At 45.8% G+C, this 52,817-nt stretch overlaps 12 protein-coding genes across 12 annotated transcripts; 5 read left to right on the top strand and 7 right to left on the bottom strand.

Annotated features, from left to right (window-relative positions):
* Positions 1–988: 988 nt before the first annotated feature.
* On the bottom strand, positions 989–3,088 carry F5J12DRAFT_782003 (uncharacterized protein; the record flags this gene model as incomplete). The annotated part of the gene is made up of 8 exons (XM_051742658.1): positions 989–1,116; positions 1,174–1,359; positions 1,486–1,538; positions 1,628–1,796; positions 1,846–1,855; positions 1,903–1,920; positions 1,992–2,195; positions 2,381–3,088. 8 exons carry the CDS (start codon positions 3,086–3,088, stop codon positions 989–991), a joined length of 1,476 nt encoding a protein of 491 aa, XP_051601059.1.
* An 8,505-nt stretch (positions 3,089–11,593) lies between these two features.
* Positions 11,594–12,231, top strand: F5J12DRAFT_782002 (uncharacterized protein; the record flags this gene model as incomplete). The annotated part of the gene is made up of 4 exons (XM_051742657.1): positions 11,594–11,712; positions 11,802–11,828; positions 11,877–11,889; positions 11,977–12,231. 4 exons carry the CDS (start codon positions 11,594–11,596, stop codon positions 12,229–12,231), a joined length of 414 nt encoding a protein of 137 aa, XP_051601058.1.
* Positions 12,232–16,678: 4,447 nt separating this feature from the next.
* On the bottom strand, positions 16,679–17,230 carry F5J12DRAFT_782001 (uncharacterized protein; the record flags this gene model as incomplete). Its single annotated transcript, XM_051742656.1, has 1 exon — positions 16,679–17,230. One exon carries the CDS (start codon positions 17,228–17,230, stop codon positions 16,679–16,681), a length of 552 nt encoding a protein of 183 aa, XP_051601057.1.
* Positions 17,231–18,248: 1,018 nt separating this feature from the next.
* On the bottom strand, positions 18,249–18,739 carry F5J12DRAFT_719129 (uncharacterized protein; the record flags this gene model as incomplete). The annotated part of the gene is made up of 2 exons (XM_051741151.1): positions 18,249–18,428; positions 18,485–18,739. Coding segments are annotated over 2 exons (435 nt in total), but the record flags the coding sequence as incomplete, so codon positions are not given.
* Positions 18,740–18,745: 6 nt separating this feature from the next.
* Positions 18,746–19,376, bottom strand: F5J12DRAFT_782000 (uncharacterized protein; the record flags this gene model as incomplete). The annotated part of the gene is made up of 5 exons (XM_051742655.1): positions 18,746–18,890; positions 18,936–19,013; positions 19,063–19,181; positions 19,240–19,248; positions 19,305–19,376. The coding sequence occupies 5 exons, from the start codon at positions 19,374–19,376 to the stop codon at positions 18,746–18,748; spliced, it is 423 nt and encodes a 140-aa protein (XP_051601055.1).
* An 820-nt stretch (positions 19,377–20,196) lies between these two features.
* F5J12DRAFT_781999 (uncharacterized protein) lies at positions 20,197–22,136 on the top strand (the record flags this gene model as incomplete). The annotated part of the gene is made up of 8 exons (XM_051742654.1): positions 20,197–20,216; positions 20,337–20,555; positions 20,613–20,726; positions 20,785–20,859; positions 21,315–21,463; positions 21,632–21,739; positions 21,800–22,001; positions 22,055–22,136. 8 exons carry the CDS (start codon positions 20,197–20,199, stop codon positions 22,134–22,136), a joined length of 969 nt encoding a protein of 322 aa, XP_051601054.1.
* Positions 22,137–22,301: 165 nt separating this feature from the next.
* F5J12DRAFT_781998 (uncharacterized protein) lies at positions 22,302–23,012 on the bottom strand (the record flags this gene model as incomplete). The annotated part of the gene is made up of 3 exons (XM_051742653.1): positions 22,302–22,508; positions 22,554–22,600; positions 22,679–23,012. 3 exons carry the CDS (start codon positions 23,010–23,012, stop codon positions 22,302–22,304), a joined length of 588 nt encoding a protein of 195 aa, XP_051601053.1.
* A 494-nt stretch (positions 23,013–23,506) lies between these two features.
* On the top strand, positions 23,507–25,314 carry F5J12DRAFT_781997 (uncharacterized protein; the record flags this gene model as incomplete). Its single annotated transcript, XM_051742652.1, has 6 exons — positions 23,507–23,680; positions 23,730–23,971; positions 24,008–24,086; positions 24,131–24,221; positions 24,455–24,589; positions 24,641–25,314. 6 exons carry the CDS (start codon positions 23,507–23,509, stop codon positions 25,312–25,314), a joined length of 1,395 nt encoding a protein of 464 aa, XP_051601052.1.
* A 5,750-nt stretch (positions 25,315–31,064) lies between these two features.
* F5J12DRAFT_719186 (uncharacterized protein) lies at positions 31,065–31,633 on the bottom strand (the record flags this gene model as incomplete). Its single annotated transcript, XM_051741154.1, has 3 exons — positions 31,065–31,196; positions 31,257–31,365; positions 31,392–31,633. The coding sequence occupies 3 exons, from the start codon at positions 31,631–31,633 to the stop codon at positions 31,065–31,067; spliced, it is 483 nt and encodes a 160-aa protein (XP_051601051.1).
* A 10,991-nt stretch (positions 31,634–42,624) lies between these two features.
* Positions 42,625–44,427, bottom strand: F5J12DRAFT_905039 (uncharacterized protein; the record flags this gene model as incomplete). Its single annotated transcript, XM_051748610.1, has 10 exons — positions 42,625–42,656; positions 42,698–42,878; positions 43,076–43,170; positions 43,261–43,307; positions 43,354–43,533; positions 43,607–43,820; positions 43,914–43,931; positions 43,982–44,186; positions 44,239–44,310; positions 44,374–44,427. The coding sequence occupies 10 exons, from the start codon at positions 44,425–44,427 to the stop codon at positions 42,625–42,627; spliced, it is 1,098 nt and encodes a 365-aa protein (XP_051601050.1).
* Positions 44,428–45,553: 1,126 nt separating this feature from the next.
* F5J12DRAFT_781995 (uncharacterized protein) lies at positions 45,554–47,262 on the top strand (the record flags this gene model as incomplete). Its single annotated transcript, XM_051742651.1, has 7 exons — positions 45,554–45,665; positions 45,728–45,954; positions 46,000–46,384; positions 46,521–46,612; positions 46,673–46,686; positions 46,794–47,007; positions 47,062–47,262. 7 exons carry the CDS (start codon positions 45,554–45,556, stop codon positions 47,260–47,262), a joined length of 1,245 nt encoding a protein of 414 aa, XP_051601049.1.
* A 186-nt stretch (positions 47,263–47,448) lies between these two features.
* On the top strand, positions 47,449–47,709 carry F5J12DRAFT_688904 (uncharacterized protein; the record flags this gene model as incomplete). Its single annotated transcript, XM_051740357.1, has 1 exon — positions 47,449–47,709. A coding segment is annotated over one exon (261 nt), but the record flags the coding sequence as incomplete, so codon positions are not given.
* Positions 47,710–52,817: the final 5,108 nt, after the last annotated feature.

Below are 52,817 nucleotides of genomic sequence, written 5' to 3'. Positions count from 1 at the left end.
TGTCTTGAGAAAATGTGTATATGAGCATCATAAGCAGATACATGTGCTGTAGGGAGTAGGCTAGTATTCATACAACAATGTAAGTATTTATCAAACTGCTCAACAAACTTTAGGTCACCTGTTACTGTGACAGGGAGTAAAAAGTTGCTGCTGGTCACAATCCCATGAACCTTCCTTGGGAACACTTGCATCCATGAGATGCAGCCAGAAGAAATCATCTGGTTCACTCACCTTCATCCTTCGGAACTGCTGCCATCACAGCTGAGTCCCCAGGCATACAACATAGTCATGGGCATTCTCACATGCATTTGAAGATGGTAGAGAAGGTTGCTTGACAGTGAGCCTACTGAGATCAAGCACACCAAAATTCTCAGCTGATGAATTGGGTGCACAGTTGTGGAACAAGGAAAAAACATATTTATAGTTAGGTTTTTCCATATAGGTGAGAGAATGGGTATACTTGAGGAAAGTGGAAAAAGTTGTGAGGTAGACCTTTGCAGAATCCATCAACTGAGATATGTTTTTTCAGCTTCAGTATGGTGTTGTTGGAGAGAGTAGTATTGATGCTGCTGAGCCAAGGGAGCAATCCTCACAGCAGGTAAACCAGTGTATAGGTGAGTGACTTGACACAACACAGTTAGCAGAGTTTAGATGTAGAACAAAAAGATATCCATCTAAAATTTTTGAGACAACATTTATATACAAGGAGGCATGTGATACTGAGGTATCACATGCCCATACTAAGTGGATCCTATTTTCAGGGCATAACCCCTAACACCCTCCCCTGTAGGGCTGACCCAGGCTCAGAAAGTAAAGAGAAAGGAGAAAAGAAAGAGAGAGGAGAAAAGGAAAAAGAAAGACAATTGTACAAAGGTTAGGCTTTGTGAACTAATACTTTGAGGGTTAGGCCTCAAAGTCCAAATGCAGAGAAGGGGTGTTGAACCCAATCCTTTAATTGGAGAGTTGAGTCTCCAGAGGGAACACTCCCTCACATTTGTGACCTATCCTCATCCTTGAACAGGTTGTCAGTCATTTCACCCTCCTTGGGCTCAGGGGGATTTCCCCTGACAGTAGATGCTCCCCCACAAGGACAGTGGAGAAGGTCATAGATAAACACTGCAGAGGCAAATGTGGAGATGATCTACTGATTGTCACCCTGTAAGGGTGTATGACCTGGAGGGACCTGGTTGATGGTGCAACCAATGGCTTGAGCCTGATGCTTGTACCACTCCCTCAATCTGACATTGCTTGGGGGGCAAGGTTTGGCAAGAGCCTTCCTCAGGGGCTTGATTTTTGCCATAACCTGAGGGTTATTCTCCCCTCCATTTGCAATGATGCTGTTGACATACTCTTGACCAGCTTGTTGAGCACATTGTAGTGCATTGTCAGCATCATATGCACTGACTCTGTTAGTAGCAAGATACACTGCAATCAAGGCCCTATCAGCTGAGGCAGTGAACTCACTGTCTCAGGGATGTGAAGCACCTTCAACTGGGCTGACTTCCACCCAGTTGGGAGGGACCAATATCATCCCCTTACTGTGAGTAGGCAAGCCAACTCATGCATCCAGACATTTCAAGCCCTATGGCTCTGGGAAACTGGTGCCAGGTGCTTGTAGAGGAGGAACCCTTGGATGTTGTGCAGAGATGGAGGATCAGCCTCTGCATTGGAGTCATCTGGCCTGCTCAATGTCCCCAGTACCCCTGGGAGCATGGCCATGAGTGTGGACTTGCCATCTTCACCCCAGCAAGGGTGCCTCTGTTCTTTGTTGATGAACTCCCTCCTTTTGAAGGATGCTGTAGGTATCCTCAGTAGTGCAACAAGCTACTGATGTATTAGACCAACCTGTAGGTATCTACAGGATATCAGTAAGTATAATACTGGTAGTGAAAGTGAGCTTACCCTCAGTAGTGCAACAAGCTACTGAGGGGACAGTGAATAAACTACTGTAAAATGTGCGCTCTAAGGTGGTAAGCACCCAAACATCGCACCAAAGTGAGCAGAACACAGGGGAGAATATATCTCCAACACCTCCAAGCTTTGACAGAGCTGTCGAGGGGAGGGGCATTTGATGGTAGCTCAGGGATACCCCTAGACTTCCCAGCAGAGGGCTTGGCCCCTTTTGCCTTGCAAGGAGGTTGAGTCCTCATAGAGGACTGAGTTTGGGAGCTTGGCCCAGGCCTTTGTTCAGAGACCTGTTGAGTCTCATGCAGTTGATGAGAGCAGGGGTAGGAGTTGATCCTACATCAGGCACTGGAGCCGAGCCCAAAGGAGCATCTGCTATCCACTCTTGCAGTGATGGAGTACCTCCAGAGAGGCCAGACATAGGTGGGGGTATCACCACAGTGGATGCTTGCCCCTCCTCCCCTTGGGGTCAGACTGCCTTCCCCTTTTCTTTGAGAGCCTCTCTCCTCTTGCAAGATTTCTTGGAAGACCATGCAGGGGGCTTCCATTCACTCAGTGCAAGGTTGATGACCTCATTGGACCCCAACTTGCATCTTTTCCACAAGTTGAGGTAAGTTATAAGGTCCTGCACCTTTTGGATGCAGGGAGCCTTATCTTTTGGCTCCTTTAACACTCTCATGTAGAGCTGGCAGATATCATCTGGGGTGTTGAAGAGGGCAATGGGCCCCAGGATGCCTCCTTCAAATTGGATGGCCCAGCCATATGGTCTCTTGCCCACCAGGACCAGTGGGACAATGCACAACCTGAGGTTGCACTTCACACTGTCAATCTTTTCACCCTCATAGGCATAGAGATTGTTGTTGACCCTCATGAAGAGGATTTTATTCTTACTGTCTGAGCCTTTGCCCAGACTAAGCACACAATGGGGCCATTCCATCCCATTGAACTCAGGGAACATTGTTCCCTGTGCAGGAACAGAGGGTGCACCCTCATCCAGAGTCATTTGGACATCACTAGGGATGTCTGGGAAGTTGACAGCATGGTCACTCATCATCACATCCTCTGTAGGAGGATGGTGAGGCCATCCATGCTGTGATGAGGGTTGCTCCCTTGAAACATGAGAACCAGCAGGCTTCACCTGCACCCTCCCCCCTGAAACAAATGTCACAGTGGGGAGGGCCATCTGGGATGTTGAGGGACCAGCTCCAGGCTGGTCAAGGATGCAGTGGTCAGGACCACCAAGGGACACAATTCATGCATGTTCAAAATCCTGTGCCTCCTGCTCAACCAATGTGGGAGCTGGGCATGTACAACAGAGTTTGTCAATCTTGTCTTGTAGGTGACAAATCTTGTCATCATGGTTGTTGAGGTCATTCTCAAGGTATGCAATGTGATGATGCATGTCATCATATGGAGAATGGCAGACAATGCATGCAGCTTTGTCTGCAAGGTTGAATATTGCAGGAGTGAGGCCTGCTTCAGAGAGGGCCATGCCCTGGGAGATGTGCAATGCATAAGCATTGCATGTTGTGCAACTGGAATCATGATGCTGGATAAACAGCAGTTGAAGGTGGTACACCCAGAAGGGTCCTAAAGAGTGTTTGTCACAATGATCATCATGCTCTCGAGATGAGGCATGTGACAATGTGACAGATGGGGAGCAAGCATGTTTCTGGCCACTGCTGACCATACACATGCTGCACTGAGCAGCAGGGGATAGCAAGTGAGGAGCCTTGCTATCAGGTCATGTGCCTTGATGTGCAGAGAGCTCACCATGATTGCATGTGGCTGACTCCCTGTGAGAATGGTGCAGGGAGGGCTGGGGGGAGCATGAGCTCTGGGTGCTGTTGTTGTTATCATGGGAAGACATACTTGATGGTTTGTTGTGTTGGAAGGAAGTGGTGCTACTAAGTGGTATGAGTGAGGAAGAAGCAAGAGGAAAAAAGGGAGGGCACAAGGCATAATTAAAAACTTAAGTAATTCTCAACAGAGAAAAAACATGTGAATGAGGAGTGATTGGTGGGTGGCTACATTATACTATCTACCTTTGACAGAATGCAGTGTTCAGTTATTTTTAGGCTTTTTTGATCTTTATCTTTGTTATTTTATTTTAATTTTTATTTGACTTTGTTTTTTCTCTGAGTCCATTTGGTTCTGTTAGTAGTACATGACTACTCATAGCCACTAAGTGGCTACTACATGTTCTTGCATATCCTGTGCCTTGTGAGGCAACTGGTGTACATTCCACATGCCTTGAAGTTTGAGGTACCTGTCCAGGGCCTCAAGTTTCTTGCAGTGGGATGTCAGTTCCCATGTGGAGTCTCCCAGATTCCACTTGACAAGGAACTCTACCTTGTTTTCAGACCACCAGTGGGTGAGTACCTTGTCCACTATCCATTCATTGTTGTCAGTCATACTGATGTCATAGAAGGCATGTGTGTCATGTCTTGGAAACAGTAAGTTGTCATTTGGCTCATACTTGTGCAGAAGCCCAATGTGAAATGTTGGGTGTATGTGTCTCACTCTTAGTTGCTCTGGTAGCTTGAGTGTATATGTATTGCTTGCACTATCACAGCATAGAACCTTCATTGGCCCAATGAACCTTGGTACAAGTTTACAAGCTCATCCTTTGGGCATGGTCAGGTTCTTTATGGAGAGATACACTGAGTCTCCAATTCAAAGGTGAGTTCCTTCCTTTCATTTCTTGTTGGTGTGGTCATCTGCACCACCCTACTCTCAATTATGGTGTCATGCACCATTTCTAGATTTTCTAGCACTTGTCAGACAAACACCCTTACCCCTGGGGATGATCATGTTGTCCCTTTCCGATGCATTGCATCATTACAGGCATATGTCCATAGTTTAGTTCAAATGGGGTGAACCCCATAGAGATGTTGATGCTTGAGTTTATTGCAAACTTGACCATTGGCAGCTTCGACACCCAGTCCCCCTGGTCTGGACAGACCATCGACTGTAGCATCTGTGCTACATTGCATATGGCTCATTTGGATGCACTGTCCATCTGCAGGTGAAATGCAGTTGACATTAGGAGCTTTGCCCCTAGCATTCTGTGTGTCTCATGACAGAATGTTGATGTAAATTTTGTGTCTCTGGTAGCCCATGCAAGCAGGCTACTTCTTTTATGAATATCCATGCAAGTTCCAAAGCTTGCACTGTCATCTTCACCAGTATCAGGTGTATCATGGACATCAGATGGCATAGGACTACCCACAGGTAGTCATACCCTTCACTCAGTGGGAATGGTCCCACAAAGTCCATTGTTATTGACCCCCATGGTTGTCTTGGCATGGGTAGACTGTGCAGTAAACCTGGAGGCCACTGGTTGTTGGCCTTCATTGTTTGACATATGGGGCAGGTTCTGCAGAACCTGTCCACTTCTTGACCAATTTTTGGCCACCAGTACCACCTGCAGATGTAATCTGCTGTCCTCTGGGATCCAAAATGTCCCAGCATCCTGTGCACCTGGTCTATGACCCATGCAATTATGTTGTCATTCTTGTACTTTGCGTGTGGAAGGCACAACACTGCCTCTCCACCATGATTTTTTGTGCAAAGCAGGCCATCTCTCTCCTCAAATTGAGGGTGATGTGACAGTTCTGCTAGTATCTTCACAAGCATAGGCTCATTCTTGTATCCCTTATGGATGGCATCCAGAAATTCTGGTGCATCTCTGTAGGTTACAAGGGTCTCTCACTCAAAGGTCCTATAGTTTTGTTGAGCATCACTCAGCTTTTTTGACATGAAACCTGCTGGTTGGCAGGTCTTCCATTCAGGTCCTTGCCCATACAGTACACCTACTCTGTAGAGTGATGCATTGCAGATGAGCCATATTGGTTCTTCCTTCCTTGGATCTATTGGCCACAGTACTGGGTACTTGCAAGCCAGGTCCTTCATCATCTGGAAGTATCAGTTGTAGATTTCCCTCCACAGGAATGGATGTCCATTCCTTTGTATCCCAGTTAGTGGCATCATGTATGCCAAAATATCTGGCATAAACTGTGCCAGGTATTCTATGAGACCAATGAACCATTGAACCTCATTGAGCAACTTAGGTACTCTCCAGTTCCTAATTCAAGACATCTTGTCTCTATCTGCATGCATGCTGTAAGGAATCCACATTCCTTGGACACATAAACCCCTATTGTCGACCATTCCATGACTATTGTTACATTCCTGGACCTCTTGCATCCACCATTGTTCATGCACTACCTTCCCACACCCTCGCTCCCTCTCATGCAATGCTATACATGTGGCTGCTGTGCTTCAGTCACTTCCCTTCCTTTGGACTCTTTCCTTTAACACAGTCTCTGTTCCCTTTTTGTTAGTAGTATACCCTCAGCCTCTGTTCTGGCCTGTCTTGTATGTGCATGCTGTCACACAGCCTTCCTTGTACCTTGTCTTACTTAGGTTCCAGGTTTGCCCAGACTATAAAGCCCTGTACTTAGGTACAGAATGATACCTTTTGGCACTTGGAAGGTCACTACAAGTTTCTTTTCCACTTTGTCTACACTGCCCATCTTGCATACTGCCATGCATGAACTATGCACACTGCTCACATCACCAGTACTACACTGCAGACCATGCCATGCATGCCACAAATTGCTACTGCTACAAAGTGCTGAGTCCCACCTTCTAGTCTTGACAGTCCAGAATCCCTTTGGATGAGCAATTTGTTTCCTTCATTTTATTGTTGTTTCCTAAAGCCATCTAGCTCATCTTATACAGCTACTTGGACTTTTCCTACAACTGGAGCCCACTGAGGGATTCTGCTGTTGCTTCCAGAAGGTTGCTCAGGCACACCACTGAATGCACCAAACTAGAAAATTTATGCCTTCACTTCCACAACTTGAACCTGTCAGAAGACTCTGAATTATTCTGCCCAGTTTCACCTGAAGTGCAGAATCACATGCAATTACCTGCTGACATCCTGTGGGTACTACCCATGATCACTCCTGATATTTCGGTAGATTGGATATCTGTCATGTTGGATCACCTGGATCTCACTGCCCCTGATTTTCCTGGTGGAAAGCATACTTCATTTGGTGCCATTTATATGGTCTGTCACAATTTACCCATTCACCTACACTATCAACTTGAAAATGTCTATGTCACTTGCATAATCCCTGGGCCACAAGAGCCTTCATACTACTGCTTAAACCACATACTCCAACCATTAGTCGATGACCTGATTCACTGCTGGGAACTGGGATTGTTCCTAGCACACACTGCTATTTGTGTATTCAGATGTTTGGTGCACTGTGCAGTAATATTACTTGTTTGTGACTTGTTGGTGGCATGAAAGACCACTGGATTTGCAGGGCTAGGGCATATGCAGGGAAAGTTCTGCTCATTTTGCCAGCAAAGTGGCTCAGAGTTTTCCAACACCAACATATCAACTTGGCCATGGCAGACCTGGCAGGAGCATCTTGCAATCGCAAAACTGTGGAGGGATGCACATTCAGAAGGGATTCAACAACATATATACAATACATTTGGAGTTAGATGGTTGGAACTGTTGCATCTGCCTTATTGGGATCCCACACACTTCATGGTTGTCAAGGCAATGCACAACTTCTTCCTCAGAGATCTCCAACACCACTGTCATAAAGTGTTTTGTATGAACACTGATACAAAATCCACTGGTGAAACTCATGTCCAACCCCACACTCCCAAGGAACAATGGCAAGAACTCAAGGCTGGAATTGAAGCTATCAAGAAGCACTCATTGACAGCACTAACAAAGTTGAGGAGGGGCTATATTGTTGCCCTTGCCCAAGCAAATAATGTTCTACCAGGAGTAGGCATCAGTGGTGACTCCCTGGTGAGACTGAAGAAAGAGGATCAGACATTTGGAAAGGCAATTTATGCCCATGCACATATTGACTGGATGAGCTCATTAGCCTGTCATGAAACCATTTGGTTACCCTCTTTCAAGCATATACAGCTTGGCAATCCAGAAATACACTGCCCACACATCTTTCCTCCCCCTGTAGTGGACCTATCCTCAGTATGGTCAAATCCCATGTCAACAACTATCCTTGATCATTTGGTGTTATCAGAAGTATGGAAAGACATGGCCAGAACTACCTTACCATCATGGGTTGCTTGTGCACTGTGAGTCAAAGTGTGGAAAGGTGGTGAAAACCAACCAAAACCAACACCAAAGACAAATATGAGCAAGTGGTGGTTTACCTCCATGGAACCTGGAGGGCAGAGAAACCTAAAGTGGGGGAAATTTCAATGGCAGGTGCTCCTAGCACAAGTCGATGATGAGTTATGCAGGAGAAGATGAATGAATGCTGATTGAAAAGGGGATGCTGAACAGAGTGAAGGTGTTCAGCTGAAAGTACTTGGGAGTAATGGACTTCAATAGAATATGCTCCTGGCACAAGTTGGTGATGAGTTATGCAGGAGTGGATGGATGACTAAGCAGACTTGCTGACTAAGTGTGGATGAAGCTTCAGATAATGATGGAGGTAGATAGACCTCTTTGTAGAACCTCAACTACCAATGATATGAATGAAGACAGATAGACTCTTCTGAATGAGCCTCAACTGTTGACAATGAGTTATGCTGAGCTGAGCTGAACTGACTGCTGAGTGAATGGCTTCTGGTTCACTGGGGGTGTAGCTAAGTACATGGGGGTTTATATACTGTGGGGGGGAGCACAGCTTGTGACAAACAAGGCACAAACACTTGGTAAGTAATGAGTAAGTACTGAGTAATCATGATGAGTAAGCAAGAAATGAAAAGTATGCAAGCAAAGAAGATTGGCAAGTATTGGCAATAAATGAGTCAAGGACAGTCAAAATATCACAGAATGAGTCAAATGGAGTCAGAAACTGAGTAAGCACACTGATATCACATTAGGGGGTGGTGATGCAAGTCAGATCTCAGTGGAGACATCTCTAGACCCAAAGATGGCATGACAGATGGATGGTGTTTCCAGATAGGGAAATATTAATTCCAGAATTGAAGGGCATGAGTCAGGTGTCAAAGGGGCTAGGGCATTGGGGGTCTGTGGGGCAATGGGAGCATAAGTGATTGCATCTCCCACCCTTTCATCCTCTCAGCAAAGTTAACAAAAGCTTCATGAATGGGGCTCTGACAGAGGAGGAGGAGAAGGGGGGACATCTTCTGCTGGATCTTGCAGTAAGAAGGCAAGATACATGTCATACTCATCATGAATGTGATCAGGGAGGCTGGAGAACAGTAGACTATGCTGCAGCTGTCGCAATGCAGGAAGAATGATGGATGAGATTGGAATAAAGATGGTGCATGGAGCAGGGAGGAATGATCCATATGCTTCATCAAGAGGAGAGACCAAAACAACCACATAAGACCTTTCTAACTGAGTGACAGACCTGAGGCAACCAAAGAACATCCTTCTGGAAGTCATACTGACAAGGAGAACACACTGACCAAGCTGCATGGGATGAGATGGGGCTGACAATGATGGGATGAACCAGGGGGCTTCAGGATGGAAGCTGGTTGGAATGCCTGGCAGATATACATAGCCACTGTCTCTGGAAAATGAGACAAGTGAGATGATCAACAAAGAGGCAGCCATGATTGATGGACTTAGCAAAATGAGCATCTGATGGATGGAGTGCTGTAGAAATGTGCAGGGTGTGAGGATCCTCTCCAAATTTGGAAGGCAGAACCACATGGCTGAGCACTTTAAGTGAGTGTGAGAACAGAGTTGATATCTTTGGAAATGGTGGAGATATGACAAAAACTGGAATGCCATACATGGGCACTAAAAACCTTTAATGCACACTTAACTCACTTCCTCTTTTCTCTTTAGCACTGACAACTTGTTCTTGTGTGAAGGACGACTGTTAACATCCAGCAGTCTTTCTACACATGAGGCCTTTAGTCTTCATCTGCATGGCATGGGCATTGCGTGCAACTTGTTGACAAGTTAGGCAGAGTCAGCTGTAACCATGTCCACAACACCTTTGGTGTGTGACAGTGCCCCACAACTTGGTAATCCAGGCCATGGAAAACTCAAGGCTGACCAGTGGTGCACAGCCTGTCTAGTTAATCTGGTCATCATGTTATGTAGGTTATGGGGTAGCAACAATGCAAGTGAAAGGGATTCAGCACTATTGCACAACTACCTATCACTTGTGACAGCCATCTGCTGGGCAACCACCTGCTTGACTTCTAACCAGCACACCAAATTGTCAAAAAGTATCTGGTATATTATGTACACAGCACTTTGCAGATATTTGGTCCTCAAGCACTGGTCTATAATAACCATGCGTCTCTCCACATGCCTGAATGCCTCCATGCATTTGGTCCAGCCCATGGGTGGTGGGCACTTCCCTTTGAATGATACAATGGTATTCTGCAGTGCTTCAACACAAATTCTAGGATTGGTGAGACTTTGTCATTTATGCTGGGGGGTCAGCACTCACAGCCAACAGGTGAGATGGAACTCACCTTGTTGAAGGCATTACTCAGCAAGACTGATGTGTTGGATTCCCTTAACAGTCTTCAAGAAATCTTTGCACAATTTTTTGTGCCCATGTCACCAAACTTTCAGGGTGGTATTGAAGGCTTTGACATGCATGGGAATGTCATACCAAACATTACAGAGAGCCCCAACAGTTTGCCAATGCTTTCCAATGAAACATATGAACGTCTCCTCAGCTGCCTCAATGAAGGTGTTGTCCCTGAGTGCTATGTGTCTTATCATAATGATCCCCAACCTAGTACCTGGGTTGTCCAGCCCCATGCACAGGAGCAGGACTCAGTCAAGGTTCAGGGAGTAACCTTTGCTCACTCCTCGAAGCACATCAGAAACAGTCACATCCTGTTTCACCTTGCAGGTGAATCATTCCAGTTCACAGGGGAAATTCAGCACATTTTCTTACATCAATGGCACAGACCAACACCATTGAGCAACATTGTGACTGAAATATTCTATGTTGTGCAGCAATTTCATGAACTTACTAGTGAGCAAGCTGTGCATGACCCATACTGACAATTCCTGCTCCTCTTTATGTGTCTATGTTGCAATGAGTTTGCAGGGGAAGAACAGGTCATACAGTCTCACCATATCATTGGTCATTTCATTGGCTGCCCATATGAGACCAAGGAACTACCAGGGAAACTCCTTGTGGTATTGTCATTGAGCAGGTCCATCTGTTGGTTCCAGGGTCTAGCAAGGATAAATGTTTATTTCTACTTTTCCATGCAGGACTGAGGCAATTCAGATTTACTTGACTCGTTTCAGGAATTGGCTGGCTATGCGAAAATGAGATATCATATTAAATGTCCCCTTACATAGTTTCTTTTCTGCCATCCATCTATAGATACTGTCTGTATTATATTTGTACCCAGCTGCTTTGTAGTGTCACTCAATCATTTAAGCTTCACTGTTACCTTTATTGGGCTGGCAAAGCATTCACATCTCCAATCATGATTTGTCTCAGATTGGCATGACCCTCCTTTGTGAAAATGGGTAAGGTTGTGGTGTCAACATTCAAATATTTGAGTATAATGCTTTGGTATGGTCTCGTTCCTTTCTATTCACAACTCACTGATCCAATGAAGGCACCTACACATGAGGCCTCCATCAAGTCTCATTGAGAAGATATTGCACCATATTGCCCATACAGGCAGGTAGAAACTGAGGTGCACCTTGCAACCAACCACTATGTCATACACTCATTGGTCAAGCCACTGCAGGCAGTTCCAATACATCAACAACCATTCCCATTACACTGATGTCTCCAAATCAAACCTGCTATCACTGTCAAATCATTGGATGTCAATGTAAGTAGCTGCGATCACTATCATTTCATTGGGCACAACTGACCACCCACAGACTATTCCCATCCATCAACAATGATTTCCTCTGATAGTTCAAATATCCTTGGCAGTATGGAAAGGTAAGTTCTAGTCAACATGTGAAGCAGAGTAGCATTAACCATGAACAGATATGCAACAATAGTGAGTCCTAATTGCCAGCAGCAAAAAATTCATAATCTAGAAGTCATGATGGGACAATATATAACATACCACCAACTTCCCTTGCAGCACCCCCCACCTTGTCCCTGTGTAATGCATGGAGACCTCAACATCCACCACTATGGTAATAAAAAGGTCCAGATCTGGTTGAGGGAAGGGGATCATTGGATAGCTGATGTAGTGGATGGCCATCATCACCCAATGCTGCCAGACTATCGCCTCTTCATTGCCAATGGCACAGAGCCCACCTGGGTAACAAAGAAAACAAGGTTGACCTACAAAGGGAGCTTCCACAGCCAACAGAAAGATCCTAAGGAGGACTGAGCAAGATTTTTGTCTAGACAATGTGCTACATTCACAGCATAAGTGCTTCTTTAGTAGGTCAGGTGGCAGTCTCGTTGAGGAGTGAATTCCAGATATATATATAATCTACCTATGACATGCATTTCCCTTGTACTACAGGTACACATGTGTAATATTTGTCAGTGATGAGAAAAATGATTGGTTTGTCCACTGTGACATTGGCAACTTTCCAGGCTTGCTCGTGAGCGGTCCTAGATGTTGAGCGAGTGTTGAACATTACACTATAACTGGTACTGTCAGAACAATATCCAAATTGTAACATTATTACTTGGTAAATGAGTGATTTAATAGGCCAGGCAACAGTTGAACTCTAAACCATAACTGGCTCGCAGTCAGTGGGATTTCACTCAGGCTAGCAGTGACCAGCCATGGAGTTACAGGCACTGCAGTGGAACCAGATCAGCCATCAGTGGTGTGCTGCAAAAAATGCACAAGTAAAGCATGGCAACAGCACCTATACAAAGAGAAACAGATGATGGTGTATACAAGCCTTGTAAGCATTGCTCTGGCTTCAGGTTTGCTAGGTAGCATTGGATGTAGTCCAGTAGAAAGTAGCTTGCCACCATCCAACAAAAGACAAGTGGCTCAATGCCTTGCCCTGATGTCACATATGGAATCAAGGTTTTGTGGCAAGGATCTCACTACAAACTTTGGCCAGAGTCTTTCAAAAAGGAGTCTTGTGTCATCATTTTCAGTTCAAATGCAGCATGATTAGGAGGGGGCCTGTGATATATTGGCAGATTTGAAGTACAGGGGTCATCAGAGAGGTCATCTTTTGTGATGATGATGACAAGTTGGTTGCCTGATTTGGGAACCTATGACATCAGACTGATATCTTCAACAAAGATGCTTGGTTAGAGGGCTAACTTTTGTGACTCACTCTTAAAATTCATGTATTCCATCAGAGCCTATTTACATTTGTTCATACTCATAGCAATCTTGGAAGATATTTTTGAAGGATGCTGTAGGTATCCTCAGTAGTGCAACAAGCTACTAACCAACGTGAGCAGAACACAGGGGAGAATATATCTCCAACAGATATGAAGCTAGAAAGTTACATACTATTGACAAATTCCAGGGTGCTTCGAGGCACTCATTCAGCACTCCCAAAATTTTTTGTTGGAAGTGAATTTGAAGCTCAGATTAGTGGCGAGGTTGCCATGCTTTTACCTGCGGTGTGAGTCGTGAGTGCGTGCATTGTGGCTGTGCTGCTGTGTCGTTCTCGTTTTGGTAATATGCGACTTGTGTGCACATTGTGCCTTCGAGCCTGTTCAGAAACCGGTGTACAACCCATTGCTGACACATGTGTCAGTTAACATGCCTGGGATGCTCCATGAACTACAAGGCAGAGCTTCAACCTTCCTTCCAACTATGCAATGATGATCACTCATCAATATGATGACCTCAAACCCATTATTGCTCATATTGCTTCTGCTACACTTTGCATTGTACATGTTGCTGGACTCCTTGTTCTTTTAGAATCAGATCAGGAGCCAGAAATGATGAGTAGTCACAAGTGGACTGATTCAGAGACTCACACTCTCCTTGACTACCTCATTGAACACTGGCCAGAACAAGGCGATACAGGCAACTTCAAATCCAGTGTATTTTCTAGTGCTGCTGTGGCAATCGCTCCACCTAACTCACCCCCCACAAGAACTGCTCAGCAGATTCAAAATAAATGGCAATGGGTAAGTGCATCCTCCTCACACTGATAGCCTTGACTGATATCATTATTAGTTGAAAGGGATCTATAATTCCATCAAAGGCTTCATTCAACGCTCTGGGTCTGGCTCATGGGATGAACATTTTGGTGCCAATATTGTCACACCAGCTGAAGAGAATGTATGGAATAGCTATGTTGCAACCAATGTATGTTGTCCCCTATCATCGAGTGTATCAGTTCATCTAACATGAATACATCAGAGTGGATGATGTATCCTGCCCTATAAAAATGTGGGATGGCCATTTTACACAAAGATGGCACAGATCACCCCATCAGGAGGGGCACAAGGTGCTAATACATATGCACCATTGGAGGCCCCCTCATCCAACTGGCCCCAAAATTGGCTTGAGGATGAAGATCAAGAAATGTGGCCAGGTAACTTTGACGAGCCTTCCAACAGTAACATCAGTGGCATGAACCCAGCTCCTGATCCCTCATATATCAACTTCATGGCTGAATTTCCCACATTTTTTCCCAACCCTTTGCACCCCAATCCACTGATTCCATCTGCATCGCCCAGCATCTCAGCACCCATTGTGGTCCTGACTCAGGGGGTGGGCACACCATCAGCCAGCATCCCAGCATACCCTCCCTTCCCAATAAAGGGGCTTGGCATGTCTTCAGGGAGCATCAGTAGGGCTGGTAGGGAGAGATGCACATTTTCTTCTGGGCCCTATCCAACTTCATACACTTCTACCCCACCCCCATCACATAAACCATCTCGTGGGTCTGGTCGGTCATCTGCCTGGTCCTTTGGTCCTCCTAGGAATCAACAGCCAATTCCACCCAAACTCTCAGCTGGGACTGCAGTGTTTGGTCTGACTGGTGCTGTCAACCACATGACCTATGACACAAAAATATGTTTGATAACATTGCAGGCCAATGCATGCTGCAAGTTGAACAATTCTTGCTTGTTCACAGGCCTGCAGTTTTCATCAGTAGGATGGTCAGGGGATCATAAGTGTGATTACTTACCTTACACTAGCATGGCCCCATTCAGCTAAATGGTAGCATACACCATGGTATGGAACAAGCAACATTCGGTCTGCAGGAAATCCAGCATCTGCAAGCATAAACTTTCCTTTGGGAATCCTCAAGTCATGTGTGGTCACATATTCATAGACACAGGTGTCTGCTGCACTGCCCTCCCAGCCCATAAGAGAGTATATAAACCATAAGTTGAAATCACATGCAAAGAGACAGTTTTGGGAAACATATCCCTTGTGGTTCCAGTAGTTTGAATGTATGTAGGTGGGGGGAGATGCATGGATATGGCTTCCATTGATGGTGCTGATAGCATTGCAGAAGTATGGCCAGAATTTTGGGTTGTTTTGGATCTTCAAAGGAACAGTATCACCAGCTGGAAATCGAATGTAGTCCATATAAAAAGGTTGTGTTGCAAGCATGGTGAGTATCATATGGAAATAACTGGAAACTCCATGCAGTAGTTACATCGGAGGAGTGTTAAATACATACCATGAAATCATATCATTCGATCATTGAAAGTGCTCCCCTGCATGCCTGAATGGCAGGCCAGTGACACATGTATACAGGAATATTGCAAGTTGTTCCTTGAGAGAAACCAACCTTGAATTCTTGAGTCAAAGCTGCTGCAAAGTGATGATAAGCTGCTGGAAAACCTCCATGTGCATCCCAAGTTTGCAACAAATGTGTTCTGGGTGACCTGCAAGCAGTTCCAGCATCCAGTCTTCACCAGACAGGCAGGAGGTGTGGTATGGCTGAGGTTCTCACCCAAGATCTGATTCAAGGAGATGTGTGACTGCACAGAGAACATTGCTGAGGACCAACACAATATACTTTACCAGACAATGGTGTTGTTCTAGGCTGAGAGGGTGCATGTAGGGTCACATACTGTAGTACATGCTGATTTGATTATCACTATCGGCAGCCCAGCACAGATTATGGCTCTGACTAAATTTCGGCATGTGCCATTAGACTCAAGCGAGCCAACATGAGTCAATAATGCTCAGCAATGCTCTGCACCAGTTTCCGAACTGGCTCTTTGCAACATTGCTGTGTGACTGCTGTATGGCACTGTGAGTGGCCGTCAATGGCATGTGTCAATATAGAATGCACCCCCTGCCATAGGTAGGTGCTAGCAATGTCCGGAAGGGTTCCAAAAGGTTGCGAGGGCATTTGTGAAGTGCTTTGATATGCCTCAAAGGCACTGCTGGTGGTATAGTGCATGCTTTGGCTCATGCAGGCTTTTCTGACTTTTTGCCAGTCTAATTTGATCTTCCCACATTGATGTTGAGTCCTGTAGGGTCGAGAGACTTGGGCAATAAGGCCTGGAGGTGGTTCAGGTGGCACAGGTAAGCTGTCTGGCCATTTAATCTCTCGCTTTTGAATGTTCTGACTCTGGATGTCAGCCAGCAGCTTATTCTCTGTTCCATTCGAGCAGATGGTGTGGCTGCTCGTTGTGCCATCCTTTGCACTGCTGTAGCACTTGTCATCAGCTTCCTTTGGCTGAAATTTGGCATTTGGTGAGTCACCTCATATCTCGGCTGTTCGAGTGCTGATTGCTCTTATCATCAGCTTCATCGATGCTCTCCTGCCATCTCGACTATCCTCCCAGTAGGAGGTACCCCCTCTGTGCTCGCCTAGCCCACCCATCTCGTGAATTGAGATGTTCTACACATACCAACCTTGGTAGGTCCCATGTCAAACCATCTGCATGCGATCTCGCCCAGGTGGGAGCCATGCAGCCTCTTGCCAATCCTCGAGTGGTTTCGGCTTGTCAGCAGGCACTCCCTGGTCCGAAGGGGTTGTTTGGGCTTCATGAGGATGTGGTATGGTAATTTCTCCATTAACAAATGTTTGTGCTGGTGCTAACTTGCACTCTGCATCCATGCCACTGCAGATTTGATCTGATTGTTGAACAAATGGGTTCGGCACCACAGTGTGAATGTGTGGAGGGTCAGGTACATTAGCAATGGGGTCACCGCATGTCTGAATATGCTGATTGTGTTCGACAGGCATTTGTGAAGTAGTTTTGATGACATGGGCATTGTTGAGATTGGTAGAATTGATTGCGAGATCAAAAGTCTTGCTGTCAGGTTCAAATAGATGTGGATCCCCTCTTGTTGTGTCTATGAGTTGACCATGTGTGCCTATAGCGCTGGTCTCATCTATATGGCTGTTTGACACTTCCAGGTTTGTGTCTTCAGGTTCATCCATCTGGCCACTGCCTGCTTCACATGGCACTACCTCCATCTCCAGCTCTGAAGGCCCATTTAGGGCTCATTCAACCTTTAGTGTAGGTATGTTGATGCTTGAGGCTTCAACTTGTATGTGCTGACTAGGCATGGCTGCTACAGGCTTGGACAACAGCTGTGCATTGTTGCTTTCACCATCAAGGGTGGCCAATGGGTCAAGGAGGATATTTTATGGAGTTGCACTAGTTTTGTCTAGTGTGAGTGGAGGTTCATGCAAGTTGTCACTTTGCATAGTACCTTCAACTGTCTTCTTTCAGGCCTTGGGATTGAGCCATAGTGAGACTTGAGGTAAGTGAACATTTCATGCACAGACTCTAAATGAATTATGCTGCAGAGGATTGAGTCAGGTAGTCTGCATATAATGAGATGGGAGGCAAAGCTGTTGCACTGCTGCCAGGCACTGTTGGCAGCTTGCCAGGCTGCAACCTGTTCTTGTTCCTTGTCAGTAAGTGGTGCCCATCCTTGACCATGTCCTTCCAGCTCAATTGGATCAGTAGGTCATGTTTCAGACCCATTTAGGAACCCCATCAAGCCTTCTTTGTCAACTGCCTGCAGAATACACTCCCCATAGTGGTTCCAGTTGTGGCCATTGTGTGCAAGCTTGGGTATGTCCATGATATAGATTCCAGTAGCTTTGAGAGTAGTAGAGAAGACTTGTGTAGTTGTACTTTCTTGTAGAAGACTTCAAGTCTCTATGAGTTGAGGTCTTGCCTATATGAAAATTTTCACTGTGCTAGGCAGGGCTCATAACCTGTAGAAATATCTGTGGGCTACCTCAGTAGTGAACAAACTACTGAGATATTAGATTACCTGTAGGCTACTACAGGATGTCAGTATAGTAGAATACTTGTAATATGAATGGACTTACCCTCAGTAGTGAACAAACTACTGAGGGAATACTAGTAGAAAATACTACAAGTATGTACGCTTTTTGTGCTTATGTAAGCACACTAGCATCGCACCTAAGTACCAACAAACAGTGGCACTTTATGTTCCAATAGTGTTCATGGTATCACTCACTGGGAATAATCTGTTGCATCTTCAGGAATGTTGATGCCAGGTTGGGGACATGCTGGACAGAATAACACTAATTCCCCTGGGCTGGCATCTTCTGCACTCATGTGGGATCCCTGCCATTTCAGTAGTTTCAGGAGCTGCCACATCCTAGTAACTCTCAGCAGTTCCCTGTACCTATCCTATCATCCAGCTAAGAGTTGTGTTGCAGTGATACAATTCAACAAATAGGATGCACTGGCACCAAATGAGGAAAGGCATTGGAGGTTATGCAGTGAAGTTTGCTGTAGAAATTCATCACTGAGGTACCACATTCCACATTGTCCTGAATGAAGTCATCAAGTACTTGGAAGGTAAATGCAGTCCTTGTGGCCTTTGTGGTAGCAGGAAACATCCCAGCCTGCATCAGCTGCATGTGTGAATCCTCTGCCCCAGGGCATCTACAATACTGCACATTGCAGTAGTGTATTGCATTGGTGTGCATGATAATTAGACAGCTTCAGTTCTTCAGGGCCTGCAGATTTGGTGGACACCCATCTTGATCCACATCCTCCCAATCATCTTCCTCCTCAGTTGTGATTTCATCATTTGAACAACCACTGGTGGGGCAGTGCTTCCCACCCAACATGCAGTACCAAACCAGCCTGAAGGGTAAATACAAGAACAACCCTCATGATTGAGCTGCTTACCAGCTGCAGGGATGATTCCTCAAAGAATATTCCATTCCATTGTTCCACCCTGTGGAATGGCCAGTGCTTGTGTTCTGCCTGGCAACACATGGTGCAGAAGACTGGCTGATGGGCACACTCAGCTCACTGGAAAATGCCATCCACTCCACACAGGATACAGTCCCTTGGCTCAGGTGGGGCCTCCATGTCCAACAGGATGGCTAGATAATGCCATTGGTGCAGCAACCACTGCTGCAGATAACTATTCTACAATTGTGTGAAACTGTCATTGCAGGTTTGTTGGGCAATGCAGCATTCCACACACCTGACTTTTCTGAGGTTTAGAAGGTGTTGCAGGCAATACATCATTATTGCAAGGCAGTTGCACACCTGCATCATCCAACAGGCAGTCCAGGTGATCCAGGATAACAGAGCCAGGCCACACAGGAGGCTGAGTTGCATGGCCTGGCACCTGCTTTCTGGGTACTACTTTTACCATCTTATCCCTATATCCTCAGGTGGTTTTCACTCTTTGCCAGGTCACCTGGGTCACTCTTGTAGTGGGTCCCACTGGAGCAATCTTTGACTTCCCCATGATGAATGTTGCAATGCAGAAGGGTTTTGATTGCAACAAATACATGCAGCTGACATGTGCTAGCAAGGTCTGACCATCAACTATGGTCATGCTGTCTTAGGATCTGGCACATGATTTCAGTGCTGGCACCTGCACATTGCCTAGAGATCAATCAAATCAATGAGCACTTGCAAAAAGCTTTGTCCCACATCATGCCCATGGTGCCTATACCATCCACAGCATCTCACATTGCCCAATTACCAAAGATCTTGGATCCATGAAGTCTGAGAGGCACCACCTATGCATGTGGCTCAGGGATGGAAATTTCATGATTGACTAACAACCTTAGCCATCTTGGGAAACTGTCCAATCAACTGGCATGCAAGAATGGACTAGACACTGGAATGTAACCTTCATTGACATGGGAGAATGCTGGAAAAGTCTATTCTCTTCAACAGACATCATACTAGCTGTCCCAAGAAAATTTGCACACCAGCACCTCCATCCTCAATGGCATCCAGTGACTATGAAAGTGACTCTTTCTCCAACAACACTGAACCCTCCCCCCCATAAAAGGGGACCAGTCTTCAGCCAGCTGAAATTGAGATTCTTCTTGAGGCTGAGCTAGAGTCATGGAAAAATGCTGACTGAAACAAGAGGAGCTCCATCATGTTAAGAACCTTGATGCAAATGTGACACTGAAAACACATGAATGGGTTTGGAAGAAGGTGTGCCACACCTGCCATTGATTACCTGGCATGTCCTTACCATTTCCAGGCAATTCAGACTTGGTTGTACAACCATGGCTGGAGCTGTAGTCAATGGGCTCTGATCAAATATGGTGGCAGTTGGACACTGAGGAAGGTGGTCATGCACCATCAAAAGAAATCAATCAACAAAGTGTTGGAAGAAGCCATGATCAAGCAGGGATCTGCAGAAATGATTGAGTTTTATCAGAAGGTTGTCAACACTGTCATGAAGTCCCTTACTGCTGAGGAGATTCAGGAGGCTGAGGCATTGGCCACAGAATGGAATGAGAAACAGCCACCTTGGGATGTTCAGTCAAAGTAGGTACCATTTGGCAATGCTGCCCATCACTCATGAGAAACAGAACTGCAGAGAAGAAAGGCCATAAATATGCTGAGAAATTTCGCTAAGGAAATGTGGAAGTGGAGTGGGGCCAGGGTGGTAGTGATGGTGGCATGGGAAGATGCCAATGGAGAGGTGATAGTTGGCATGTGAGGAATTTGTCCTTTGTTCAGATTCATACCACCAGATTTTGACCAACTCATCCAGACATGATTTCAATGATGAATTGGGTAATGGCAAATTATTTGAGGAGTTGGACAAGTGCTGGGGTAAATTCATAAAGTATGCATGAATGGCATTTGGGAATGGTGGCACTGATGCCAAGTCACCAGACAAAGATTCTGCTCCATGGTCAAGGCAGAGAAAGAGCAATGGGAAACCTAAAACCATCCTGCTGGTCAGCAATAATGGCACACCATACATCCCAAACATATTGGACATGCAGGCACCAAAGTTGAAGGATATCATGTGGATGTTTGTGACATTTCATTATTGTATGTATAACAATAGGAGAAATACTATTCATTGACATGCATTACAGGGAAGGCCTGCAGGAATTCACAGGTGACTTTTCCATGGAGCACAATAATGACCAACACTGCACTTTATATTGCACCACAGTTTCTGCCACCTGATGTTCCCTTCAAAGAGCCAAGCTGACTTACCCAGGACAAGTTGACAGCAATCTTGGAATGGTGGAAAGAGTGAAAAGAGCAGCATCCCAACAATATATTCAGCTTCAAGAAGTGGAGAGATGCTGGAGGGTCCCTCCAAATGCCAGTGGCAGAGACCAACAGCAGTGGAGTGAGGATGGGTGCAAAGCAGGATTTGGATGGGACCCCAGACCACTCAGCAGGTGAAAGGATGATGGATAGAATGATGCAGGGTAAGAGGAAGCAGTGATGGCAAACAGGTCTGAAGGAATGCATCTGGAACTTAAATGTCTGGCAATATTATCTAATGGGTGACAAAGTTGTAGGGTCTGATTCCAATGATGAATCCAATCTCCATCAATTACCACCAACATTGCTGCCAAACAGAAATGATGATACAGGAACAAGCATGGTGGATGAAGATGCCACAGAGGCAGTATTACTGCCAGATTCCCAGCAGCAGATTGCCAGATGCCAAGTGGCTGATGGTAACACCTGCCAGCCAATTGGTAAGCCAGCAGGATCACAACAGCTGAATGTTGTTAACATTAATGGCTGACATGTTTCAGCCATTGGCAAGGAACCACCAAATGCCTGGCAGCAGGTTGTGGGTGGCAACACAAGCCCTGTGCAACCTATGCCAGAAGGCCACCACACTGATTTGCCTGATTCTCTCCAGCTGGCAGATCCTTCAGCAGTGCCAATGACTATCAAGAGAGCCCATAAACAGGAAAATTCAAAGCACAAGTTGCCCATTCCATCAATGAGTCAGTACTTGTGCCACAGTTGCTGAATTGTTGATTCAATTCATCTCTCAATTCTAGTACCCATGCACCAGACCAGCATAGACAATGTGAGGGCTATGTGGCAATCAAAATGGGTGTGGAAGACACCAAAGTGGCCTGATGATGATGTTCCTACTCCTAGTCCCTCTAAGAAATGTAGGCAATGTTAACATTTGTATTTTACATGGCCATGGAATGTGATACTACTTTTTGACAACCAATAGCTACAATTACAATAAATCCTCATCCAGTTCCAATTCATCCTTGCCATCCCAATCACTGGTCATCAAATCTTGTATGTATTGCTGGGTCCTTGCCAGCTGTGCTCTCCTTGCAAGCAACAGGTGAAACTGGATGCTTGATTCCACCAATATATTGCTGTAGTGGTTGTAGGCCACAACAATTGGCCCATTTGTGGTGGTGTTAAGATGGGGCAGGTGCTCATCAGCTGGTCCTGAGAGAAGAACTGCAAGCCACTATGCTTTTTCCACTGCTGGATGATTGATATATATGTGAGGGATATCATAAAACAACTTACATGTTGTAATTGGCCCTTCATCATGAATTCCTTGTATACCCAAGTCACTGGCAAAATGTTGCAGTGCCAAAAAGCAAACAAATACACTTACTACTGGCAGCAACAAGAGATGACATGGCACTCACCAGCAGCAGCATTGGTGGCCATAGGCCATGGAGATGGTTGCTGTGATGTAGCCAGGATGGGCTGTGGCTCAGAGGCTGCTGCATCATCTGACTGCTCATCCATCCATCCATGCTCTGGGGGAGATGGCACAGTTGGTGGAATTTGTGTGGATGCTGGCAATGATCTAGGTGGCAGTGAGACTGCCAGGGAAGATGTTGGTGAATCCCAGCTGGGGGCAATGGTGGCCAAGGATGGCATGGAATGACTTGCTTGTTGTGCCTCCCATTGTTGATCAGCAGCAGATGGCTGGACCTCTGGTGAAAGTGGTGGGGAGTCCCAAGATGGTGCAAGCATGCTGAGCAATGGCTAGGAAGGGCCAGCATTTGGTGGCATGGAGGACAATGGCAATCCTAGCTGATGGCCCCAAGCTGTGGCATTTGTGGCCACTCTGAACAGTAGAAATGCTGGTTCATCTACAGCCATGTCTGTATCCTTGCAGCCTGGTAATACCCACAGTTTCTTGCATGGAGAGATGACTGGCAAAGATTAGCAACAGTTGTATGTTATAATGACTACTTACATTGAGTGTCTGGACTGCCTGGCCTCCACCTTACTGACTTTTGCTCCATGACACTCAGTGATCTGTACAATGTTGATAAGTTGATTGAAATATTGTTCAATTGTGTCACAATGTTGGATTTGGCTATTTGGGCTTGTTTGTATACTGGCCAGTGTTGATGCTGGAACAATGGTTCATGAAAATATAAAATACAGCTGTGCTTGCTGACACAATTGTCAACTATCACTTGACTGCACCCCTCTTGCACAAGTACCCCACTTCCACAAAAATGTTCCAACATGCTGAAACATCCCAAACTGCCACTGCTGCTCCCTCTGTCACTCTCCCACATGAAATAGTCACTAATGCTGCTGACATAGTCATGGCAGAGCTTTTGATGCTCCATGACCACAGGAACAAGCAATACTGGAAAAAAGCTATGCATGTCATTTGGGAACAGTTGGTTCATGGCATGCCAATCTATTTATCCTCTGATATTTACAACATTCCAGACCCATGTGCACCCTTTGGTTGAGGAACTGCCCTCAAAATTCACCATCCCCACCCACATCATTGCTGCTGAAATGATTATGAGAGATCTGGTGGTGCTTACAGCATTGAAAGAGTGGCCAAAATTTGACAGGATCAGAGACACAATGGATGCCAATGTTGCAGACCATCTGTGGTACCAGATTGGAAGGCCTGTCAATAAGGGTAAAGGGCACACAGTTCCATTTAGAAGCACTTCAGATAAGTGACACCACTGCTGCCACTGCTGACACTTTGGAAGAACCCTGCAGCTGATCAACCAGTCATGCTGCTCCTACTGGCACTTGTCCCAGAAGTCAGAGGCCACAGAAGCATACAAGGTCAGTGGCAGAAAGTGATGCCAACATTTCAATGGTGAATGCAGGAGCATCCACCAGTTGTGGCCACTCAATTGCAGCTCTTGCAACCCCTGCTGCCAGCTATATGCCTGTTGCTGAAGAAGACTGATGCAATAGGTGCATGGAGAAAAATCTGCCATGTGCAGTCAAGCCAGGTTCTGCATGTTGGCAGTGTAGCTGCCAGAAGTATAGGTGCAGTATCTTCACCAGAGTGAAGGCCATGCAGTCACAGTCAAGGTGGCCCCACAGTCACACTGTGACTGAGGTGCCTGATGGAGCAGTGGACCATCCCCAAACTGTTGCAGCCACCAATCCCCCCAGCTGACACTGTCCTCAAAGCCCTTCACCAGGGCCATCAGCCACAATATCCTTGGAACCCACCACTCCTGTGCAGCAGTCCTGGAAGCAGCAGGCAGCCACTAGAAGTATGACACCCACTGCTGGCAAGACAACCACCTTGACTGCTCCAAGCTCCTGCAGGCAAAGTAAGTCCTCCATTTCTTTCATCCAGCTATTCTTATTCAAGCCTAACATAGTTTTCAATGGAGTGGTCATTGTCACTCCATCCTGGTGGCAGTCAGGTTGGCAGACATCAAGCCCAGCATCCCAGAGGGCAGCAACATCCCAAAGCCATCTCACTACCCCATCCCACCCTGTGACCCCCAATGCCATCCCCATGGAGTGTATGGAAGAGGAGATTGTGGCATTGTGGCAGCAGCATATGGAGACAGTACAAGATCTCCTGGATACCTGCCACAAGCTTGCTGATACCCAGCAGGCCCTTGCAGATACCCAGACCAAGTTGCAGATGCTTTGTGATCTTGTTGAGGCCTTATGCCAGCACCTGTCCCCATTGTCACACTCCTCACCCAATGCACCTGGGCCCTCCTGCCCCTCCCCCATCAGCTTTGCAATTATGAGTCATCAAGCAGTCCTTCCCACTGATGGTGCAAGGATACTTGACCTTGCACCCACTACGATGGTCCAGGAGGTTCCAATTGATACCAGCATCCTCCAGAACCTCCCAGATGATATGCTTTTAGTCCCTTCTACTTTCCTGCCACCCACCCACCATTTTGCATACTCATCCACCCCTGGAATTGGAGAAGCCCAGGCCCCTATCTATGTCTCTTTGGGGGCAGCTGCCAACCATGCCAGTGGGGATGATGCCAATGATGAGGATGCCACTAATTGGATGGATGTAGATTAACATGTCCATAAAATGTACTATTACTGTTTCATTGTGACTATTGCTGAGAATGATCATCCCTGCCCACTTTTGCTTTACATGGTGCAATATGGTCTCTCTGGTGTGTGCCATCCCATTTGAGTCTGGCCAGGCAACTGGCCTTGCGATTTATAAATCCACTGGTACAGCTAAGCTAGTGCACACTGGCAGCACCCTCAAATCATGCATGGTACTTGCCACATATGTCCTGCACAATTGCAAGGGTTTAACCCTCTGACCCAGGTTGAGGCCATGCAATTGTGGCCTATGCTACTTAATGCTGATGTTGCCAGTGAATAGAGCTTGACATTGCCCATTCCCATCTATGCCACTTGATGCTGGCAACACCTGGCCCCTGCTGCTACCTCATATCCATGCTGCCACACCATTCCTGTGTATGCCACTGCTCATTCCCCTCTATGCCACCCGATGCCATCAACACCCACCCCCTGCTGGTACCTCACATCCATGCTGCCACCCCATCCCTGTCTATGCTGCTGCTCATTTCTGTCTATGCCACTCGATGCTGTCAACTCCTGCCCCTTGCCAGTACCTCATATCCATGCTGCTACCCCATTCCCACATATGCTGCCACTCATTCCCATCTATGCTGCTTGATGCTGTCAACACCCAGCCCCTGCCACTACCTCATATCCATGCTGCCACACCATTCCAATGTATGCTGCCTGATGCCATTGACACCCAGCCCCTGCTACTACCTCATATCCATGCTGCCACACCATTCCCATGTATGCTGCTGCTCATTCCCCTCTATGCTGCCTGATGCCATTGACACCCACCCCCTGCCAGTACCTCATATCCATGCTGCCACCCCTTTCCCATCTGTGCCACACAATCCCACCACGTGCTGGCCACTCAATGCCACTGGCTTCTGCTCCACACTAGTGATTACTGCTCCCTGCCTGCTACTGTTGTGTCATGCTGGTGAGTTCTGCTGGCAATGCATGTTGCACTCTCTTCACTACCCCACCCTATCTTTATATGCAAAACTATGCCAATGCATACTAGTGTATGTAGCCATATGCTTTTGCATCTTTCACTGGCTTACCACTTACCACACTGTCAGATGCAAGAAAATGCCACTTTTGCCTCAGTCATGCTCAGATGGTCCTTGCCACTGGTACTTGCCACTCCAGTAATCCACCCAGCATTTGCTGCAATGGCATATCATGTTTCCACCATGTGCTGGGAGTTGCTGCTGTGTGCCACTGTATGCCCTTGACATACTGTGTTGTCATGTTGGGCTGCCCTATGTACACAATGCAGATCTAGTCTGGGCTATGCTATATATGTCCCTATGACAGTGTCATGCATGACAATACAATTGCAGCTGATCCTGAATGACACATGACAACATAATCACAGCTGATCCCTATGTTATGGTGACAACTCATAGGTTGGCTTGACCTCCACTGGCCCATGTCACAACCAATTGTCAACCTCTGCTGGCTGTGTCACATGGCCTAACTAGGTACATGGGCTTGGCAATCTCATTTATAATGATTGCCCTGGCAATCAAAGCACTTGATGTGGGAGGGGACAGGGCAAGGAGGGAACTGGGCAGCACCTATTTCCATTGGTGTGCCATGACAAGGTTGAGTTCCAGTTGGAGTAAAATGGGGGAAGGAGGAGGGACAGTTATAGGAGGAGGAATGGGGGGTGGGTTGATTGGGGTAATGGCCATACAACAGTTCAAAATGATCTTGGGCTAGGGCTGCTTCTCAGAAAGCAACAGTCATCTGCAAATAATTGCCCTGGGTATATCCCCTCCTTAGGGCCTCCCTGATGATAGCTGGATGGACCACATTTTCCAGCAGGAAGCTGGCCATTTCATCAGTGACCTGTCCCTGCACCTTTAGGGACTCAAACTTGGCATAAAACTCTTCATAGTGAGAGTTACCCTGGCGCATGGTGCGCATTTGTGCTTTAGCCCACTCAATGTCAGTTTGAGGAGCAAAGAACCAATCTATATCCTCAATCATCTCAGCCATGTCTGGCCATACTCTGGTGACAATAGTGAGGGAAAACTTAGCCTGGGAAAACCTTCCAGCCACAGGTCCTGTCATGTGGGACCATACCACAGTACACTTGTCTTGGGCAGTTGGGAGTGCAGTCCTATTCTGTGCCACCCATACCTTCACCTTCACCCACCACTCTGAGAACTTGGTGCAATCACCAGAATACTGACCTGGGTCAGCCATCACTTCTATCTGCCTCTGGATGACATTGGCAGGGAGAGTGTTCCACTGACTATGTTGTCCTTCAATGTTTGCAATGGTTTCCTGAGTGCCTCTCAGGTCATTGTTTGGCCAGTAGTTTTTGTCTCTTAACATGTCAAGTGCCTGCTGCAACTTGGTGATCTGATCCTGTATTCCATCCATAGTGTTCTGGGCATTTCAACATTTGACAGGGTCAGAGGTTGTAACAGGGTTGCTGTGGTTCAGCAGGGAGCAAGCAAAGGAAGATGTTGGAGGGAAAAGGTGGAGGCAGGGGTAAGGGGTAGAGGGAGTGGTCAAAGAGCAGGGTGAACAAACCGCACTCAGGAATAAATGGAACAAAGAGATTGGGATCTGGTTGAGAGGCTGGGGGACTTGGCAAGTACACCCATGAGCCTTCACAGAGGAAACAGGGAATGGTGACAGAGAGTGGTGTAAGGGTACAATGAAAAGAAGCTAGTTCCCTCTGGTGGGAGATGGACTTTCCCCTCACTAGACCTTGACGAGGTCCAGAGGCTTGGTGTGGTGGCTGCCCTACTGCCTAAGAAGTGAGTTATATGGGTGAAATCCCCATCAGGTGTTCAAAGTGAAACTAGTCCACCCCCTCCATCTGAAAGGATGGGTGTCAAGCCTCCCTGAGCCGATGCTAAAAACAATCAGTGAGCCTTTAGAGGTATGTACAGCCAGGGGTACAACCCCAGGGCACTGGAGGGAGCTGTTTGGTCTAGGCCCTTCTGCAGGAGGTTTCTGTTGGCACAGATATTCAGCCAGCCACCTCGCTTAATCCTGACACCTTCGTATACAAATCAGAGGTAATCCCCCAAAGAGGGTGGCAAAGGCACACCAGGAAGCATGGTGTATGGCTGTTTTGACCCCTCTGGATTGGCTCCCTGTGTGGTCAGCAGTCCCGTTGTCAGGGTCTGTGTTATTGACTGGGAGGTTTTTAGTTAGTCAGGCCCCTTCAACACCTTGAGTGCAATGCTGTTTTCCTAGCATGGGTAGCCCAACCTAACATCACTGGGGTTGACAACCAGTACTCAATTATGAGTTTTCCTCCTACCTAAACAAAAAAAAAAAAAAGAAGCTAGTTCAAGTGTGACAAGACCTAACAACAAGGTCTGTTGTAGGCTCACACCAAGAACCAAGAAAGAGGAAAAGAGGAGCAAGGAGGAGATGAGCTTAGAAGCAGGTGGACTTACATAGGACTTGTAGACCCAAATGAACTAGCTTAGGGCTAGTTGGGCAATTGAGCAACAGTACTTATAGTAAGGTAAATGTGGCAGTGGTGAGGCATACATGAGGTCCATGACATCATAGTGATGTCATGATGATATCATGGTGGAGTGGAATGTGCTAGAAGATGAACACATGGCAGCAGTGAGGTGAGGTCTAGACCAGAGTCCAGACTGAGTCCAAGAAGAGAAGATAAGAGGAAAGATTAGGTAAGATAGAAAAGAAAGAGAGAAAAAGGAAAAGTGTATGTATCATAACACCATGTGTACTGGCTAATCTATTTAGGTGGGCCTGTCTTGGGGTCTATATAAGTGCTGGTGTTTTGGCACACAGGCTGCCCATGTGTTGTGACTAAGTGTGACTACACTATGTGGAATATAACTATTTACCAGAGTGAGGCAACTTGCCCCCACTACCAGTACAGATGGAATACAGGTCTCAAACCAGACATTTGAAAATAGTGGTAAAGATGTATGTATGTAACAAAGTCATTCACCAGAGTGGGGTGACTTGCCCTTGCTGCTGGTACTGCTAATGTCTTGTGAGTGGGCAATGAATGGAGGGTCATTGCACAATGATTGTGCTGTGATCACACTATGAATATAAAATTTGCACAGTATTTGAAATTCATCTTTACATGTGAGCCACTGTTGAAACTTCGAATTTTGCAGGATATCTTGTTGTCTGTTCATACTTGAAGCACATGCCAAAATTTTAGTGCTATTTGAACTTAAAGTTGTGCTGGTATTTGTATGTGAGAGCAAAACTTGAAATTGTGCCCAATATTTGTACTGGAACTGAGGTCAAAGTTGGAACCAACATTCTGACTGGGACAGAATGCATGCGAAAATTTGTAGACTCAAACATTTCATGGTGCATTTATGCTTGAAATATGGTCATTCATCAAATGATAAACTACATTTCAAGTACAGCATTCACATTCCATTCATCATTAAAAGTGGCCCAAAATCTCAGAAAATCTGTGGTGACTGGCCATGTCACACAGCCTAACTAGGTACATACATGGGCTCCTCTGTTAAGTCTCAGTCTTCACTGGTCCAAGGCTGGTCCAGAGTCTGGTCAGGGGTCAGAGGATAATATGAGATGCTAAGGGGTTTGGACTGTTGGACTTAGCAACTGATGGTGCAGCACTATTCCCTTGTGTGGGCTGTAGTCTGGTTGAGAGGCAGATCAGAAAGACTGGGTTAGATGAGACTAGATTGACTTCAGACTGAGGGTAAAACAGATTATCCTATGGCTTAAATACTAGAGGTAGCCTAAGTGTAATGTAGCACTGGAGATCAGTCTGCACTGGTACAATGATGATTGGTAAACTGATTGGTAAGTAATGTTACAAAGAATATTATCAAGCAAAACTATGAACAAAGGATTTACCAGGAACTGGGGCAGGAGTTGTGGCTGGGCTGGGTGTTACACTGGCCTGGTACTAACTGAGCAGACAACTTGATTGGACACTGCCTTGCAGTGTCTCACAAGCTAACATGTTTCTGGGTCTAAGGGTAAAGGCTGGGACTGGGGAAAGGGTTGGGTGAGACTGGTTGAGACCAGGGTAGAGCTGGTCTAGAGTGGTCTGGACACAGTCATGACAGTATCCCCCTCTTGGAGCCAAGCCCATGAGGCTCCAATGAGGACAATGCTGAGAATGAAATTTTGGTGTCTGACCTTGAAAACCAGTGGACTTAAGACCAGTCCACTTCAGGTTTAGTTCTTCACTTTGACATGTTTATCTGCCAGTCCCAAACACCATACAACCAAGACCTCTTGCCTGACCTGACCCAGGTGACAAGCATTGAGCTGCAGGTAGGCAGTGACAATGACAAACAAGTGGTCCAGGGCAAGCTGGCTGAGTGCAAGAGGTGCAAAGCAAAGGTGCAGGAGGAGGCCTGGCTCACTGAAGAAGCCCAGTTGGAGGTGGAGAGACAAGAGCAGGCCTGGCTTGAAGAAGAGAAGGCACATGCAGAGGCTGAGGTGCAGAGGGTAGAGGCTGCATGCAAAGCTGACAAGGCCAGAAGGGCAGAGGTGGTGGTCAGGGTTAATCTCCAAATTTATGGAGCTCAGTGACGAGGGAGGGAGGGGGGGTTCCATAGAAATGTCACATCAAGGGCCTTCATCCTCTCCAGCAGTGATGGCAGTAGAGGCAGAATTGGTGGCAGCAGACATGGAAGGTGCATTGAATTCACCAGTGGTCAAGGTAGTAGACATGGTGGGGGTGGCAGATGTGGGAGAGGTGGCAGATGGAGCTCAGGTAGACATACTGGGAGCACTGGCATCAAATGCATGGTGACTGCTTGCAACACCACTTGGCATGATCTCAGATATCATATCAAACAGCAACCATCCCCAATTCCTGTATGGATGAAGAGATTTGTGTGTCTAAATTCATGGCTGTCAGTCAGTATCTATAGATACAATGTAACCAAAGAAATATTTGACCTTTGTATATTCATCCCAGACCTGCCCTGCATCAGTACCAACAATCACAGCACTGTTGTCATTGTCCCAGTGTTTTCCAGATGTACAATACCTTTGAAAATATTGGGCACTGATCAGCATGATGAAATAGATAACAAAAAAGTGTGACCTACCGCCCTCCACTTGTTCTTGCATTGCAATGGTGTCTTCACAGGAGTCCCAGGCATTCGATAGGCTGCATTAGCAGCAGGAAGGTGGTTGTACGTTTGTGGCTTGAAATTCCCTGTTCCATCTGTTGCCTCTGCACAATGGGAGTGGAGAAACTTGACAAGTTTCTCTTCTTCTACTGGCATCCACTGTGCCACTACCTTGCATTCACTGTTGCTTTTGGGAGGCATCAGGAAGTAATGCACATCAATCTCCTGAGCTAGGTGGCAAAACTCATGCAGGGTTCTTGGTTTGCCAACCCAGCAGACCTCATCTTTGATGCAGTCAGGAAGACTGGTGTAGAAGAAGTGGTGCAGGGCACCATCACTGTATCCCCAGACCTGGGAAGCCAAACAGTTGAACTCAACCATGTACTTGTTGACCTGGTGATTGTCTTTCATCTGAAGGTGGTCTAGCTGGCTTTCAGCACCAGCCACCAGGTCATGAGGTCCAAAGGTAGTTTGAAGTTCTATGATGAACTCTTTCCAACAGTCCATCCAATAAGGCTGCTCCTCCAGGTCTTCAGTCCCAAGTAGGTCTGCTTTGAACCACTCAAGAGCCATCCCTTTCAGGAATGACTGTGTGAAGGTGACCTTGGCTTGGTCACTTCAAAAAGCCCAGGGCCAGTCCTGGAAGTTGAGTTCACACTGCATAAGAAAAGTGCACAGCTTCTTTGGGTCTGTCCCATTAAAGGTGTCTGGTTCATGCAACTTGGTTCTAGAAGAGGATTTGGAGCCAGTGCAAGCATTGCATGCAAGAAGCTCAATGGCTTTGGAAAGATTGTCAAGCATGGTTACACCAGGCTCAACATCATCTTCTGGGATGGGTTCTTCATCATCATTATCTGGGTCATCTCCCAGCCCATCATTGCCAGGACCATTATCACCAGGGTCATCACCACTGGGGTTGAAGTCATCTGGTTCATCCAGGTCCAGTTCATCATCTGGATCATTAGTGGGTGCAGGAGGTTGATTAGGAGTGGGAGTGGTAGACTTGTTGGCTGAGAAGCCCCTGAAGTTGTTGACTTCACTGGGCAACCTTCTGGCTGTCCCTAAGGACACCAGGGCAGCAGTGTGGTGCAAGTTGACTGCTGAGGTGGAATCTGCATTGGTGGTAGCATGTGCCTGTGCTGCTTGAGTTCTGGTTTGGGTAGGCATGCCAAGAAAGTATTGTTGAGACTTGGATGGAAGGGTAGTGACCCACACAAGTGTGAGTCTGAAATACTGTTAAGTCCAGGTCTTCACTGGTCCAAGGCTGGTCTGGAGTCCAGTTGGGGGTCAGAGGATAATACAAGATGCTAAGGGGTTTGGACTGTTGGACTTAGCAACTGATGGTGCAGTGCTATTCCCTTGTGTGGGCCATAGTCCAGTTGAGAGGCAGAAGACAGAGATCAGAAAGACCAGGTTAGACAAGACTAGATTGATTTCAGACTGAGGGTAAAACAGATTATCCTATGGCTTAAATACTAGAGGTAACCTAAGTGTAACATAGCACCAGAGACTGGTCTGCACTGACTGGTACAATGATGATCAGTAAACTGATTGGTAAGTAATGTAACAAAGAATATTATCAAGCAAAACTATGAACAAAGGATTTACCAGGAACTGGGGCAGGACTTGTGGCTGGGCTGGGTGTTACACCAGCCCAGTACTAACTGGGTGGACAACTTGATTGGACACTGCCTTGCAGTGCCTCACAAGCTAATGTTTCTGGGTCTAAGGGTAAAGGCCAGGACTGGGGAAAGGGTTGGGTGAGACCAGTTGAGACTGGGGTAGAGCTGGTCTAGAGTGGTCTGGACATGGTCATGACATCCTCACATGTATCATACAGCTACCAGTATCACACCTTTCCCCCTCCAAGCTTGTACAGCTATGATATGCAAAGCCACCTGTTAAATCTGAATGTGCATGGATTCATTATCTCCACCATCATCATATCAACCATTGTCCTGTTGGCATGCATCTGTACTTGTAGGTTTGTTTGCTTTGCTTTGCACCTCAGTCATTATGTCTACAACACTGAGGTGAGTATGATAGCCCCTGAGGACCCATCAACATACTCATTCTCATAGCATGTCTGATCAGGTAGAGTTAATCCTAGTTGTTATGTCTACAATGCTGAGCATGTCCAATCAGTCTTTCTACAGGTTATGAGCCCTCTTCAAACCAACTGAGAATGACATGATTGTACATTCCACATACACAGTGCATATACTGCATATACCTGCCTTTACTGCATATTTGTGATATCCCCAGTGCTCATTATGGGCAAACTCAATCATATGCCTGAGCTCACTGATGCCTCAACTTTCTTTGCCTGGAAAACTCAGATACTCCTGGCTTTAGATTGTGAGGGCGCATATAGCCATGTCAGCGATGGCATGGACCCTTTGGACCCTATTGAGTGCACTTCTGAGCAACCACAGTCTGCAAACCCAACCAAAATCACTGATGCTGAGAAAAAGGCCATTCTCAGGTGGTCCAAAGATGATGCTGTAGCTAAGGACATTCTGTGCCATTGTTTATCACCAGCTGTCCAATGTTTCATCCCCCAAGAGTGATCTACTACTGCTCATGACATCTGGAAGGCTCTTCATGACAATTTTGACCACATTGATGTTGGCTCCCATCATCTTGTTTGTGCAAAGATTCTGCACCTGTGAATGAAGGATGCTGGTGATGCAGCCCATTACCTGTCAGAACATTCAGCTGCCCAGCAGGACCTCATTCACATGGGGGCATCCTACTCTGATGAGGAGGCCATTTTTCACCTTATAGAAGGTCTCCCAGACACCAGCACCTGGCCATCTCTTCACCTCTTCCTATGGACCTCTTGCTTGACTACAACCCCCACTCCTGCAGCATCCATAACTTCTGCTTCCCAAGCAGGTTCTTCTGTCTCTGCTGTGCTGTCCACAGGCTCAACTACATTTGAGAGTGTGTCTGTCAAGATTGCAGCAGAAGCACACTGTCTTGTCCAGCAACTCTCCTTATCATCAGTTGGGTCCAAGTATGTCAATGCAGCAATGGCCTCACCTTCAGTTGGTCCACCCAATGTAAACCCAGCCACAGGTCTTCGCAAGATGTGCAATAATCCTTCTGGCACTTACTGTGACACACCTCTTGGAGACAGTCTCATGTGTGGGGCCAGCAATCATGATTGGGCACATTGTTTCAAGCCTGGAGGTGGAATGGCTGGTCAGTGACCTGCATGGCAAAAAGTTAAAGGCAACAGTAAGGACTCTACCAAACCTGCCACAGTGGCAGCAGCAGTTTCTACACCCTCACCCACTACTCAGCCAACTGTTCAACCTGCTCAGACCACTCCCATAGCTGCTGCTGCAGTCAGCCTCTCTTCCCTCTGGGATGCTCACCCTGGAGACATCACCTGTGTGGTTATCACTGAACTCATTGACAGTGATGACATGGCATACCCCTCTCCTGCCCTACAGGCATGCCTTGGCATGTTATCTGCTTCTAGCCTCCTCAACTCAGGCACCTCCCACACCCTTGTCCATGACTGCACCTTCTTCCACACCTATGTTGCAGATTCTACTGTGACTGTCCAAACTGCAAATCTTGGATGCCTACCTACTGCTGGATATGGCAAGTGTCTTGCATTTCTGAGCATTGGGAACAACAGGTATTGAGTACATCTTGTTTCTGTGGGGTGGATGCTTTGTCAGGGATGGGGCTGCAACTTTCAGGGTGATCCTGCTTGTTGCAAGCTGTCCCATTGTGGGCATCCCTTGTGCAGTGTGCCCCTGCAGTTGAACAACCTCTGCTTCCTAGACCTTCAGTTTGTCCACTTTGATGTGCCATTGCCACTCACCATGACTCCCATCCTCAGTGCCTTTGCTTGGGTACCAGTAACCTTTAACCTGTGGCATGCATGGATAGGTCATGTTGGAGGGAGGGCCACAAAACAGCTCTCCTCTATAGCTGAGGGCATCAGCGTAGACTTCCCTGGTCCAGAGTCAGTTTGTGAGTCTTGTATCATTGGGAAGCATGCTTGCTCACCATTTAAACCCTCAACCAAATGCATTTAGTGAGATGATTAGCAAGGTAAGGATAGCCACAGTGGCTGTGCTGAGACTTATAGCCAAAGTCCAGGTGACCAGCATGACTGGAGTCAGACACAGGATTTGTACAGTAAGCAGAGTCAGACAAAAGGACCAGACCAAATATAGTGCAAATAAAGGAAAACAGACTGGAGTTATGTCTGGGTGACCTGGACATGGACCTGGGAGGACTGGGGTGGAGCAGCACAGGGCTGGGAGGCTGGAATGGACCGGAGATAGGGGTAAAATACCAGGCTTGAGTTATTTAGGCTGGAGTTGGGTTATCTAGGACTGGAGTTGTGTTTTCTAGGCCAGAGTTAGGTTCTCTAGGCTGGACTAGGACCAGACTTGACTGGAGTTAGGGGCTAGGGGTCTGGACTGGACTGGGATTGAGTCTGAGAGTCATGGATATGACAGGGAGAGGCAACACAAAGCCAGGGTCAAGGCACTACAGTCTGATAATGGAGGGGAGTTCCTTAGCAGTGCCTTCATACAGTCCCTAGACTTGCAGGGGATCACTCACTGTCTTTCCACTCCATATATGCACCAGCAAAACAGTGTTGCTGAATGGGTCATCAGTACACTGGAGGGACATGTCCTGGCCATGCTTACTGCTTCCTATCTGCATAATCACACAGGGTCACACCCTATGAAATGTTACATGGCATGCATCCATATCTTGGCCATCTGAGGATTTGGGGCTGCCGAGCCTTCACTCATGTCCCTCTGGAGCTTCAATGGAAACTAGGACCCAAGTCCAGATTGGTGATGTTCATGGGCTATCCACCCAGTGTTAAGGCATACAGGGTATGCAATGAGACCACCAAACAGTTTTTAACGCCAGGGACATCATCTTTTGTGAAAATGTTGCTATGTTGCCTACCATGACTGGGTCAACTGATCTACCATTACCTATGACTACCAACAGTTCAGATTCAGACAGTGATTCATGATCCCTGAGTCCCTCACCATCATCCTCCATCCCCACCTTGACATCTCTTCCATGACCTCAACTGGTGGCACATTGGTCTGCTAGGGTCAGGGTACAAACAGAGGCAGGAAGAGCATTCACAGAGCCCCTTCAGGATGCACGAGAGTGTCTGGCTGTATGGTGAGCTCAACCTGTTTCTCCCATTGCTATCACTACTCCATCCACTCTTGACCCATGTTTAGATGGCCTGCTATCCCCTCTCACAGAACTGTCAGACTCTGACTCACCTCCTGATGCCTCAGTTGGTCCACTCTATTCTGCCATCATTGACTTGGTTGTCTCAGAGCATGCTCACCTTGCAATATGGAGCAGTACACATCATGATCCAGCTGACCCTTCCTATGATCTCTCGATTCCCCCCACCACCTATGATCAGGTGGCACATGGCTATGGATAAAGAGATAGCACATCTGAAGACAATGAATGTCTATAGTCTCATTCCTCTCCCTCCAGGATCTCATGCCATGGGAAGCCATTTGGTTCTGGAATATAAAGAAGGCAACAGCAAGGGTGGCCCAGTCGAGAAGGTGCATTTCATGGCAAAAGGGTTCATTCAGGTCCCTGGTAGGGACTTTGGACAAATGTTTGCACCTGTTGTGAGGCAAAGCTCCATCTGGCTCATAGCAGCTGTTGCAGCCAGAGAGGACTGGGCACTGCATTCATTAGACATCAGTGGGCATTCCTCCATGGAAAGGTTAAGGAAAATGTGTACATCAAACAGCCACCTGGATATGAAGAGTATGGGCAGAACAGTGAGGAGTTGGTTGGACTTCTGCACTCAGCCCTCTATGGATCAAGCAGGCTGCCTATTACTTCTACAAGACAGTCCATGCCAAGCTTGAAAGCCAGGGGTTCTGTCACAGTGAGGTAGACCATGCAGTGTTTGTTTTCTGCCAGTCTGAGATCCTGTGCATGGTGGCTTGGCACATAGATGACAGCCTAGGGGGTAGCAACAATGAGCACTTCCTTGCTGAGGTCAAGCACTGCCTGCATCTCCAGTTTGGTATTTCAGACATGGGGCTGTCACCAAGTGCCTCATGCAATCATCATACCTGGGAGCTCTGGCTTCACCAAGGAGAGTATATCACTCATCTCCTGCAGGAGTATGACCTCATGGACTGCCATCCAGTGCATCTCCCAATGGACCCCACTCATCCATTTCTCACTGATGCAGATGGTGATAACCCAGTGATCTATTCCTCTACCTGAAGCTCATAGGCGAGCTGTTGTACCTTTCCATCTGCACCTGACCCAATATCTCCCTAATGTCTTTCACAGTATCTGTCCTGTCTGAGTACCCATCTGCTTGCTGCCACAAGGTGTGTCCTTTGCTACCTTGCAGGAATACTCAACTATCACCTCCACTATGGGGAATGCACCTGTAGTCCCCTTCTGCACAGCTTCAGTGATGCTGACTGGGCAATGAACCCTGAAGATTGCATCTCAGTCACCAGTTATTGCTAGTTCTACTACATCAGGAAATTAACCAAATACTATCTGTGCTTTTTATGGAATTATTTGTCTATTTCAACTATTATGGCTATTTCTGGTCACACTCAATACAGACAAAGTTTAGATTAGTCAAAATAGTTAAAATAGTCAACATAGTATTTCTCAAAAGTTCAAAAGTCAAGCTAGTAAAGAAAGTATTATTCTGCACCATACACCATACAGTATATACAGGGGTCTCTGTTCATTTGGTACTCAAGTTATATATACTACCTAATGCCTAACTGCTTCTCAAGTTTGTGTCCCAGATGGTTGGCCACACAGTCATTCTAACACTTTTTGAGTACTGTTGGCAAGCACTCACTCACTGAGTCTTTACCTGCACCCACCACAGTCAAAATACATGCATCCATCAAAAGAGAACCCTTGTCTTGGAAGTCTTTGAGGGGCTCTTGTTATGTGGATGAGAATCAGGTGAGTGTGACATGGGTGGCATGCAGAAGGAGCAAGATGAGCAAGATGGAACAGGGGTGTGTTGTCCAGAAGATGAACTGCTACCTTGCTTCACACTCTTGACTTGAGTGTGCTTACTGTCTGTTTCCTCCATTGTGGGACTGACACTCTGGATGAAGCAGGTGAAGGACTGTTGGAGGATGATGTAGATCAATGATGGGGGCAGCATAGGGTGGAAAATTGACAGTGTGGTGGCTTGCATTAGACAGTGTCAGTGAGTGCATCATTGCATTGTAGTTGTCATGCACAGAAGCCAACTGCTCAGCAGGATGGGTTTGGGACAGGTTAACCAACACATCAGCAATGCCAGAAGGGGTAAAACAAAAAACATTACTGCAGAGTGGAAAGCCCAAATTTTTCGTGCTCAACCTGAGCACTGAGGAATTTCGCTACACTGCAGCTCATTGGTGGACTATCCAAGCCTTATAAACAGCCCAATGACTTTAGGGCAGGCTCATCGCTTATCCATGATTGTGTCATAGATGATGTCACCACTCTATAGGTTTAGACTGTCACACATGAGAAGGCAGTTGGTTATCATCCAATAGGATTAAAGGTGCATACATAGCCTATGATACTGTCCCTGTGACTCCCATGGGTTGTCAAAAATAGGGTTTGATTTTGAAATGGTTGGTGAAACTGGATCATTCCCTCAGGGTTCTGCTGTGGTTATCCAGGAATATCTCCATTCCTGCAGGACATCACATGTTTCCTGATCGGCGACTATGAACCCTAGATCTATTATTGGGCCATCAAAGGCCAACATAGATTTCAAGCCATGTTCCTCCAGGATCAGCTCCACCTCACACATAGCACATGTATGATTTTCAATTTGAAGGAGACGAACCCTATCATGTTCTTCTAGCATATCCTGTGCTGACAGCATAGGATTATAAATTCTAGAGATAAGGTTTAATCATTCCTTGTTCTGGACCATGGCAAGATCGCCTAGATTGTGTGTTTGCTTTCCAGAGATGACCCACTTGGCTTCATCAAATAATGATAATGCTGTGCCTAGATCAAACAACCAGGCATCTCTTTCCTCGAGGCCATCTGCATCTAGAAAGAAGGCACATCAGTAGATCAGGACCTGATCAGGGGTCTTAAAAAGGAGATCTGCCAATGGAGGCCATTCAAACAGAATAGGTAGGTGAGTCAGGAGTTGCAGTGGTGTGTCACATGATGCCAAGTCACCACTTACCCAAAAATCACGTATGTTTTGTATTGGGAACATTATTCAACCTTTAAGGTCATGTATATTGAACTCATCCCACATTGGGTTAAACTCAGTTTTCAGAGCGATCACTGGTTTGGGATCTCCCTTTATAGCAAAGCACTTATTCCAGCATTCAGTACAGTTTTTCTTTACCCAAGTTTTTACCACCCTCGCTGGGTACACTCTACTAATGTATAGGTTGGTCAGGAAGGTGACCACATCCAAGTAGTACTCTATGTTACTGGACAACATGGCAAGGCAGGACAATTCCCTGATGAAAGTGCCTCGTTTAACATCAAGGGGGTGGCTGGAGTCCCAGGGGATTCATTCAAGGTGGTTATTAGGCTTGCAGTATGGTTTCCATTGGATCTGGTTTTTGTCATTCAACCAGACTTGCATATCAAGGAAAATGCAATGCCAAGCAGCCAGGGCCCAGTCTACTTCACAACCTCTAAGGTACCATGTATGGGTATCTAAGTATAGTGCATCTTCTGTGGAGTCAGCATGGATGATCATAAAGATGTCATCTATGAATCTTCTAAGAAACAAGACATCCCAGTTACATCCACAGATAAAATCAGAGTTTGCCACATATAGGTTAGCTACGTCAGGGGATGTGGCAACACCCATAGCTATTCCAGCTACCTGTAAATATCTACAGTTGTGGAATTTGACTTGGAGGCCAGTGGTACCGAATCACAGGATATCCTCCCACAGTTTGGTTCCCAACTTAGGGACAAGCAAGTCATCTGGGTAAGGGAGGGGCCAGGCCTCAGAGGTTGGGTTAGTCAGTGATGAAATTCCTTCTACTGCCCTACCCAGATCAATGTTCGGGTAGTAAGCAACTATATCACCAGTGATGATCCACAGGGTTTCATTTCTTGGTAGAGTAGTCATACTAAATTCCTGGGCCAACTGTTTAGTTCCCAGGCAAATGTATGGTGATGCCTCTACGAAGGGCTTTAGGATTTTTGAGACTAATTTCGACATCAGGTTTCTTAGGTCTGAATGGCATGGTGCAATAGGGCGCATTTTAACTGGATTCTTATGGACTTTGGGAATTCCATAGAATTGTGGCAGTTTTACCATTCTCAACCAAATGTTACGAGGGATAAACTTGTTGCCTCTTTTACAAGGTGGTATGTGTTGGGTGAGAAACTTTCCGAGTTGTCTGTACTTGGGAAATCACTTTGTGATTTTGTCTCTCAATCAATAAAGTGTTTTGATATTGCGTTCTATCATTCCAAGGGATGTGTCGATATCAAGCTCAACATAACCCGAGTTTTCCTTCTCAAGTAAGTCCAGTGTCTGTCTTTCGAACCATTTTACTGAGACTACAGAACACCCTAGATTCTTGTCCATAGGGAGGACCATTAATTCATGGCATAAAAGCCATTGCTTGATGTTTTCGATAGATATTGGAAGCTTGGCAGGCAACTGAGTCTTAGGGGTTATGACATGGCACTGATGTGCAACAAAACTGTCTCCCTCCCTTAGACACCATTCAAGCATAGGGTTTTTGTTATCCTCAATGTTAAAGGGTGCAGCCTGCATCCTTAAATCGTAGTCTGGTTCATAGACATCTCTTACAGGGTTGGGGTCACTCATTGAATTTTCTAAGTCATAGAATTGCCATCACAGGCATTCTTTCAAATTCATCCAAGCATTGTATAATAAACTGGTGTTTGGGAAAGTGGGAAGGAGGAACTTCCACCCAAAAGATAATGTATATAAGACCAGCAGATCTGCCAGGTCTGTCAGAACATCCAGTCCAATATGTACATGATGGAGAAGTAGACTACTTTCTAATAAGTCTACAGGAAATAGTGTTCATACAATGATTGTGACAGCTACAAACAGCAGTATGTCTACCAGCCAGTCAGGATAAGTGCTTGGATTCTCAAAACGAATAGCACCAGTACTTACATGTTCCAGGTAGTCAAAGGTGTTGTCTACAAAGATTTCTCTTTGCCTTTGCCCTTGGAGTGCTTGGCATTCTTGGACTTCTTTGACTTCGCCTTTTTGGAGTCTGAGGCTTTCAACTGCTTGTTGGAATCTTTCTTTGAAGATTTCTTCTTCTTGGCTTTGGACTCGCCAGAAGCACCTTTCTTCTTCTTGCCTCCCTTGGCGCCCTTGCCAGGTTTGGGACCCTAATCAGTGTGAGTTTCTTGTCTGAGTGTAACTCAATGCTCTCACCTTCGCATTCAACTGCCTTTTCACCTGAGTGGTGACCATCTTGGCAATGCTTGATTTATCAGGGACAAATTCCCCAGCAGTTGTGGTGGCCATGTCCTTCAACTCCTTTTTCTTTTCACATTTAATTTCCTCAGTGACGATGTGAGCATGGGCGAGTACTATAATGTGGGCTACGAGATTAGGAATCTCATGGATGAGGGAGTTGTAGATAGCTTGAATATGGGGGGCAGGGATGAGGTCCTCATCTTCGTCCATAGCCTCTGGATTCTCATTTAACATCTTCTTTGGGTCTTTGGGACTTCATTCCTCCACATGGGGCAGGAATGAATGTACTCATAGTGCATGCCATAGAGGCCACATAGATCACTTGGTGCAAAAAAAGTGGAACACACAGAGTTGTAGGCATGCATGCTACCATCATAGGGTGGGCACTCATTGAGGGGGATGTCATCCAGATCATCAGTGGGAAACAGTGGCAAGTAGAGGAAGCAGTGCAGAATGTTGGGAAGCTGTGGCAGGCAGAGCTCAGCTGCTAGGGCACCTATGGTCCTTGTGCACTTATGTTCTAAGATATTTAAACCAGTTAGCATCCAAGTATGTACAGAGTAGAAGGTTGAGACATATGATGAGTATGAGCCAATGATACATGGGCCTCAACTGACCTGGGAGCATCAATGGCATTGCCCAGTTCCTCCTCATAACTCCCTGTTTTTTCTTCAATTTCATCAGCCATGTCACAGCTTTCCCCAACTTGGTTTCACAGATCATCAGCATCATTGGAATGTTGACCTGAATTGCTGTCAGACAGGAGAAAATCATAGGATCAATACTTGTACCAAGAGCCCTGAGTGCATGTGATAGCAACAGTTCATTTAACATACCATGTTCTTTAAAGTTGGCATGCATGGCAATGAGCTTTTCAAGCCTCTGGTTGATCAAAAGCATCTGTCCAAGAGCTTGAAAGTGGTTAGTGTGCCAATAAGGCTGTTTGATGGCCTTAATATGTTTGGACTCTGTAATTGAAGAGCAGAGGCCATTAGGTGTGCCAAACTGACAGATAAGGTGGTAGTAATGCTTCATAGTGTGTTGCCAGGGCAGTGAGAAGGTATCAACTACCCCAGCATTCCAGAAGACTTCACAATAAAGGTGGAAGCACCTGAGTGCATCATCAATTTCAACAAGCATCTGTTGAGTGGTAATGTTCTGACAAATGAGGTAACAAAATTCCAGGAAGGCTCAAAAAGTGAAGATGACATATTGTGGAACATAACCTTCAATTGCTGCGATGTAAACCTGTGAAGGACTGGTCAATAATCACACAAAGGAAATACAGATGAGCACACCTTCATAACGCCCTTGGAATTGTCATTAGTCCACTGTTTGAAGTGTCAACCTTGAGGGAAACACCACAGCTCAGTATATGGGGCAACAGCTGCAATCCTGAAACACCATGAAGTGGATACAAATATTAATTGAGGTCATGTACCACCAGTCAATCTTGTCCAAGACTTTTTCTGCCTGTGTCTTTCCATGAATGTGGATTAGGTAGCACTTGACCCAATCCACCAGGTGGTCCTTGAACACACCTTTGATAAGCTGGTGGAGGATATCTGGTGAAAGCATGCTGCAGATGTCTGCACATGGAAAATCATTTGTAAACAACTGTCTTTGATTAGAAAACACAAGAAAACATGGGGTTACACTTACCACTATGTCGCCAACAATCCCATGTGTCCCACAGTTTACAAAAGTCAAATTCTTCAATCACAGCATTTGCATGCTCATGACAATGACAGAGTCCATCATCATCCAGATTCTCCTGGTGTGTGAGGCACTTCAGGCACCAATTCCATATGATACAAGACAACAGAACTTGTTCCTTGTAGTCAGCTATATAAGCCACTAGTGCATATATGATGCACTGATAGTATTTGTCACCACATAATATTATATCTGGGACACTCATGGCAGGTTGAAGTGAACAAAGAATGCATGTTAGCAAGGAGTGGAAAAGCTGCCTTTTGAAATTTCAGAAAGCAGAGGAACCAGCATGTTCTCTAGTGGCTAAATGGTATGTTAGCAGTGATATGAACTCATAGAACATGGGATCTTACTCTTTGGCATTGCCAGGAACCCAATGAGGACTACCACACTGCAGTGAGCATGATGAACAGTGTTGCAAACATTTCCAATGGAGAGATACAAGGGGTAATAGTCAGTCTGGCCAGTTGCTACTGATACTGTTGTCTTGTCACTACTGAGAATGATGGGAATTAGTGTTTCCCCAGCCATCATTGGATCCTCACTAATGATTCTGTCCTAGGAGTGTGAAGTTAGCATCAAGTTTCAAGCTGCAGTGGGCATGACTTACTGCCTTGTTCCACACCCAGGCTCCTGACATGAAATCCTCCCAGTGCCTTTGATTGTTTGTAGAATCATACTCCTGGTATGGTATGTAGTTGATTCAACCTATTAAGTCAGCATGAGCAAGGATATTGTGGATGACTTTACATGGATCTCGATACCATACATCATAACTGTTGAGCATCCAAGGAGCCATATTGCTGTCTTGTCCATCTCATCCATTGTCAGCATACTCCACCACAAAACTCTCCCACTTGACCTTGCCAATGGATGTGCTGTCAATGATGTGATAAAGGTCTTTCTGGTTAGCAAATAACAGTTTCCCATGTAAGGCAAGTATTGATGCAGCCCAGATATGTTGATTTTTTGGTGGGCATTTTGGCCTGCCTAAAGAGAAAATCTGTGAGCTTGAATTCCAGCCAGTTTCAGAAAGGGGACCAGTCATCAGAAGACCTCTCCACAGACAGTGGTGGTGGTGCATCATCCCACAGATATTGACCACTGGCATCACATCTTCATGCTATGGATGAGGTATTAGTTGAAGTAGTTATTGTAGCATATATGCAAATTGCAGTTTAGACCTGGATGAAAATTGCAATAAGTCCTACCTGCAGGACCAATGAACTCCAGCCCTAGACTCTCACATCCCCAGCCCAATCAGTCAGAGTCATCACCATCACCATTGACATCACCAAGTTCTTGATGGCTGGGAGTTGGAATGTCATACTTGGTTGCTGGAGGAAACATGTCTGTGTCATGGTCCATTCCATCATAGTCTTGTCCCAAATGGTCAGGCAACCCTGTGCTGACAGAAAAACTTGGGGCCTAAACTAGGATGATGCATGCACATGTGTTGAGTAAGACCTGAGAGATTTCTAAACCAATGGTTGCACCCCAGTTTGGCACAAGGGTGTTGTAGCACATTAAACATCAGTAGTTCAGGCATTTTCAATGTAAGGAAACACACTGGGACAGCATGGGTGAATTAGCTTGAGGTAAGTGGGACTTTGTACAGAAAACTAGGTACATTGTTTGTGAGATCTTTTTTGCATAAAGAAGCGAAGTTTAAACTCACCTTGCTCTGTCTCTGTCTCCCTCCTTGCATCACAGGTACTATGTCAGCTGACAATTCTTCTAGAAGTCATTGTCCATGAAGAGAAAAGGCTAATCTACACCCAGGACAAATAGTTCTTGACATGCAGGTTAAATGACACACTTCAAGCCAGAAGAAAGCCAACAACTTGTGTGCAAAGGTCTTGAGTGATGCCTGTGCCACTGCAGTTCAACAGCACTGCACCCAGATCTCAGAGATAGAGGTGACCATGGAGGTAGAGCAGGCGATGCAAGACACTGTCAAAGCAAAGCCTGTGAAGCCAAAACCAAAACTGAAGGGCAGGCAAGGCAGACCTACAAATATATCTGACTTGCCTTGTGGTGAGGGTGCTGTTGCAAATTTCATAATTCATTGGTTCTGGATGCTGATAATCATTCAACAGTTGCAAATATAGAAGTAGAAGCTCACCATGTGACTGCCAATGATTTTTTGGGCTCAAGCAATAAGCTGCCAAGACAACACAATACAACTGAGCTGCTGGGTGATGATGTGGCAACTTCAGCACATGTGCCCAACCCAGGAAAGTCCTGGTACATTGTGCTCTTCCCTTGCACAATGCTCCTTCTGCTCACTGAATCAACTGTATTTTGGCTGAACCTTACCTGGAATGTTAGTGCCCTGAATGATATGACTCTTTTGGCTGGTTGCATCAAGAGCTGGGCCAGTGGCAGTGCACCTGTTGGAAATGGTACCCCCCACAATTCTGTAACATTGGGCTCCCAAGTTCAAACCAATGGGATTCCTAACCTGCCCCCTTCCACTGTCCCATCCTTAACAACTAAAGCCACCAGTGTCAGCTCAGAAATTTCCATCACAGAGGATGATCAGGAGTGCACTATGCCACAGGAAAGCACCAAACACCATATGATCAGCAACAACATTCCTGCAGTGGCCCATGATGAGGATGAACATTACTTCAGGGACCCCCTTACTGTCTCCACCAAGTTTACATGGTACCAGAAGCCTGTTGAGGTATTTTTCTTTGGATCACAAAAGCCCATGAGTCTCTCACACACACTGGTACTATTTCTAGGCTATGGTGTGTGCTACTAACACAAGCACTGATGTCAAGAGCAATCTCAAGGTCAAAAATCTTATTTCCCATGCAGTGCAGGCCAGCTTGAACCACAGGCATGCTGATTGTGACAATGTTGAATATGTCTCCTTGTCTAAAGTTGAGAATGTGGATGATGGGGGTTCTTTCTGTGACCTCCATGATGTAAATTTTTGCATGAAGGTTGTAAAGGAGCCACATGTTACTACAATGGTATGTCCTCTGGTTCACTTAAAGTCAAGTCACAGACTAATATCAAAATTGACAAGCCAGCAAAGAAAGCGAAGGTTAGTAACATTAGCCAGCATGGAACTAAAGCTATGACTCAGGAATCGAGGGAGTTGGCCTTAGCAAGTTCCACATCAGACTAGCCACTTTCAATGGGGACCAACAGCATGACTTGTGGGCACATACATTTTTTCAATGCAAACTTGCCTGAAGAGCTGCAAGAGGATAGAAGATGGTCGAACCAAATGCTTCCCACTCTCCTCATGTGGGCTGGGCCCTTCCCTGATCCATGGGCAATCCCAGATCTGGAGCTCATGACCTCCCTTGTCTCAGATTTTGATTCTCATGCAGTATGCCCAGGGACACTGACTTTCATGCTGGTAAGATTATTCTGTTTACACTTAAACTAGATGCTTGACTCATTTTTTGGGCAGGCAACTTGGCAACTTGGTCTGTGGTGCAGCAACTTCAGCTCTACCACCATTGCACTCATTGCTCATTTTCTTGCATCAGATCCAGATGATGATGCATGGTCTGCTGCCACTGTCAGGCAAACTTGCAATGAACTCATAGATGGACCACTTTCCTTCCTATATCAAGACCTCAACATGACAAACCCAGCACACACTTATTGATCACACTTCATTCTGCAACTCTTTGTGCATGCACATCTTCAGCCTTGTATTGGATGCCCTGACATTCCAGGGCTGAGCACCAATGCAATGAAGAAACATGCTGTCAGAGGGGCACTTTCCCTTTGAACTGCTGCAGTATGTAACTCTTCATTGGTCATTGATCTGTAGTTTTAACTGTTACTTTAGCTTGAGCATGCCATTCAGCTATTCCAAAGGGGGGAGGTGCAAGTTGACAATCAAATGAGTACCCATGGTATGAGGGCAACAGAAAAAACTCCACTCAAGCTCAACAAAGTGTCCAGGAAGGAGTCATCAAGTGTGCTGGCATTCTCTGAGCAGAATTGGGGCACCAGCACTTGTGACTATCATGCATCCATTTCTAAACACAATAACACTGGGATGAGTGAGATCATTGCTATGGCTCACACCCTTGTTATCCCCTCCAGGGAGACATTGGACAATGGCAGTTCTCCAGGTGACCTGATGGATAAGCTTTATTTTGCTGTTAATACTGATTTATGTCAAAGCATCTGTAAGATTTTGTGTATGCTATGAGTATCTTGCTGATGAGTTGACAGGATGGACTTGGCTGGATGTCCCCTCATCACAATCCCCTGCATCATGTGGCACAGAAATATTTCATACATATATCACATACTCTCCCACCCCTCCCCCAATCACTCAGATGCCCATTAGCATAAAGGTTTAATCATTCTTTCCACCACTTCAAGTCTGATCCCCACTTGTGCTTGAATCAAGACACAAGTGCTTACTATGATCATTTCATTTTTTTTTCCTACTATGCTTTGTGGTAAATGAATGAGATCTTGTGATGCATTATTTGTGAACTACATGAGCCTGTTATCAAGATTGTCAAAAAAGTTGCCCTCATGAACAGTCTGGAAAGTCACAAATAGTCAAAAAAAAAATAGTTTGGATAGTCAACAAATAGTCAAAAATAGACTGGATAGTCAGACAGAAATGGTATGAATAGTCAGAAAAATAGACAGATTGTCAGACAAATAGTATGGATAGTCAGAAAAATAGTATGGATAGTCAAAATAGAAATAGAATCTACTAGAAATAGCCCTGGCAACTATCTGGACTTTTTTGACTATCCATGCATGTGAAAGGCACAATAGACATTGATTAATTTCCTGATGCTATGGGGGTGTCATCACTCATACTTCTAAGAAGCAGACCACACAAGCATTGTCCTCTACTGAGGCTGAGTATATGGCAGTCACTGTGGCCATCCAGGAGGGTTTGTGGATCCAGTCTTTCTCTTGTCTGTCAGCTTCCCTGTCCCAACACCAGTCTGCCTCTATGCTGACAATGTGGGGGTGATTGCTCTCTCACAGGAGGCTGCTAACAACCATCACATGAAACATATTGATGTATGCTATCATTTTTGCCACACTCACATTGAGGCCAGAACTTTCCTCCTTGAGTGGCTTGCATCCTCCTGCAACACTGCCAATGTCCTCACCAAGGCTTTACCATGTCCTTCTTTCTCTTGCCACACCACCAGTCTCTCACTTGTGTCCTGTTGAGGGGGCATTGCATCAGGTTTTTCAATGGTCACTCTTCTTCTTTTTCTTTTCTTTTGTTCTTCTTCATTTTTGGAACTCATACACATAGGTCTCAGAGGTCATACACATGTTTTCTCCTCTTCATCTGCACATGTCCCACTGAGGGGGCATGTTGGCATCAATGGTCATGTGGCCACATGCATCTGTACTTGTAGGTTTGTTTGCTTTGCTTTGCTTTGCACCTCAGTCATTGTGTCTACAATGCTGAGGTGAGTATGATAGCCCCTGAGGACCCATCTACATACTCATTCCCATAGCATGTCCAATCAGGTAGAGTTAATCCCTAGTCATTGTGTCTACAATGCTGAGTGTGTCTGATCAGTCTTTCTACATGCATTTGGTCCACAACTCTTCGAGACCACACATAATCTTTTAGTAGACATCATGCCAATGCTACAATGCACCTGGCCTGGCAGGTACCATCAGTGTCCTCCCATCCTCATGCGCTTAATCAACCATCATGCACTCAGTTTGAACTCCTTCACCATACACCTATACTCTCAAAGATGACTTGTCTCCAGATATTGATTGTGAATTCCTGTGCTTCCTCTTCCAAGACCTGCACTGAAATGGTGAGATGAACCAATGAATTTGAGTGTAGATGCATACAGGTTCAAGACCCTTGATGAGCTTCTGAGGACCCTTGTGATCCTTGAGATGTTCGAACCACAAACATGATGAGGTCATCATCTTCGAGTTCACCTAAATGCTCAACCATTTGGTGTTTGATGATTGGCTCAAACTTCCTGTCAATATCATCTGAACAAAAGTAATGTAAGCATTGTAAAAAAAGTGATATGACATGAGACATGTACATCTGACTTTGGCCTTGAACAAAACTCATTATCATGTGGAATGGACTGCTTAATCGTCTCCAAGCATTCCTTGGCCTTTTCACCTTCTGCGACACTTAAGTCAAGCCCAGTGAAAACTCAACATGTCCAGGCATAGCCAGAAATGCTGTGTTATGAATTTCCTATTTAGGACTATTACCCATTCTTAGTTTGTTACTCAATCTGATAATGCAACTTTATTGTGATGCAAAGTCTGCATTGATGTGATAGTTGATAGCAAAAATGCAAAGCAACACTTTACTAGCTTTACTTCGCATGCATGTGAAGCTTTTCTTTGCCTTGTGCTCTGCAACTTTCCACCAACTGTCATACTCTCTATGGACCAATACAATTGCATCTGCACAAAATATGGCTTTTGGCACTTGCACAAGGTGTCCACCCATACTATGTGGCTACAACATCTCAATGAAGCACCAACAAATGAAGAAAGGCAACATATACATTTGGCAAGACTCTTGGGAGAGCACGTTTCCAATATACCAGCTGCCCCAGGTGCACCAGACTCACCACAGGCTTTTGATGATTCTGTGTCCCCCAGTGTTCATAGGGCTGAGGCATGCCATGGACTAGCCAAATGAACCAAGGAAAACAAGGACCCTAACCATTTCATAGGATGGTGCAAGCATGCCAAAAACACCCAAGTGCATCCAGAAAACAATACAGAACTCAAGGTATGTTTTATCATCAACTTACTGATTGTACAATGTAACTTCTACCATTTCAGAATCTCCACCTGCCTGATGGCAATAGACCTGCTTCACCTTCTCATTTTCCTGATGAAAATATGCCCAATTCACCTCCTCGTTTTCCCAACAAAAATATGTACAATTTGCCTCTTCATTTTCCCAACAAAAATTTGCCTGACTCACCTCTGCATCCCATGCAGGTTGAAATCCACTATGAATGTCACCCATGTCCCACAATCAACCTTTCAGAATTGCAGGAGAAAGCAGTTCTTCAGGTACTAAAGGATACACTTCATTTTATCACAGCTCTTTCCCAAGCAACTTTAGAAGATCCTATTGCGAAGCTGAGTACAGAGTCGTTGATATGCCTTTGTAATCCACCCCACCTTCCCATGTCAATTGATAATCCTGGCCACCAGCACAGCATATCCATATATCTTGCTATGGAGCATTTGTTGCAGGGGACATACAAAAAAGTTTGCTGGTTGACAATTCAAAACTTTCCTACTGCAAATGGTATTGATGACATACTATCATTCTACAAGGTTGAAACTCTCATAGCACATCTTACAGGTGTTGAGCATGTCCAGCATGACATGTGCCCTGACAGCTGTGTTGCATTCATGGGGCCCTATGTTAACCTCGATGAATGTCCCATCTGTGGTCTTCTCACTGGAATCAACAGTGCTTGCAGGGCACCGGTGGGCATAACAAGATCCCTGCCAAGACATTCACTACTATTCCTTTAGGACCACAGCTACAGGTGCTCTATCACAATCCTGCACAGGCTTGTGACATGCACTATCTGTATGAGCACACTCAGCAGGTTCTAGCAGAACTCTGAGTGACTGGATCGATATCAATAATCAATGACATTGTTGCAGGTGAGTTCCAAGAATTTACATCCACATCATTAACTGATGATTTCACTGCAGGGTGGGACTATCTCAGCATCATTCTGGATGGTGAAATCCAGGACAATGACATCATTCTCTCAGTGTTGCTTGATGGCACTCAGTTAGTATGAGAGCAAACAGTCTGACTGTTGGCTCTATATCTGGATCATCCTCAATCTATCTCCTGACAAGTGATACAAGAAGATGCACATTCTTCCTGGTGGGTTTATACCCAGACCAAACAAACCCAAGAATCTCGATTCTTTTCTCTTCATCAGCATGCATAATCTCTCTGCACTTCAATCTGAGGGCCTTTGCATATGGGACTCATCATGCAATACTGAGTTTCAGGCACATTTATATCTCCTGTTCACAATGGTGGATGGGCCAGGGCTCATTTATTGGGATGGAATGGTTGGTCATAGTGGCAAAAATGGATGCTGCATGTACTGCCCAACACCAGGCCAATGAAAGACTCACAGAACACACTATTATCCTGCACTTCTGCAACCACATGACAATTGCCCTTCCAGAAGTAACCACCCTGACATCAATGTCTTTCACCTTCCTCTTGGTGGCTCTGGTGATTACACAGAGAACCTGCACCTTATTGTCAGTTCTCCTAGCTAATGACAGTGGGATAAGCATAAGACTGAGACCAGGATTACCAAGCCACCTCTCATCTTAGGCTTGAAGCCAACATGATCACTCAGAGTGTCACTGTGTATGACAATGGACCTTATGCATCTTGCTGGTAATCTGTCAGACCTCTTTTTATCCCTGTGGCAAGGTACAATCAAATGTGCTCCTACTGACACCAAGGAGTCTTGGGATTGGGCTATCTTTTGTGATGAGGACATGTGGTCTGCACATGGACTGGTGGTTGAATGGGCTGGCTCCTACATCCAAGGCTCTTTTGATTGCAAGCTGCAGAACATCAAGAGAAACTCAACACTGACTACAAGACCTGGGAATTCCACTTGTATATATTTTGTCTCACACCTGCACTTCTTTACCAAATACTTCCTGAGCACTATTGGACCAACTTCTGCAAGCTCATTCGCAGCATTCAAATCATGTCCCAGCACCATATCAAGAAGGAGGATCTTGAGCATGCTTATGTGCTCTTATGCTGCTGGGAGTGCGACTTCAAACTTCTGTACTATAAACTACAGGAGAACTGTCTGCATTTTGTACACCCATTGTTCATCAAGTCTTCCACCTCATGACAGAGACAATGTACAAGGGACCCCCAATAACATATGCACAGTGGACAATGGAGTGAACAATTGGTGATCTGGGCCAAGAAATCTGCCAATGTTCACAACCATATGCAAACCTTGCACAAGAAGGTGTATGGAAAAGCAGGGTATTTATTTCCTTGTTTTTCAGAGTATTGAATGAAACTGACAATGAACCAAGGTAAATGCATTACTTGTGAGCATGCCAGAGCTTGATAACAGTGGCACAAGAGGTCCTCCCCACCTCTCTGTACAGCTAGGCAGAGGATATGTGCTACTCTTCAAA

The sequence above is a fragment of the Pisolithus orientalis genome, assembly GCF_024613125.1.
Source record: "Pisolithus orientalis strain OTSU chromosome Unknown F5J12scaffold_10, whole genome shotgun sequence".
In the NCBI taxonomy this organism is placed as follows: domain Eukaryota; kingdom Fungi; phylum Basidiomycota; class Agaricomycetes; order Boletales; family Pisolithaceae; genus Pisolithus; species Pisolithus orientalis.
Note: the sequence above shows the minus strand (reverse complement) of the source record. Positions and strands in the feature narration are given on the sequence as shown.